General features: G+C 43.5%; 1 protein-coding gene and 1 pseudogene across 1 annotated transcript; both read left to right on the top strand.

Moving 5' to 3' along the window:
- The first annotated feature begins 13,012 nt into the window (after positions 1-13,012).
- LOC106583923 (uncharacterized) lies at positions 13,013-31,274 on the top strand. The gene is made up of 10 exons (XM_014168594.3): positions 13,013-13,298; positions 18,921-19,074; positions 19,192-19,254; positions 19,452-19,506; positions 19,590-19,654; positions 19,933-19,995; positions 20,137-20,218; positions 28,157-28,258; positions 28,486-28,588; positions 28,878-31,274. Exons 2-10 carry the CDS (start codon positions 18,928-18,930, stop codon positions 29,692-29,694), a joined length of 1,497 nt encoding a protein of 498 aa, XP_014024069.1. The 5' UTR covers positions 13,013-13,298; positions 18,921-18,927; the 3' UTR covers positions 29,695-31,274.
- LOC123729967 (uncharacterized) lies at positions 18,775-18,853 on the top strand (annotated as a pseudogene).
- Positions 31,275-60,281: the final 29,007 nt, after the last annotated feature.

Genomic DNA, 60,281 nt, shown 5'->3' with positions numbered 1-60,281 from the left:
AATAGAAAAAAAATCCATACAATTATCTTTTGTTAGTGGAGATGGAGGAGACTGAAATTAAAATGTGCTTAAACTACTTTGCTTCCTCTTTCAAAATATTGTTTGGTGAATCATGGGTGACTCCATTTGTCACAAGTTTCAGTAAATTATTTTTGGTAGCATTTCTAAATAATTTGGTGCATTTTTCCCCATATTCCATACAGTTTGCTCAATTTTTTTATAATATATTTCACTTGATCTTTCTTGAATAAGTTCCTCAACTTCTTTTTGTTTTTCCTCTAACTTATTATGTGCAGCTATGGTACAGTTTTTATTGCTATCTATCTGTACTATTAATCCTTCCATTTCCTTTGTTTATATGGACTCTTTTGATCTAAATTGCTTATGTTTTGGAGATGAGTACTGAATTGCATGGCCTCTAAAGGCACATTCATACAATAAGAGGATCTACTGTACCTATGTTATGTCCTTTAAAAATTCTTATGCAGCTTTATTAAATAGTACCCGCAAAACACCAGTCTCAATGTCAGCAGTGAAGAGGCGACTCCGGGAAGCTGGCCTTCTAGGCAGAGTTGCAAAGAAAAAGCCATATCTCAGACTGGCCAATAAAAAGAAAAGATTAAGTTGGGCAAAAGAACACAGACACTGGACAGAGGAACTCTGCCTAAAAGGCCAGCATCCCGGAGTCTCCTCTTCACTGTTGACGTTGAGTCTGGTGTTTTGCGGGTACTATTTAATGAAGCTGCCGGTCACAACGTCCATAGAAGGTGGCACCTCTCCCCGGTCGGGCGGTGCTCGGCAGTCGTCGTCGCTGGCCTACTAGCTGCCACCGATCCATGTTTATATGTCTTTTGGTTATGTCTGTTTAGTTCTGCACCTGTTCCTTGTTAGTCATTAGTGGGGGGTATTTAGTTTGTCTGTTTCCTTTGGGGATTCGTGCGGGATTGTTGCTTGTCATGTTTTATGTGGCAGTCAGGATTCTCTTGGGTTCTACTATGCCGCGTATTTTGTTAGTGTAACCCTCTCACCAGGCTCGAATATGACTCTCACAATATTAACTTATGTAGAGTGCCTCAACAGCATGGGATGTTAGGTGAGAAGGACATCTCCAATAAGAATTCCTATTGTAAACTATCTAGGGTTATGACAATAGGGTATTAACTTCAGATTAAATGATTATAGGTTTCTGTTATTGAATCAGGATAAACCATCCCATGCATTAAATTAAATTGAAACAATCAATGACTCCACCAAGGCAACATACATAACGTTCCATATGTGTATTAAAACATTTTCAAACACAAATACATTTTCAGACACAACATCAAAATAAATAAAAAATAATAAACCCCAATGAGTCGTGCACAACCCGTGTCCAAATTATTTCAAGTTTGCTTAAATAAACCGTTGGCGCGCGTTGGAGCTCAAAAACAAAATGACGACACCCAAAAATATCCAGAAGCACCTCACGTTGTGGTTACTCACTACTTGGTCGATATTCCCTCAGCGAAGTATGGCAGTTCCATGCAGGTTTCCTCACAAAGTCCAAGGCAAGCACAGCTACCCATGCAGACAGTACTCCTTAGCCGTAACCGATATCCCATGGGAACACGAACTCGTTAAGCTTCCCAAGCAATTATCTCCCGGTGTCACACGATGCTAGGCTAACCTCAAGGCTGGCGAATACCTCCACGACGAGACGGTAGCTTCAGTCTTCACTAAGTTTTAACAAAATTATAACAACTCTTTTATAAAATAAAACATGTATTTCCCTTCATGTCTTAGTAGGTATGGGTTTTGTTCTAGTTCTGTCGTCTTCTTTTATCATTTTTCTTCACCAACCGTCCTAAGGTAAAACGTCCATCCTTTCATCAACGTCTTTTTCCCTCTCTTTTTTCCCAGGCCTCCAGTTAACCAGGTCAACTCCCATTGGCCACAACTTAACAAGCGACCTTATTGGTCAAAACTTAAACTTCAAAGTAAAACAAACTATTCACTTATACATTAAATAAATATTTCTTCAAAAAGCATAATGCATTAACAACATTACAGTTTAGGAGCAATTCAATCATCTTTTAAATATAATACCAATTAATTATAACAAATAAACTCAATACCTGGTTCAAACAAGGGTATTACATTAGGCATTAGGGTTGCCGGGCTGCGCCCCGTCGGTTTGGATTTTGGAGCTGTCCTCTTGTCTATTTTTTGACTGTGCACCCTGCCTTGTTGCGGCATATTTCTCTGTGATTATTAAACGTCTGTTCAACGGACCTAAGTCTCCTGCGCTTGACTACCCCTTTCCTGCTATCTAAGGATATCGTGACAGAATCCCGCACCGTTACCAGATGGAGTCATCAGGAGCAGAAGCGCCGTCCATGGCTGAACAGGTGTCTCAACATGCCAGCCTCCTCCACCGCCTGGGCACGGCCATGGATCAGGTGCTAGCCCGTTTGGAGAGCTGGGAGAGAGGTGCTCCCCCACCCACATCAGCGCCGGTTCACCACCCTGCACCCCTACCGGCACCCACAAAACCCAGCTCGAGTGGGATCAGGATCACGCCTCCCAGGGAGTTTGATGGGGCGGCCGCTGGGTGCAAAGGGTTTCTACTCCAGTTAGATCTGTATCTGGCGACCGTCCGCCCCTCTCCCTCTGATGAGGCGAGGGTGAGCGTCCTCGTCTCGTGTCTCACGGGTAGAGCCCTAGAATGGGCCAACGCCGTCTGGGAGGGCCCAGACTCGGCTAGGGGCGACTACCCGGAGTTCACCGGTATTCGATCATCCCCCGGAGGGCAAGGCGGCGGGTGAGCGATTATTACACCTAAGACAGGAGAAGAGGAGCGCTCAGGACTTTGCCCTGGAATTCCGGACTCTCGCTGCAGGATCGGGGTGGAATGAGCGGGCCCTGATTGACCACTACAGATGTAGTCTTCGAGAGGACGTCCGCCGGGAGCTGGCTTGTCGGGACAATACCACCACCCTGGACCAGCTCATAGATTTGTCCATCAGGCAACCTGCTGGCTTCCCGGAGGCGTTCCAGTCGGGGCCTGTTTGTTCCACCTCCCAGCCCTCCTGCTCCAACGCCCATGGAGATAGGAGGGGCTGCAGCTAGGAGGACCGGAGGGGGGGGGCCTCTCCAGCACCCACTGTGGTTGTAGAGGGCACACTGCGGACCGGTGCTGGAGAGGTCCACCCGGGAGTTCAGATGGCAGGCAGAGCACCACGTCGACCCCCCAGGTGAGTCAGCACCAGCCACACCCAGAGCCCCCTGTCGACCACATGTACACCTCAGTTTGTTTTCCTGAGTTTTCCCCTGACTTCCAGCATAAGGCACTAGTCGATTCAGGCGCAGCTGGGAGTTATGGACCGTGGGGTTGCCAAGAAGCTAGGGATTCCCCTGGTTCAGCTGGATCACCCCTTCCCCGTGCACGCCCTAGATAGTCGACCACTAGGGTCCGGCCAAGTGAGGGAGGTCACAGTACCACTGGTCATGGTGACGCGGGGGGGCATGAGGAACGTATCAGCCTGTTCCTCATTGATTCCCCGGCGTTTCCGGTGGTACTGGGAATTCCCTGGCTAGCCACTCACAACCCTAAGATTTCGTGGAGGCAGAGGGCTCTTAAGGGGTGGTCGAGGGAGTGCTCAGGCAGGTGTATAGGAGTTTCCATCGGTGCGACCACGGTGGAAAGTCCAGACCCAGTCTCCACCGTGCACATTCCCTCAGAATATGCTGATTTGGCTAGCACCTTCAGTAAAACGAAGGCGACTCAATTACCCCCTCATCGACGAGGGGATTGTGCGATAAACCTCCAGGCTGATGCGGCCCTTCCTAGGAGTCACGTGTATCCTCTGTCTCAGGAGGAGACAGCGGCTATGGAGACATACGTCGTTGAGTCCTTGAGACAGGGATACATTTGGCCATCCAAGTCACCCGTCTCCTCTAGCTTCTTTTTTTGTGAAGAAGAAGGAGGGAAGTCTGCGCCTGTGCATTGACTATAGGGGTCTAAATTCCATCACAGTGGGTTTCAGTTACCCGCTACCTCTCATCGCTATGGCAGTGGAGTCATTTCACGGGGCGCACTTCTTCACAAAACTAGATCTCAGGAGCGCGTATAACCTGGTATAACCTGGGGGGGGGGGGGGGGGGGGGGTACTGTCACAACGTCCACAGAAGGTGGCGCCTCTCCCCGGTCGGGCGGTGCTCGGCGGTCGTCGTCGCCGGCCTACTAGCTGCCACCGATCCATGTTTCTGTGTCTTTTGGTTATGTCTGTTTAGTTCTGCACCTGTTTCTTGTTAGTCATTAGTGGGGGTTATTTAGTTTGTCTGTTTCGTTTGTGGATTCGTGCGGGATTGTTGCTTGTCATGCTTTATGTGGTAGTCAGGATTCTCTTGTGTTCTGCTACGTCGCGTATTTTGTTAGGCATTAGGGTTGCCGGGCTGCTCCCTGTCTGTTTGGATTTTGGAGCTGTCCTCCTGTCTATTTTTTGACTGTGCACCCTGCCTTGTTGCGGCATATTTCTCTGTGATTATTAAACGTCTGTTCAACGGACCTAAGTCTCCTGCGCTTGACTCTACCCCTTTCCTGCTATCTAAGGATATCGTGACACTGCCAGTTAGTTGACTTTTGAACGGTAGTGTATATATAAAAAAATCTTGCGTATCTTAATTTCCACAATTCACAAATAATATGCGTAATAATGTATACAGTTCATGCAAATGTTTGTTACCTATAACCAGTATTGCCATTACAAAGATTATGTTTTTGGCAAGCAATTATTATTTTAGAAAACAATTATTGTGATTCATCCTATATTGTCCCTAACATCATAACCCCATAGCAACAGATGTGGGATACATATACACACACACACACTACTCGTACACACTCGACCCCTCTCCCCCACAAACAACCACAAGCTCAGATGTTCAACAGTTATTCCATCCCTGAGCCCAACTCAAGAAAGGCCTTGATGTGCGAATACAGTTGCAGCTGTTTGAGAAGGCATGCAAAATTGAGCAAAAAATTGGCTAAAAAATGTAAATTGTATTAATCAATGTCAAGTCCTAGCTGTTGGAGATCAGGTACACCCCGTTCCCCTGAAACACACACACGCTGGTCCCCCGTTGTGACCATTTTCCCAAGTATCTCTGTGCAGTCAGACCTTTGATTATTCCGTGCCACCAGGGCCACAGTAATTTATCCCCTCTCTGATTGTCTGATTGTGACCCCCTCCCCATGGGTTACTGCAGCTAGTGTTGCCAGCACTGCCACTACCTGGGTGGGGGCACCCCACCGAAATCTCCACCGGCTAGTTACAAGGTCGTCAAGGTTCTCATTAGCAGCTTTGAGAAATTCCTTGTATATTATGCTCACCCATCAGTAGGCGTTTGGCTTTGTAGGCCCAACACTGCCAGGCAGGCTCAGAATCTTGAGGGTGCGGTGCTGCTTTAGTTGGCCTCTGACCGCATTTATCTTTCTGTTTTGGCTGCGTATAGGGTACTTATGGTAGACCCATAAAACAGATAAGGACCTCCTTAGTGTATGGGTCACTCAGGTTGTAAGGGGTGCGTGACTGGCTGCAGGGAAGTCAGGCGCAGCAGAGCAGAGCTGGGTAATAACCGGAGCAGTTTAATATGAAAAAAAAAAAACAACGGCACCCAGAACAACAAAATATGGGTACAAAATAACCTGTCGCGAACCAGTCAGAGTGCACAAACACTTTACAACAAACTATTTCACACACAGACATGGGGGGAACAGAGGGTTATATACACGACAAGTAATGAGGGAATATAAACCAGGTATGTGGGAAAACAAGACAAAACAAATGGAAATTAAAAATGGATCGGCGATGGCTAGAAGACCAGTGACGTCGACCGCCAAACACCGCCCAAATAAGGAGAGGAACCGACTTCGGCGGAAGTCGTGACACAGGTGGGTGTCTAGTTTTATAGGGTTGGGGACCGTTCCATCATGATAGGACAATAAATAACTAAACTATAATTATAATTTATTTTAAAATGTATATCCCACATCTGCACAAAAGTGAAAGCTCTCTCTCACAACCCCAGCTCAGATACACATGGGCTCTGGTATTCGTATTCATTTTATTTTTAAACCTTAACTCCACACTTTTCCAAACACAAAAAACACACCCCACCTTCCATCACAATACACATGTACATACCCACATATTGTGCTTTCTATGTCCTCTGTTTGCTGTGTTTTTATCCCTACCATGTTGATTCTGAGTACCTTTGTTGTTCCAGTTCCTTATATTTGAAGATGTATTATTTCGACAATGATCCTTTCTTGTAATACTATCTTATCTATTTATACAATTTTATAAATTGAAAGTTGAATACTAAACATTTTACAACATTCCCTGTCTTGATTGTTATATATACATATATATGTATATATTTGTTTTTTTATTTTATTTCTTTAAATCCTCACCATGGATATTATTGAGTGTTCCATTATTCGACTCCTCTATGGCAACTTTGTAATATTTAGAGTAGCCATGGTCTAGTGTTGGTGTCTCGGAAACATTTGGGTATCAATATACAGTTTATCGACTATGAGAGCTATACATTTTCCCTTTAGTCTATTCTGGTTGAAGAGTGGGTACAGAACTTTTCGCCGTTCTGCAATTTCTTTCGGGAACTGATCATTCATATGAGTCTTTTACCCAGGCTCTTAACCATTATTTTATCTTTAAAGAATGCAAATTTGGCAACGATTAGGCGCTCATATCTCTGTCCTCTCTGTCCTAAACGGTGTACATGTTCGAGTTGGATTTTCTCGACAACATCACCTAGGATCTGTAGTGAAGTAAGAAATAATTATTTCACCACGATTTCAGGATTTTCGCTTTTTTTCCCCTTCAATACCAGTAAGTACCAGATTTTATCTCATAGATCTAGTCTGTATGTCAAGTAAGGCTTCTCTCGAAAATATGTTTTCCTTTTCAAGTTCATTAACGTCCGTTTCCATCTTATTGACTATACCTTTGAGCTTGTTTGTTTCCTTCTCCATTGTCACAGCTTTTTCGTCACTAATCTCGAGGCTCACCATGAACTCCTTTATCTTTACTGACTAATTCAAGTATAGCCAGTTTATCATTTATCAACTTTAACAGGTTGGTTTCCACCCTTACCATGCTGGGTGGGGAAAAGCATAAATTGTCCATGTCTGCTGAGGAGTTACGTTTTCTTTTGAGGATTGGTTCTCCATGTTCACTCTCCACCATATTTGGTTCTTGTTTGTTTTTGTAATATTGGTCGATAAATTTCTCTAGCCTTATCATTTGTTTTGTGTTGTTATCCAGATTGAAGGTTATTACCCACGCGTATGTTGAGTGAAGTGCTAATATATAGTCCAACTTAAAGATATTGAATATTACGTTTTTATCTTGAGGCGATCTGCATGGCTGTGTTCAGTCGGCCATCTTGCCCTGTTAATCAATGCTAAATAGTCAATAGTATGAATGTTAACATGTAACACAAGAAGGAAAGCTGTAATGTTACGAACAAACAAGATGAGTCACAGTAAAAACATATCTGTAGTAGAGAAGGATTTTTCCCCCCATCCGACAACAATGAAAATGAATGGATTGGTGTTGATGATAAAGTGGATGCCCACTAACCAATCCCAGTAGACCTTTTCCTTTCTGCGTGGTAACATGGGTGGGGGTTTTGCTCAAGGACCAATGGAATCGCCCTCCATGATTCAAAATCCAGGCCAACGAATGAATGCATTATCTAAGTGTGCCACTAGTGTATATTTGGTATTTCAAAACGTTCGGTGGTGGTAAATACAAACAATTAAACTGTCTTTAGTTCCAAAAGCCTACCATCGCCATTTTTCTATAGCTACTACCACGTTCGAGGGAGGACGGTTACTAACTTCCTGTTGATGACATTGGTCTTTCCGTCTTCTTCTGTGAGGGTTTAAGAGGTGCCACCACCTACTGTAAGTAGCACGTATTTCTCTTTTGGCAAAGTTGTAGGAGAGTATACATCATAGACTGTAGCAACCTATGTATATTAAATGCAAATAACATTACTTGGCAAACGAGGGGAAAAAGGGGGTGATTCGAGTTTACCCTCCACTATCTGTGGTCACAGTTCAAAAGGCTGACATCCCCCCCAATTAAATGGCTATGGGTTCCTAAAGTTTAGCAATGTAGGCTATTTATTGAAATCTACACTGCAAGTTGCAACATTGACTGTGGCTTCGATTTGAAAATAGTTTGAAGCAATAAACACGCCATGGAATTACATTTTATTAAATTAAAATGTAGGCTATGTATTAGTGGCATCAATACAATAGACTAGAATGGGTTTCATGACAACAGATAATTTCACCCTTAATGACAGTGATCAACACTGTTTGAAGCGGTTTAGGGAGTGGCATCTCTTTAAGAAAGTGCTAGGAACAGTTGTTATTGCTTCAAAAATATAGCCTAATATATAAAACTAATGAAAATATGTAGGCTATTAATGGCTATAAACTATAAATTATTAGGTGTATCACTTTTGTGTCATACTCAATTATTGTTAATGCATTGTTTCCTTGTGTGGTTATTTTGTTTTTAAATTGGCCAAAAAATGTAATCAAATTTAAATCTAAAAAAATGTAGGCTAAGGTTTATAGACAACAAAAACAGCTTGTAGCCTCTGGCTGGCTGTGGTTAGCTAGAAGGTGGCTGGTTGAATTTGAGATAAGGCAATTGCGAGGAATTCTCTTTCGAATTAACTCAGGGCTGGATGGCTTGCCTAGGATGTATAGTGGTCCTCTAAGTGAAGGCTAAACACCAGAGATGCAAAAGTGGCCTACCGAGGGCTTATAGCGTCCCTCTGAATGGGGGATACCCGCCAGAGACGCAAATCACGTCTTGATGACTAAAATGGCTTATTAGGAATTTTCAAGTCTGACTTCTTTATGTGGCCATACGACTGTTTTGCTGCCACAGACTGGAATATGATCCGGGATTCATCTGATGGCATTGAGGAGTATACCACCTCACTCACCGGCTTCATCAATAAGTGCATCAATGACGTTGTCCCTACAGTGACTGTACGTACATATCCCAACCAGAAGCCATGGATTACATTCAACATCCGCACTGAGCTAAAGGCTAGAGCTGCCACTTTCAAGGAGCGGGAGACTAATCCGGACGCTTATAAGAAATCCCGCTATGCCCTCAGACGAACCACCAAACAGGCATACCGTCAATACAGGACTAATATTGACTCCTACTATACCGGCTCTGACGCTCGTCGGATGTGGCAGGGCTTGCAAACTATTGCAAACTACAAAGGGAAACCCAGCCGCGAGCTTCCCAGTGACGCGAGCCTACCAGACGAGCTACATGCCTCAAGCATGCACGAGAGCACCTTCTGTTACGTATGGCTGTGTTATTGCGCTCTCCGTAGCTGATGTGAGTAAGACCTTTAAAAAGGTCAACATTCACAAAGCCAGATGGATTACCAGGACGTGTACTCAGAGCATGCATGGACCAACTGGCAAGTGTCTTCACTGACATTTTCAACCTCTCCCTGACCGAGTCTGTAATTTTTTTAATTGTTTTAATTTAACTAGGCAAGTCAGTTAAGAACAAATTCTTATTTACAATGACGGACAACCGGGGAAAGGTGCCTTGTTCAGGGGCAGAATGACAGATTTGTACCTTGGGGATTCGATCAAACAACCTTTCGGTTACTGGCCCAACGCTCTAACCACTAGGCTACCTGCCGCCCCGTAATACCTACATGTTTCAAACAGACCACCATAGTCCCTGTGCCGAAGAACGCCAAGGTAACCTGCCTAAATGACTACCGCTCCGTAGCACTTACGTCTGTAGCCATTAAGTGCTTTGAAAGGCTGATCATGGCTCACATCAACACCATCCTCCCGGAAACCCTAGACCCACTATAATTCGCATACCGCCCCAACAGATCCACAGATGACACAATCTCAATTGCACTCCACACTGCCCTTTCCCACCTGGACAAAAGGAACACCTATGTGAGAATGCTGTTAATTGACTACAGCTCAGTGTTCAACAACATATTGCCCACAAAGCTCATCACTAAGCTAAGGACCCTGGGACTAAACACCTTCCTCTGCAACTGGATCCTGGACTTCCTGACGGGCCGCCCGCAGATGGTAAGGGTAGGCAACAACACATCTGCCACGCTGATCCTCAACACGGGGGCCCCTCAGGGGTGTGTGCTTAGTCCCCTCCTGTACTCCCTGTTCACCCACGACTGCATTGCCAAGCACGATTCCAACACCATCATTAAGTTTGCTGATGACACAACAGTGGTAGGCCTGATCACCGACAACAATGCGACAGCCTATAGGGAGGAGGTCAGAGACCTGGCATTGTGGTGCCAGTACAACAACCTCTCCCTCGATGAGAGCAAAACAAATTAGCTGATCGTGGACTACAGGAAAAGGAGGGCTGGACAATTCCTCATTCACATCGACGGGGCTGATTTGGAGCGGGTCGAGAGCTTCAAGTTCCTTTGTGTCCACTTCACCAACAGACTATTATGGTCCAAACATGACAAGACAGTCATGAAGAGGGCACGACAATGCCTATTCCCCCTCAGGAGATTGAAAAGATTTGACATGGGTCACCAGATCCCCAAAAAGTTATTACCTCAACAGCTGCACCATTAAGAGCGTCCTTACCGGTTGCATCACCGGGGGTAGCCATTTGATTATCTGTTTATGGCTTGAGGGTAGAAGCTGTTAAGAAGCCTTTTGGACCTAGACTTGGCGCTCCGGTACCGCTTGCCATGCGCTAGCAGAGAAAACAGTCTATGATTAGGGTGGCTGGAGTCTTTGAACATTTTTCGGGCCTTCCTCTGACACCGCCAGGTATAGAGATCCTGGTTGGCAGGAAGCTTTGCCCCAGTGATGTACTGGGCCGTACGCACTACCCTCTGTAGTGCCTTACAGTCGGAGGCCGAGCAGCTGCCATACCAGGCAGTGATGCAACTAGTCAGGATGCTCTCGATGGTGCAGCTGTAGAATGTTTTGAGGATCTGAGGACACATGCCAAATCTTTTCAGTCTCCTGATACATCTCATTATTGTTATCTTTTTTGAATATTCACTGAGGGTTTTTGATATCAACGACCTGTATTTAATGTAGAGAGATGCTATGCTACTAGCCTCATACCATGAATATGCGTATCCATCTCGAGACCATTCCGATATAAAGTGTTTTTTCACAAAGTTGCGGGATGTTACGTGTCCTATTTATATCAGTACGTTCGTAACAACTTAAGCAGTATGAAACATCTATTCAATCAAATAAACCTCACGTAGCAAATAAGCCATATTTCGACACTTTCATTGACCTCCATACCAGGGGCGGAAATCCCGGGGGGGGCGGGGGGGACACGACCCCCCCATCCTGGGAAAAATATGATTTGTCCCCCCCCAATATATCACTGAAACATAACTATGTAATTTAAATAATATTAATAATACGCAATGAAAGCAATTGTGCTGATTATAGACACTTAATAGCGCGTTTTTAAGTTTCAAAAGATTGCGACCCCCCCCACCCTTTGCCTCACAATGGTTTGATCCACTGCCAGTTCCTTAGTTGGCAAGGTAACAGAGGGGTCGTATCCACTGTCTGAAAGGCACTCAATGAACGTAACTGGCGTGAGGTTAATCCAGTCAATCGCGCACACACACTAGCTGAATATGCAGAGCTAGCGCGCAAATATGAACTATTAAGCTAGCTAGTACCTATTCCATTTATGTGGCCTCGTCAAAGATGGAATCTTTGCTATCGTCAATTTATTCCAAGATCAGCATGCAGATGATGTAAGTTAGTGCTTCAAAGTCCCTGTGATAAGGTTAGCGATAAACTGAAGTCCAAACTGAACAGAACTACACTCTCTTCTACCATTGTCTTAAATATATTTAATGTTCTCGTTGCAAAAGCTAAATTGTCGCAAGGGAACTTTTATTTATTTATTTTATTTCACCTTTATTTAACCCGGGTAACACCACTGAAATGGAATTGGTGCTCGCTAGCTTTGCAAATTCAGCTATTGTTGGAAGCCAGCCAATATGAAACAAACTATTCAAATTACAAAAGGTTGCAGCATATGTTGTGTAAATGGTGAACTCATACAGCTGTCAACTCTTGCCGTTTCAAATATTCTAGCTACCTATTAGATCGAAGCCCAAATAGAATGATAAAAGATAAGATGATAGAAGCCCATCTCCTACTGTAAATAACCTACACACTGTGTGTGTGTGTAGCCAGCCAGCCAGGTAGAAAAATGGCAGAAAAATAAAAGACGGACATCAGAGTATTTTTCAGTACACCAAAACGCAAAGTAAGAACCCTAGTAGCCTAATATCTCAAAGACTAGTTGATAAAATGTTCATAAGAAAGAAATGAAATTCTAATGGAAATGTTTCACAATGATGTCATTAGGCAGAGCAGGCAACAGATGGCACACAGACAGCAGAGTTGGGGACAGATATGCAGGGACAGACTGGCAGAGACAGGGAGTCTCAGGTAAGTTTGTTGAGTCTTTGTTTGGCAACATTATGAAAGGTTCTCAATTTGTTTTACTTGTAAAATAGGAACACAATTGGAAAATGCCATGGATACCCCCACTCTCAACTTAAACTGGTGACTGAACTAAGATTTGTTAAAGGCAATGGTATTACTGTTGTGATTAGTTGTGTAGTTTTGGGTACCGGTAGTTAGGAGTACGGCAAACACCTTATTTCTTTTGTTCCTCAATATACATTTACCATATTACAATGTAGGCTATGTGTTACAGCACTACTTTTGGTGTCCCCCTCAGGAATTGCTCTTGAGAAAATGTCATGTAATTGCCCCCTCCAAAGTTGATATCAGATTTTCGCCCCTGCTCCATACAGAAACTCCTTTCTAGATTGGCGAAACAACCAAAAATCGCACCTGCTGGAGGGAGACAGATTTTCCGCGGAGTTGGGCCTCACTCTTCCCCTTCCTCTATGTGGAAACCAGGTCTCACGTAAATTAGCCCGAAGCTTCGTGAAACATTAGAGGATCTGTCGCGACAGTATCGTCGCTTTACGTAGTCCCGCCATTTTAAGTTGAGGACAAATATTTTTTTTCCTGGCAAGAAGCTAACCAAGCTGAAGCTCAAGTATATTCATCTGTGGGGATACATCTTGCCTTGAACAATTAGAGTGCACGCTCTTATTCCACGTTGCCCAATTCTGGCTCTCTGAGTTTTAAAGGGATTGAATGAAGAGTTAAGGTGAGTGGGCCAGAAATGTGTTGTGTCCCTGAGTGGAGGCACGAGGCCTACGCTGGACAGTGGTTCGCGTTTTGGTAGATAACGTTACATATTCCAGTTTCGTTAACTAAACTTGTTAAAATGTACCACATTTGCACCATATTTCATTTTAGGTATCTGGTCTTTCTGCAATTAACTAGCTTAAAACTTTGGTGGATTGGCGAAGGTCCGTTGTTTGACTGCGTTGTTGGCTAACGTTAGCCTCACTGAGGTGTCTAGTCGGAAGCCAGACTAATCTAATCAAATTGTATTGGTCACATACACATGGTTAGGAAATGTTATTGCGAGGGTAACAAAATGCGTGTTCTAAAGGCGTCCTTATCCGGAACAGTTGGTGCATATATTATGGAATTGTGTCACACAATTGTGTGGAATTGTTCGTTTTAGTCTTGAGAAAGGTGCAATTCGAAGGACTCTCCCCGCCGCCTGCGCTATGTACACGCAGGAATTAATAGGATTCTTGAGGGGGGGCATCCCGTTAAAAAAATGTTTAGGCTGTTCGTGCGAACATTTGTTTTCCACAATACAAGCGGAAGTTCGGTGCCAAAGTCAACGCCCCCTCGTTGCTCATTGGGCAACAGTAGGGATTCTAAAATTAGCTGTTTGTTTAATTGCGGGTTATCATTGTGTGGTTTCCCAGCAGAGTAGACTCTTGTGTATTGCTGCCTTTTGCAGGTCAGTGTGGATTGCACATTTTGGTCACCGAGAAAATAGAATAAAAAGCGAATGGGAAACTTCAATTGCACCACTGTTTAACCGTACACCTATAAACTCTCCCCAAAAACCGACCAACCCATCCCACTACTTTGACCCTAAACGATCCTACACCAGGCCTTCTCTCAACGTCCTGTAGATCTTATGCGTTAAAATCTTACACCCAAATATTTATCTGCTGCTGCAATTACCACGTATCTTCTGTGACTTCTGCTCCATCAGTATTAGAGGTCGACCGATTTAATCGCAATGGCTGGTTTTAATTAGGGCCGATTCAAGGTTTTATAACAATCGGTAATCTGCATTTTTCAATCATGGCCGATTACATTGCACTTCACGAGGAGACTGCGTGGCAGGCTGACTACCTGTTATGCGAGTGCAGCAAGGAGCCAAGGTAAGGTGCTAGCTAGCATTAAACGCATCTTATAAATAACAATCAATAATCATTAGTTAACTACACATGGTTGATATTACAAGTTTATCTAGTTTGTCCTGCGTTGCATATACTTTGCCAAACGGGTGATTTAACAAGCGCATTTGTGAAAAAAGCACTGTCCTTGCACCAATGTGTACCTAACCATAAACATCAACGTCTTTCTTAGAATCATCACAAGTATATATTTTTAAACCTGCATATTTAGTTAATATGGCCTTGCTAACATGAATTTCTTGTAACTAGGGAAATTGTGTCACTTCTCTTGCGTTCTGTGCGTCAGGGTATATGCAACAGTTTGGGCCGCCTGGCTCGTTGCGAACTGTGTGAAGACCATTTCTTCCTAATAAAGATAGCCAACTTCGCCAAACGGGGGATGATATAACAAAAGCGCATTTGCGAAAAAAGTGCAATCGTTGCACAACTGTACCTAACCATAAACATCAATGCCTTTCTTAAAATTAATACACAAGTGTATTTTTTTTAAACCTGCATACATTAAAAGAAAGTCATGTTAGCAGGCAATATTAAACAAGGGAAATTGTCACTTCTCTTGCGTTCATTGCATGCAGAGTCAGGGTATATGCAACAGTTTGGACTGCCTGGCTCGTTGCGAACTAATTTGCCAGAATGTTACATAATTATGACATAACATTGAAGGTTGTGCAATGTAACAGCAATATTTAGACATATGGATGCCACCCGTTAGATAAAATACGGAACGGTTCCGTATTTCACTTAAAGAATAAACGTTTTATATTCGAAATGATAGTTTCCGGATTTGCCCATTATTAACTTCTCTAGGGTATGTGGGACGAAATCGTCCCACCTACTCAACAGCCAGTGGAATCCCGTGGCGCGATATTCAAATACCTTAGAAATGCTATTACTTCAATTTCTCAAACATATGACTATTTTACACCATTTTAAAGACAAGACTCTTGTTAATCTAACCACACTGTCCGATTTCAAAAAGGCTTTACAACGAAAGCAAAACATTAGATTATGTCAGCAGAGTACCCAGCCAGAAATAATCAGACACCCATTTTTCAAGCTAGCATATAATGCCACATAAACCCAAACCACAGCTAAATGCAGCACTAACCTTTGATGATCTTCATCAGATGACACTCCTAGGACATTATGTTATACAATACATGCATGTTTTGTTCAATCAAGTTCATATTTATATCAAAAACCAGCTTTTTACATTAGCATGTGACGTTCAGAACTAGCATACCCACCGCAAACTTCCGGTGAATTTACTAAATTACTCACGATAAACGTTCACAAAACAATTATTTTAAGAATTATAGATACAGAACTCCTTTATGCAATCGCTATGTCCGATTTTAAAATAGCTTTTCGGCAAAAGCACATTTTGCAATATTCTGAGTAGATAGCTCGCCATCACGGGCTAGCTATTTTGACACCCACCAAGTTTGGCACTCACCAAACTCAGATTTACTATAAGAAAAATTGGATTACCTTTGCTGTTCTTCGTCAGAGTGCACTCCCAGGACTTCTACTTCAATAACAAATGTTGGTTTGGTTCAAAATAATCCATAGTTATGTTCAAATATCCTCTGTTTTGTTCTTGCGTTCAAGACACTATCCGAAGGGTGACGCGCGGACGCGTATCATGACAAAAAAATTCTAAATATTCCATTACTGTACTTCGAAGCATGTCAAATGCTGTTTAAAATACATTTTTATGCGATTTTTCTCGTAAAAAAGCAATAATATTCCGACCGGGAAACCCTGTTTTCGTTCAGACTCTAAAAATGGACTCTTCACGTGCACCCGTCTCATGGTTCTCAGATCGACCACTTACCAAATGCGCTACTGTTTTTCAGCCTGGGACACCAGAGTCATCATTCAACGTTCTGGCGCCTTCTGAGAGCCTATGGGAGCCTCAGGAAGTGTCACGTTACAGCAGAGATCCTCAGTTTTCAATAGAGTGTAGAAGGCCAAGAAATGGTCAGAGGGCACTTCCTGTACAGAATCTTCTCAGGTTTTTGCCTGCCATATGAGTTCTGTTATACTCACAAACACCATTCAAACAGTTTTAGAAACTTTAGGGTGTTTTCTATCCAAAGCCAATAATTATATGCATATTCTCGTTTCTGGGCAGTAGTAATAACCAGATTAAATCGGGTACGTTTTTTATCCGGATGTGAAATTACTGCCCCCTACCCTAGAGAGGTTAATGATTTAAGGCTCGTATTTGTGTTATATTCTAATTAAGTCTATGATTTGATAGAGCAGTCTGACTGAGCGGTGGTAGGCAGCAGCAGGCTCATAAGCATTCATTCAAACAGCACTTTACTGCGTTTGCCAGCAGCTCTTCTCAATGCTTCAAGCATTGCGCTGTTTATGACTTCAAGCCTATCAACTCCCGAGATTAGGCTGGCAATACTAAAGTGCCTTTCAAGAACATCCAATAGTCAAAGGTATATGAAATACAAATGGTATAGAAAGAAATAGTCCTATAATAACTACAACCTAAAATGTCTTAGCTGGGAATATTGAAGACTCATGTTAAAAGGAACCACCAGCTTTCATATGTTCTCATGTTCTGAGCAAGGAACTTAAACGTTAGCTTTTTTACATGGCACATATTGCACTTTTACTTTCTTCTCCAACACTTTGTTTTTGCATTATTTAAACCAAATTGAACATGTTTCACTTTTTATTTGAGACTAAATAGATTTTATTGATGTATTATATTTAGTTAAAATAAGTGTTCATTGTTCATTCATTATTGTTGTAATTGTCATTATTACAAATATATATTTAAAAAATCGTCTGATTAATTGGTATCGGCTTTTTCGGTCCTCCAATAATCGGTATTGTTGTTGAAAAATCATAATCGGTCAACCTCTAATCAGCATAGTTGATCACCATGGCTATAAATGCAAGAAATCCAAACTTATTCAACTCGACATCTCTCGCGCTCTCTTCAGGCCTACTCACTTGGGGGCTCCCAGCCGACTCTCTCACCCTCGGGCTATCCTCTACTCTATTCGCTGCCTCAACATAGGATGCTTTTTGCTCCACTCGAACTCTAGCAATCTCAACCTGTCTCTCGGGGCACTTTCGATCCCCAGGTGCATGGGGACCCCCACAGTTGACACAGTGCTTTCTCTATCCTAACTGTACACTCCCTCTGACTATGCCCTCCTGTACATTTCTCATATTGTGCGATCTCCATTTTCCACACTGCTGCAACATGTCTAAATTGTAACTGACTTCAGTGGGCAAATGCACCACTTCGATGGCCACTGGCATGCTGGAGAAGTGTGCCCTTCATGGATCAATCCCGGTTTCAACTGTACCGGGCGGATTGCAGACAGCGTATATGGTGTCCTGTGGGTGAGTGGTTCATCAACGTTGTGAACAGAGGGCCCCATGATAGCGGTAGGTTTATGGTACGGGCAGGCATTTGCTACGGACAACTAACACACTTGCATTTTATTGATGGCAAATTGAATGCACAGAGATACTGTGATGAGATCCTGAGGCCCATTGCCGAAACATGAAGTGATGGATGAATGGCACGACATGATAATGCACGGCCCCATGTCGCAAGGATCTGTACACAATTCCAGGAAGCTGAAAATGTCCCAGTTCTTCCATGGCCTGCATACTCACCCGACATGTCACCCGTTGATCATGTTTGGGATGCTCTGGATCGACGTGTATACAGCGTGTTCCAGTTCCTGCCAATATCCAGAAACTTTGCACAGCCTTTTGAGGAGTGGGACAATATTCCACAGGCCCCAATCAACAGCCTGATTAACTCAGTGATGGAAATGTTGCACTGCATGAGGCAAATGGTCAGGCCAGATACTGACTGGTTTTCTGATCCACGCCCTTTTTTGGGTGGTATCTCTAACAGCTACATCTGTATTTCCAGTTGTGAAATCCATAGATTACGTCCTAATGCTTTTATTTCAATTGACTGATTTCCTTAATATGAGAACTGTAACTAACTCAGTAAAATCTTAAGTTGTTGCATTTTTATATTTGTGGTGTATCAGCCTAAAGCATTCACTATTCCTGCTAGCTAGCTAGCTAGCTCATGTTGACGAGTTAAAGTTAAACTGACTTTCCGGCCTTAATTTTCCTTGAAGCGTCTAGGTAAGGGAAGATTTGAGAATTGTTTGGCAACATTGATCAGTTCTCGACACTAGCTTCGAAGCTAGTTCCACACATCAAAATAAGATGTTGCCTTACCTTGCTAGCTACATGGAAATTATTTAGCTAGCTTTGCAGAAGAAATTGAGCTGCACATGGTTCTCACAATGGTCTTCCAAGCCTTTGTGGCTCTGTCCACACTGCCTAATGACAACACTGATGCAACCAACTCCATGTCCGCATATTATTAGTTCCTATGTAGTTTGTAAACGAAACATGTATTTTTCTCGCTGCAGGTGAAAGATGACCCAGTTTTTACCCCCCAATCTGCTGGCCCTATTTGCGCCGCGGGACCCCATACCATTTCTGACCCAGTTGGAGAAGCTTCCCCATGAGAAACACCACAACCAGCCATACTGTGGCATCGCTCCCTTCATCAGGCACTTTGAGGTAAGGCAAACCTACCTAGCTGTTGTGCAATTACACTCATTAATGAGATGGATAGTTGGCTATTTGATTGAATGCCTAGCATTTCTTAGCCTAACTTTTTTTGGACTGTTTTGATAGGATCCCAGAGATGCCCCTCCCCCTACTAGGGCAGAAACTCGTGATGAGAGGTTGGAGAGAAAGGTGAGACAATTGGAAGAGGTGTCACTTCCCTTTGGCCATTTCCTTTCACTTTTAGTCTCTGAAACCTCAATGCGTATCTGAATAAGATTGGATAAGTTGAAGTCTTCAGTAGGGTGTACTAGTACATGGCTTTAATGTACAGTAACCATTTGGGGTTTGAGTCTGAGGGGCCTAGCTAACCTGTTTCTGTTTTACAGAGGAGGGAGAAGATTGAGAGGAGGCAGACGGTTGTGGAGACAGAACTGAAGCTCTGTAAGTTGACATGAGCTTTTGTGACATTCATAGGATTTACTGAAAGTTGAAGTCAGGTTGTAATATTGGCTTCTGCCTTCTAGGGGATCCACACAATGACCCCAATGCTCAGGGGGATGCCTTCAAGACCCTGTTTGTGGCTCGTGTTGTAAGTGTGCATTATACAGGCCATCTTCCATGTTCCATGGCATCTTTACCTTCCATCCTGATTTGGCCACTGATACTTAAACCGGGTAGTGATTAATAACAAATGAAGCACACATACACCACAATAAAATGAAAACCAAGCATCCACTTTTTCTGTCGAATGGTATGAATGCCAGAAGTGTGTTCTGAGGACAATTCTAAGACCAAGCTGCCAGTGAAGTTTACACCTTTTGTATTTGGCACATGTGATCGACGTTAACTGTGTTATCATTGCTGCAGAATTATGACACAACGGAATCCAAGCTTCGCCGTGAGTTTGAGGTCTACGGACCCATCAAACGGGTACGTTTTGTCTGTCTCCCAAACCACCCATTGGTTTTACAATACAGCTTATTGGCCATTTGTTAGTGGCAGTTGGTCCTCTTGCCCCCCCCCCCCCCCAGCTTGTTCAGCTAGCTTTTTTATAGTCGCTCTTTCTTCCAGATCTACATCGTCTACAACAAGCGGTCAGGGAAGCCCAGAGGCTACGCCTTCATAGAGTACGAGCACGAGAGAGACATGCACTGTGAGTACCACGAGAGACCAACCCCCTCATAACCCACCTCATCTCAAATGGGAGTCTGAATGCTGGGAGGGTACGTAGGTGGGATAGTATTTGTTGAAGGACTTGTGTAAGTGAGAAATGACGAAGGACGCACCAGATTAATTTTGGGAGCTTACAAATGGTTTTAATTTCACTATAGGTTTAGAAGTTGTAGCAGTTGGTGTTGCTGACTATTAGTTAACATCAGCACCTTATACTCTTGCCCAGGGTACGAGGAAGCCTCTTGACTGCATATACTCCCTTTTTTATGGCGCAAACTGACTAGGCTCCGTTTTTAAAATGTGTTTATATTTTTTTTCTGTACTGCACTAGCAGCTTTTGCTGTCCTTGGTGCGATTTTCCCATTGAAGGGCCATGATGGGTGTTGGTTTTACATTTATCCATAGTCCTAGGCCCACTCTTAATATCTGCCAAAAATAAAATGTTCACACTGCTGAGCCACACTGAGCTGGTCTGATTATGCTGCGAGGACATGTTGAATGGAAAGTATCCAGAGTATGGTTTGGATTAGAACAATGGTATGAAAAGAGTCGGAGACAAGAACTAGCTGGCAAGTAGGCTTGGGCGGTATCCAGATTGTCATACTTTCATACCGACCTTGTCATATACTGGGATATTCGGTAATACTGGCACTGAACACAAGCGGTGCTATTTTCAAAACCCACTGATACTCTAATCTGAAGGTTAGCATTGCTAACAAGTACATGTAAAATTCCATAGAGAATGCTAACAACCGCATTGTGAACATTTTGTACAGTTTCTGACCTAAACTATACAAGTAACTCATGCTACACAGTTTGCTGTATGCACAAAACCAATATATACCAACAAGGCTCTTGATCCAGGAGGGGATTCTCTGCTGTTACCAAGTGAATGCTTGATTTTGGAAGAAGCTAACCACTTAGCTAGATGGCTAACTAGCTACTATATTAGCAAACCAAACACAGAGGAGTTAGCACATTTTAGACTTAACTTTTAGACTTACTGTAATTAGATCACCTGGCGCATGATGCGCAACAGTGAATGACTCCCAAGGCTCCGGTCTCTTGTAGTTGTGTGCTTGTAAACAGACACCACATGACAGGGGACTACAGTAAGCTTCATAATGTGACGGGTGAAATTGAGAACTCAGTGTTTATCTCCTAACGTATTGTACAAGTTGACTGCAGGTTTTTCCATACTGTTGAAGCAATTTCTTTTAAGTTTGATAAATTTGAACATTAAGTAGCTACAAATGTTCAAATTTATCAAACTTCAAAGAAATTGTTTCAACAGTACGGAAAAACCATCCTTGTCTTTTTCCGAATACCCCGGTATACGGTATACCGCCCAAGCCTACTGGCAAGGGGGTTAAAAATATGGATCCACAGTCCATACAAGTTGAAGGTACAACTCTGAACACAAGGGTCACCAAAATCCATCCATCCTTTTTATTTTCAGAACTTTGAGTTTAGAATGGCTATGTTATTAATTAGGGGAAACAAGGTGCTGAGGGAGGTTTGTGTGATGTCTGTCTTGTGTTTGTGGCGCATGATGACCTCTTGACTAACTCAAGAAAGGGTTTCTGTACTGCACTTGTCTGAGTGAGTGCAGTTAGTCCAGCCATGGTACTTCTATGTGGCGGTGCCATTCGTGGGGAGATTTGGCCTATGTCTTGTATGTATAAACAACTTCTAAGCCTTGTTCTTCTGGTCACCTTGAATGCCTTTGCTTGCTTTAGGTTAGGCCTGTAATGGTTAGTGTTAAGTCATCTGTGGAACAGGTGGGTTCCCTGGTTGGACCACCAACGGTAAGCTACAGGTCACCAACAGGCTACTACCCCCCCCCCCCCCCCCAACTTGTCTGGTTAATTTGGGTACCCTCTCTGTGCTTTTGTGACACTAGGCCATTTCTATCAGCTCATATCAGTGGTCCTCCACCCTGGTCCTGGCGATCTACCATGCCCGCTGGTATTATTCTCATTTATCGAATTTAAACAAATTATCAGGCAGACTGGTGTTCCCGGTCTAAATCTGTCCTCTAAGATTGCTACTTACTGGCTACCTTCCAGGCCGACTACATTGCAGTCACTTGCCAGATTTCACATCACCTGAGTAGGTGTTTTACATATCAGCTAACCAAATCATATAAAATAAGAATCTGATGTCTGACTGCTAGTCGGTGGTGAGGCAAGTATCCGCACAGCGCGACTACAATGTAGCTGGCCTGAAACGCAGCCACTGATTAATTGCTGGAACACTTAGGGTCATGCACCCATGGTGCAATGAACAGGCAGGGAGTAGTGTTCCCTGGGACCAGGGTCGCCCACCCTTGGTATGATGTGACTCAGGTGAGGGTTGACTTGTGAGGGGATGTCTATGCTGGCTCTGCAGTGTATTAATTGTTTGTTGTTCTCATTGCCACTGCAGCCGCCTATCTGTGATGGCTATTGGCCAGAGCTGGCTTGCAGATGATGATGATGATGATTATGATACATCTACACCCTACTACCACAGCTCAGTATATGGTTGGTATGATGGGTTTGTATGATGGGTAAGCTTTCTTTCCACCCTCCATCCTCCTATTTAGGGAAGAAGAGCTATGTTCAATGGGCAAAGCACATTTTTTTTGAAGCTGCTTAAATGTTGCTTCAACAATATTGACATTGATAAGACTGATCTGGTGCTTTGACCATTGAACGCACCCCCAGGCCATTAGTCAGTTAATGGGTGCCCTATGAGTTTTCCTTTTGTGTTAAAGCCACCTCAGATGTATCCATTTTAGCACTTGTACAATAGACCAAAGTGCTTTTACTATTTGAGTATTTTAGTTGTCTGAAACAGCATTTTATCAAGTTGTCTCTTGCATAATCATTAAAAGGACAATATTTTGCATAACATTGCATCAAAAAGACCACACGCCCAAAACAAAATCCCCTAGCATTGTAAGTTAAGGTCCTTTCTTGTGTGCGTTGAGCTGGCTTTAATGGAATAGGGTTACGAAGGGACTCTACACACTTTTACAGCAAGGCACATACTTATGCGCACATGTAGCTTTGTCCCTACTATATAACTAGGCAAGAGCAGATGCCAACAAGAGCATAGCGGTAGCTCATTCAGACATGGCAGTCATCTCACCCCCAGATCTCTTTACCACAGCTGATAGCAAGGATCCGGTGTATTCAGCTAATAGAACCAGTCTAGTGAGGAAACATGTCACCACTGTTACTAGTCTCCATTTATTCTAGCCTACACCAAACACATCCAATTTTCTCTAGATACATACCTTTCTGTTTCTTAAAAAAATACATTTATATGCACCGTATGTGTGCTTGTATAGTAAGATCGTATTTAGGCCATGTTTTTGGGGTCGAGGTAAGGCCCTTTGATTAAAGTCCTCTCTGATTGGTTGAGAAGGTTATGGTTTGTGGTAAGACAAACCTGGATTGGTTAGGTTAGTGAGGGGTTGTGGTAAGGCCCCCTGGTAGTATAAACCTGTGAGGTGTCATTAAAGTACAGGGATGATTTGCTATGATCTAGATGGGGTTCTGGTAAGGCCCTCAGATTGGCTATAAAAGTGAGTGGTTCTGGTAAGGCCCTCTGATTGGATATAAAGAGGAAAGAGTCCTCTGTGCTGTTTCCCATTGGATCGTCTACCACAGCAGAGCAGACCAGTGTAGAGGCCAGGATGGGTCATCATGGATCTCGCCGAATTCTTCGGTCATAATAGACTGATCCCAAGACTGTCTGGGCCAAGGGAGTATATATTTGTGTCTATTCTGAGTTTGATTCAGAAGCTGCAGTCTGTGGTGGTAAATCTGGCAGGAGCCTGCCATGTTGACTTGCAACTGGAAGCCCTATGCTCTGGGAGGTTCTGAGTCCGACACTGCGCTCGTGGTAAGGTAGTTGGTGAAAAAGAAACACAGCAGCCCATAAAGCCCCCCACTAAGGTATGTGAACATGGTCACATTTGCTCGTATCGAGATGACCCCTCCCCTATATCTCCCCCTCTAGACCAGTATTACAAGGTCAGAGGTTGTATGTAAGGCAACCTAATTTACTCTAGCCTCAATATAGTCTGAAGCACAACATGTATTGGGTAAGAAGATTGCAGCATTGCCATTCAAGGTCATATACTCTGGCAATCAGTAAATATTCAGGAACTCAAACCAATGTGTCACTGGTATTTTATTTCTCACTGAACTGTGGGGGGGCGGCTAAGGACGTGCCTAAGATGTCAGCATTTGCAGTGCAGTATCCACCTGTGGTTTGTCACTAACCACGTTTCCATCCAGGTTTTATGTGAGTAAAGTCATACTGGATTAAAAGATCACGACAGCTGTGATGGAAACAGGAATTTTTGGTGCAATTTTATAAATGCTGACAGAATTTGTTAGTTTGGCATGGTGGGATCTTTCTGTGTCTGTAGAATTTAATTATGTGTGGAATAGCGGTGTAAATGCCTTTTATGCAAAATATTGATTGTAATTATAATCTTATCAAAGTAAACTTGGAGTCAAGTGACTATGGTGTGTGTGTGTGTGGTCCTCCCATTACGACTTGGGGAAACCATGTAGTTTAATAGGCTACCGATTTTAAAATATGTGTGGTGAAAAGTGCACGGTGATAAGCTTGATTTTCCTTTCCAATAAATATCGAGGGTCTTGTGCTGGTGACATGATGATCGATTGTTTGACTGCCGTTAGACAAAATATTCTCATCCATTATTATCTCGTGTAGACTAGCCTATCCGTACTGTATATGCAAGCTTTTGGGTAGAGCACACGCGCCAAGACCAGCGTAGGCACATTTGCTATTAAATGCAAGTTTGTGACAACTCATTTTTTATACATCAGAATTTAAGCGAAAAAGTTGTGTGCACTACGTCATCGCGCACTGATTTTTTTAAATGTTTAATTTTTTATCTGCAACAAGTCAGTTTGGTGGGAAAATTCGCATTTGATGTGAATTTGAGAATATTTGCTTTCAAATCTGTCGCCAATTGGATGGAAACCTAGCTACTGGTTGAAAATCCCCAATTCCACCTAAGTGGTTAGACGTGCTTTGGTAAGTGAGGTGGGTGTCTGATTTGACCCATGGTGACTCCTATTCACTGTTCCTTCTGGGTAAGAGGTTGATGTGAAAATGCGCAAATACATTTCTCATCAATTTGTTGGGTAATATAATAGTATGGTGCGACCATGAATTACTGTCATCTGATTTTAATTTCGAGTGCGCAAGCATTTTTCACACAACAGACTCTCAAACGCAGTCCGCATCAAAGTACTGTCAACTGCTTGGACCACTTGTTTACATTTTATTCATTTAGCAGACACACTTATCCAGGGTCCCTGCTCATCTGCGTGAACGTGCCTTAGGCATGCTGCAAGGAGGCATGAGGACTGCAGATGTGGCCAGGGCAATACATTGCAATGTCTGTACTGTGAGACGCCTAAGACGGCGCTACAGGGAGACAGGACGGACAGCTGATCGTCCTCGCAGTGGCAGACCACGTGTAACACCTGCACAGAATCAGTACATCCGGATGGCAACAACTGCCCGAGTTACACCAGGAACGCACAATCCCTCCATCAGTGCTCATACTGTCCGAAATGGGCTGAGAGAGGCTGGACTGAGGGCTTGTAGGCCTGTTGTAAGGCAGGTCCTCACCAGACATCACCGGCAACAACGTCGCCTATGGGCACAAACCCACCGTCGCTGGACAAACCCACCGACAGGACTGGCAAAAAAGTGCTCTTCACTGACGAGTCGTGGTTTTGTCTCACCAAGGGTGATGGTCGGATTCGCTTTTATCGTCAAAGGAATGAGCGTTACACTGAGGCCTGTACTCTGGAGCGAGATATATGTGGAGGGTCCGTCATGGTCTTGGGCGGTGTGTCACAGCATCATTGCCTGCAATGACAACAAGCGCAGTCCAATCAACGCTGTGCTTAACAGGGAAGACATCCTCCTCCCTCATGTGGTACCCTTCCTGCAGGCTCATCCTGACATGACCCTCCAGCATGACAATGCCACAAGCCATACTGCTTGTTCTGTGTGATTTCCTGCAAGACAGGAATGTCGGTGTTCTGCCATGGACAGCGAAGAGCCCGGATTTCAATCCCATTGAGCACGTCTGGGACTTGTTGGATTGGAGGGTGAGGGCTTGGACCATTCCCCCTAGAAATGTCCGGGAACTTGCAGGTGCCTTGGTGGAAGAGTGGGGTAACATCTCACAGCAAGAACTGGCAAATCTGGTGCAGTCCATGAGGAGGAGATGCACTGCAGTACTTAATGCACCTGGTGGCCACACCAGATACCGACTGTTACTTTTGATTTTGACCCCGCCCCTTTGTTCAGGGACACGTTATACCATTTTTGTTAGTCACGTGTATGTGGAACTTTGCTGTGAGGATTTTTCTTTTTGCTGAGTTTATAATTGATTTTGAGTATTTTTGCTTGCTTCCTTAGATGTAATATTTTAGCTTAGTCGTGGGCCAACTCAAGGCTGTTGATTGGTCTAAAATCCTCAAACTCAACTCTGGACCTTGGAAGCCTGTTCCCCCCTAATCAGAGACTGATTTTAGACCTGGGACACCAGGTGTGCATTTACAAGGTAGACCAGAAAAGCAGCAGGCTCGGGACTGCGTAGGGTAACACGCTGACCAAACCGGACGCACGCATGTTGATTTGTTGTTGTTGTTGTACCCCCACACCAGACGTGATCAGGACACGGAGATTGAAATATCAAAACAAACTCTGAACCAATTATATTAATTTGGGGACAGGTTGAAAAGCATTAAACATTTATGGCAATTTAGCTAGCTAGCTTGCTGCTGTTAGCTAATTTGTCCTGGGATATAAACATTGGGTTATTTTACCTGAAATGCATAAGGTCCTCTACCCCGACAAATAATCCACAGATAAAACGGTAAACCGAATTCCTTTCTCATCTCTCCTTCCTCAGGCTTCTTTTTTACTTCTTTGGACTTTATATGGAGGTTGGCAACCAACTTTACGGTGCGTTACTACAACCGACTGGAGTGTGGACGTCAGTTCATCTTTCAGTCATCCACGTGGGTACATGCTCCTAAAAACCAATGAGATGGGAGAGGCCGGACTTGCAGCGCGTCGAGCGTCAAATAGAATTTATATTTAAGCGCCTGGCCACGTAGACGCTCGAGCAGTGTGGGTGAAATGATTGAATAACGTGTGTACATTTATTTTGCAGTGCACGTGACGCGAGCGGTGTGGTCAGCATGTAAGAATTGCGTACCCTTGGTCTAAACTATAGCCGTTTTAGCTTCATGGTAAAATGAGCCATGCAACAGTAAGCGGTTGACCCTCTTCAACAGTAGTGTGGTCACTACTGGACCTTAGTAAGACTTAAATTATTTTAAAGCAGTGTTTCACTTTTTCGGTGTCTGGTGCTCCACAGAAACCACACATGAACAGAGCAATCATTATATGCCTATCTTTAATGTTTTGTTTGAATATATTATGACACACTTGATATAATAAAATCTAATGTTTGAAATTTTAATAATAAATGCTTTAAATGGCAGTTTTGTCAACCTTATCTGCTATACCGGCTCACTTGTGATTTGAGGCTAGAATGAATTTCTTTATTCTATCCCTCTAGCATTTCAAAATAAAGATTTACTGAAGTAAAGTGCTTGCACAACAAAATACATAAACTGTGGTACATCTTCAAAAAAGAGAGATGTGCAGGTAAATGCAGCATTTAGTGGTGGAAAAAGGTCTACTACTACATGGTCTGTCTGCCCAGAGAGCAGCCCCACACTACCTCACCTGCTCCTGGTCAGTATATTCATGCACTCTTTGTTAAACTTACCCTTAAAACTGCAGAGCTACAACTTACCCTTCTCTACCCTTTTCTCATCACCCCCCCTCCCCCCAGCTGCCTACAAGCATGCAGACGGGAAGAAGATCGACGGAAGGAGAGTGCTGGTGGATGTGGAGAGAGGCCGCACTGTGAAGGGATGGCATCCCCGCAGGCTAGGTGAGGAACTGCACATGATCTCTGTGACGGTGCATAATTATCCATACTACAGTCATGCCATCTTAAAATCTTAACACTGAATTCACTGAGCGTTTTGGAAAGGATGATTCTCACATTGGCATTGGTCATTTATGAATCCCTTTTAATATTTTGTCAGTTTTAAATGCTTTCATTTCCTGTCTATGATTTCTGTATCACAATGAGCCCTGTTTTCTGTCCCCAACCAGGCGGTGGTCTTGGTGGGACAAGGAGAGGCGGGGCTGACGTCAACATCAAGCACTCTGGAAGAGACGACACCTCACGTTATGATGACCACCCCCCAATTGGAGGGTGAGTACCTACACTGGGCCCTTGGGGTGGTCTGCTAAGGGAGGGTTGTCACCCTATTTTAAATAGGCCCTACCCATTAGACCTGAAAGAATTGGATAATCTGAAGGCAAGATGGATTTATTACCATATTCCTTAGTTACATCTATCCAATTATTTTAGATCTGTGCAGGTGTTGAGGGTATGGGCTAGCGGTAGATTTGGGATTGGACATTTTGTTGTTTGACTGACTTGATATTTTCTGTATAGAGGTTTGACAGTTGACTTATTTTTGCCCTTCTCTTCACCTCAGGGAACGTGAGCGTGAACGTGGACCTGAGCCCAGAGGGGAACGCAGAGAGCGCAGCCGTGAGCGTGAACGGGGGGGGGAGAAAGAGCGCGGTGGCGAGAGAAGGCGGTCCCGGTCCCGGGAAAGACGCAGGCGCAGCTCCCGCTCCAGGGAGAGGGGCGACAGGGGTCTGGGCCAGGCAGGGCCCGGAGAGGAGAGCGTAGTGGGTGGCAGGAGGAGAGACCGAGAGAGGGAGCGGGGGGGAGGAGGGCCAGGGGGAGACAGTCATAGCAGGGAGAGGAGCAGAGACAAAGGTGAAAGGAAGAGGAGGAGCCGCAGCCGAGAGCGCAAGCGAGACCGGGAGAGGGGCAAGGGTGGTGAGGGGGATGAGGGCTTGGGGCTAGGAGATGGTATGATGGGGGAGGGAGGAGAGAGGATGCCTGAAGAGCCTAGTGTGGGTGAGGAAGTGGGAGAGGAGCGTGGCGGGAGGGAGCGGGACAGAGACAGGGAGCGGGACCGTGACCGGAGGCGCAGCCACAGGGACAAGGACCGGGAAAGGGACCGGGAGAGGCACAGGGGGGACAGGGAGAAAGACAGGGAGCATAAGAGAGATAGGGAGCGGGGTAGCGGGGAGCGCAGGGAGGACCGGCATGGCTCTCTCCTGCTCCCCTCGGCCGAGCAGGACGACGTGGGTAATGGGGAGGAGGGCGACGCGCCGCCCCAGCCAGAGGAGAATAGCCAGGATGGGTTGACGATGGACCAAGAGTCGGTGCAATCGGGGGAGGGTTACGTTTCCAATGAGAACGGCTACAAGATGGAGACCCAGGCAGACGAATATTAAGAGGGGCTTTGCCATCTTTACTAATTTCCTTTTTTATTTTTTTTTATTTTTTTTATACAACACAAACCCACATACCCCTTCCCTGTTAGTGTGAAGGATATTGTAATGAGCTGCTGCCCTGTTAGAAACCACAACGGCGCAGTGTAGGCATAAGAAACAAACTGTCTGTTTTCTGGGTTAAGTAGGGTTTTGTTTCTTCTGTATTTGAACCCCCAGAACTAGGTCCACACCACAATTATTTCAAACCCGCCCCTCGGTAACAAACTGAGAACGGTGCTCACTATCCCTTAACATTCACACTCTCCCCCAACTGGAATTTTAATCTGACATTCTGCTCTGTCAGGTACTTGTCTGATTACAATCCCTTTACGAGCGAGGCAGAGATGGCGTAGTTAGGGTGAAATATATGTTTCTCTTTTTCTTAATCTCTGTTGGTGTATTTTTCTTTATTCAACCTGGGTTGTTTTTTGGGGGGTAGTTAGTGGGGTTAAGTTTTGGTTTTATTTAACATTTCCCCCCATGTGAGTTGTATGAATCCATGATCTCACAAATGCAGTACCCTAATCTAATGTTAGATATTTCTTTTTTTTTTCCATAATTTGAGCCTTCATGTTCCTTTTTTACTTTAAAGTACAACCCTGAGAACGTCTTACTCAACTGTCTGGACACATACGTCTACCCTCAAGAAAATGTACAGCAACAGCTAGGTTTCCATTCAATTGGCGACAGATTTTCATGCACATATTCTTGAATCTGCATAAAAACATTATGCGCATGTTTCCATCCTATTGACTTGTTGCAAATAAAAGCATTTTGTGGTTAAATTCCCATGTATCAAAAATGAAAAGCTAGTTAAATGGGTTTCATCACATTATCAACTCCAATGATTGCATTATAGCGAGTATGCTCACTTTGGTATTGGCATGTGTGCTCTAACCAATAGCACGATCTGCGTGCTGTTGGCTAGAGCGCACATAGCCTACATGATGACATCATATGGACAAAATAGTACTTATTTTCTTTACAGCCAAGCATAGGTTATCATATCACCAGACGAAGACCCTAGATATTTATTGGAAAGTAGCATGAAGCTAAATTACCTTGCATTTTCACCACCCTGTGAAGTTCATAATTTATTTCATCTGTAGTTTAATGAACAGCATGCTTTCCCGACTAGTTGTAGTGGGAGGACCACATGACTCCAAGTTTACTTCAATATGATGGTTATTGTATCAATATTTGCTCATAAAAGCGTTTCTACTGACGTTCCTCTAATTCATTTTATTGACAAGATTCCACTTTGTCTAGTGTATTTTTGTTTTGACATTTGGATAATTTACCCAAAAAATGTCTAAGGTCTGTCATTACTTTTGTATCTGTATGTTACTCACATAAAGCTTGGCCTGAAACCAGGTTATTGAAAATGGGGGGAGGGGGGGGGAGTAAGGAAATGTGTTGCAAAGTGCATGTACAAGAGTTGGCAAATATTGCTCATTTTTATTCTGTAAAGCAAGACTGAGGAACCCACTGAATGAAATTGTTCTGATTCTCCTGAAATAAAGTTTTTGTTTTTGTTGAAACATTTAGTCAGTCAGTGTCATCCTGTTCAGTAATCTAAATGACCAGGTTCATCATTGGTTGGCATCCAACGTTATGGTGCATTACCGCCACCTACTGTACTGGAGTGCGGGCCAGCAACTGGGAGAAACTAAATCAATCGTACCTTGTGACCAATTTCACACCATTGAATTGAAATCCATCGTAAACATGAAAAAGTTGCTAATGTAAACATGATTTTTTTGAGGAAGAGTGAAATAATTGATGTTGAAATCAAAAACCAAACGATTTGAAGCAAAATGTATAGAATTCTAAACTATATCAAAAGCAAAACCCCAAAACTTGCAAAGACAATATTAAAGCCAGAGCAAAAACCTGAAATTATTGAAAAATGTATTTGAAAACCAATGCAAAAATAGTTTTCAGTTCAAGTTCCCCAACAACCAATCATATTGAATCCATTTCCACTATGCTCTTGGCTGCAATTACTACCCTTTGGTTATGCTACTCGTCTTGCTCTCGATTTCTTTGCTTTCACTGACTTTTTTTTAAATTGTGAGTTTTGGCTTTTTGTTGTTGTTGTGAAGGGCAGGGTTTAAAGGGAGGTGTAGACAATGAGTCTCCATTGGTCCACTAATTTGAGGGATGGTTTACCTTAACCTAATCAATGAACATGAGTTTATTTATTTTTTGGGCTACTTAACTAGATGGTCTGACATCACCACTACACGCCAAATCTTTCCCTCTGTGGCCGCATGTTCTGAACATGGCGAACCACTTACTAACAGCTGCGCCGATCTTTGGGCAACAGGTAATTCATATGTTTACCTAAGGAGGTACATGGTTTGTTATTAAATGTATTAGACACGCTTCTCATATCTATACATTATTGACTCGTGACTGACAAGTCAAAAAAATTAAGAACCTTTCATAATGTTGCCAAACAAAGACTCAACAAACTTACCTGAGACTCCCTGTCTCTGCCAGTCTGTCCCTGCATATCTGTCCCCAACTCTGCTGTCTGTCTGCCATCTGTTGCCTGCTCTGCCTAATGACATCATTGTGAAACATTTCCATTAGAATTTCATTTCTTTCTTATGAACATTTTATCAACTAGTCTTTGAGATATTAGGCTACTAGGGTTCTTACTATGCATTTTGGTGTATTGAAAAATACTCTGATGTCCGTCTTTTATTTTTCTACCTGGCTGGCTGGCTACACACACACACAAAGTGTGTAGGTTATTTACAGTAGGAGATGGGCTTCTATCATCTTCTATCATTCTATTTGGGCTTCGATCTAATAGGTAGCTAGCAAATGTGAAACGGATTAAAATGACAAGAGTTGACAGCTGTATGAGTTCACCATTTACACAACATATGCTGCAACCTTTTGTAATTGTAATAGTTTGTTTCATATTGGCTGGCTTTCAACAATAGCTGAATTTGCAAAGCTAGCGAGCACCAATTCAGTTTCAGTGGTGTTTGCTATAATCTTTGCTACCCGGGTTAAATAAAGGTGAAATAAAATAAATAAATAAAAGTTCCCTTGCGACAATTTAGCTTTTGCAACGAGACCATTAAATATATTTAAGACAATGGTAGAAGAGAGTGTAGTTCTGTTCAGTTTGGACTTCAGTTTATCGCTAACCTTATCACAGGGACTTTGAAGCACTAACTTACATCATCTGCATGCTGATCTTGGAATAAATTGACGATAGCAAAGATTCCATCTTTGACGAGGCCACATAAATGGAATAGGTACTAGCTAGCTTAATAGTTAATATTTGCGCGCTAGCTCTGCATATTCAGCTAGTGTGTGTGCGGGATTGACTGGATTAACTTTAAGTCAGTTACGTTCATTGAGTGCCTTTCAGACAGTAGACACGACCCCTCTGTTACCTTGCCAACTAAGGAACTGGCAGTGGATCAAACCATTGTGAGGCAAAGGGTGGGGGGGTTGCAATCTTTTGAAACTTAAAAACACGCTATTAAGTGTCTATAATCAGCACAATTGCTTTCATTGCGTATTATTAATATTATTTAAATTACATAGTTATGTTTCAGTGATATATTGGGGGGGACAAATCATATTTTTCCCAGGATGGGGGGGTCGTGTCCCCCCCGTCCCCCCCCGGGATTTCCGCCCCTGCTTAGGTGTGTTGGCCGAGTACTTCAATCTGACCCACCCAGTCCCTGTACAGTTGTCTGCTTTCCCAGGAAGTTGTTTAATGTTTACCTTAAATCCTACATCTTGATCTTCTTTGACTCCTAATTCTGTAAGTCACTCATCAGTGTATTATATAGTTTATCTTCTACTTCTTCTCAATGACAACGGTATCGTATGATTAGTACCAGAAGGTGGTGGATCTGAATGTATCAGAAAGATTAGAATATGATGCAGCTCAGAGTCTCTACTCTTCCCAAAAACCGCCAACCCTCTCCTGCCCTTAGTCTCTCTGCTTGGTACCACCCCATACTCACACCTCTAGGAGCACACACAGTGATGAACGGTCGGGATAGGAAATCTTCGTTAAGGAGGTAGCCCCCAGACCCTGTTGGTACTCAGTTCTTCTCCTAACTCTGTGTGTGATCAGCAGTGCTCATATGTCTACATACCCTCTTGCAGTGGATAACGTGGACCCAAGTAACTCTCTCAGCTTTTCTAATGGCAAAGGCAATGGTTTAACAGAACCTGGTATGGGCCTTCCCAACGGGGCTTCTTCCCGTCTTTTCTCCTCAGGGACTGGATCCACACCCAGTCTCCTGGTTGTACTGAGTGAATCCCCTTCTCCTGTGATTCACCTGTTGGACACAAAATCTTGGACATACGGGTTTGGTTAACAAACAGTCTTCTCATGTGTTCTGTTAGTATTTCTTCAACTTCTATGTCTACCTGTTCTGGTATCTCTATTCTCCCTATCTCTGGCATTCTATAGGCTCTACCTGATTAGCTAAAATGTCATCCATCATTTAAAGAGAGAGATCCCAGTAAACCAACTCTAGTGATAATATCTTGACCTCATATTTTAGTTACCATAATCATGTCCACCAAGTAAGTTGGGAACGCTTCTACCCATTTGCTATACTTATCTGTTATTGTTAAACACCCCTTCTTCCCTTTAATTCGGAATAGTTCAATAAGTCTATTTCCAAATGTTGGAATGGAAATTCTACAAAAAATGTTTTTGTTTAAGTAATATCCTATTCTGTTCTATCGTCTGCTCTACCATACTCCCCCTATTTATACATGGCTCAAGCCATGTATCAATTTTGCTGCATATCTAAACACTGTCTTTGATAAGATCAGTAAATTATCCTTATGTCAGCCCTTCTCTTGTAGGATTGCCCCCTTTCATTTTCCACATGTCCAACTCTCCCTGGGGCATTCATCCTTAGTTACCCTGTAACAATTCTCTGTCAAGTGTCTTAAGATTTATCTGTGCTGCTTTGAAATGGAATAAATCGCAAGACTGCATGCCTGAAACATTACAGCTAGTGTCAAGTTGCGTCAATTCGAATCTGGTATTAGGAGATAAACAAACCATGCAACTTAGTTTTGCAATGATTATTTAATTCATCTTTAAGTAAATAGAATGATAGTACAAATGGAAAATATGATGTTCGTATATACGGTCTCTCTGTAACACCACGCAGGGCAGACAGAGAACGTCGCATCCTATTGTTCTCCCTTATATACTCTGACAGAGATAGTTCCCACTCAATGCTGGCCTGTCAGGGCGAGGATGAGCGTGGTTTAAACTTGCTCATCCTAACGTCGGCGTGCAGGCTGGTCCCAGCCTCGTGACGCATTTCCTGTCGCCGGGTGTAGTTCTTGTCTTCAGCAGTTGACTTATCTGTAGTTTATATACTTAATATTGTAGCATAGCTTCCCCAGTATATTATATAGGTTATGCAAACAAATAGCCAGTTCAACCCTAACACTAGCCACTGCCAACCATAGTGAAAAGTTTGCCCAGAGCGAGCGAGCGCGAGTGAGATTAAAAAGCGACAACCCTTAAATAGCTATTTCCATAACAGTACCTGAAGCCTAGACACAATCTTGCCTGATACCATCCATTGAATTGTATAACGAGACGCTTAATATACTGAAGAAAAATATAAACGCAACATGTAACAATTTCATTGATTTGACTGATTTCACACAATGCCATACACATGTTCTGCGGTTGTGAGGCCAGTTGGACGTACTGCCAAATTCCCTAAAACGACGGAGAGGGCTTATGGTAGAGAAATGAACATTAAATTCTCTGGCAACAGATCTGGTGGCCATTCCGGCAGTCAGCATGCCAATTGCATGCTCCCTCAACTTGAGACATCTGTGGCATTGTGTGAGAAAACTGCACATTTTAGTGGCCTTTTATTGTCCCCAGTACAAGGTGTACCTGTGTAATGATCATGATGTTTAAACAGCTTCTTGATATGCCATACCTGTCAGGTGGATGGATTATCTTGGCATAGGAGAAATGCTCACTAACAGGTATGTAAACACATTTCTGTGTTTTATATTTTTTGTTAAGTGTATTTTGACCTGTGACTATTGAAGTACGTTACTTAACTACATTGTTTAGTCAGCAGCCTTAAGTTGTCTGACTAGCTAGCGAAATGGAATGAATCGCAAGACACTACATGGTCGCAGCCACTGCCAGCCGTAGGGTTGTCAGTATGTTTTTATTAAACCAAGTCACGCCGAAATAGGCCATTAGGACTAAAATCACATCACGAATGTCTCCAGTTAGCTAGCTGTAGGCAACGTTACATGTATCCACAATGACACAACACTCTTACAGCTACTTGGTTTATGGAAAGCATACGTTCAAACTAGTCATACATATCTGTATCTGCATTACCCTTAGCAAAATGTTCTGGACTACCTGGCTATTGAAACTAGAGACATTCAAAGTTGTTCAAGTCAGTTGATGCTTTTCCCTTGTCTCTATATCCAACTAATGTTCACTTTGTGTTAAGCAGAGAGAGTAGTCAGAGGTGGTTTCGGCTGCACACAGCCTCATCTCTGTGCTGACCCATACTATTAATCAGGGTCAGAGTCCAGTGCCATCGCATCAGCAAGCTTGGGTGCATCAATTGCATTTTCAGGGGCATCGTCATCAGCAGTGTCGTGACGTGACTATCATTAATGTGATGACTGCTATTCATCGAATAATTACCTACTACCTTTCATTATTACTCGATTAAATTAATCATGTAACAATTAACTGCAAAGCTGCATACCACCACAAGAATGGCCAGGGGATGTCCTGGTTGGTGATCGCTGTTGCGATCCCTCTCTGGTGGTTTACCCTGGTAGGGTTTCTGCCAACGGAGCAGTCCACCACAAGAATGGGAATCGGATGTCCGGGTTGGGGATTGCCGTTCCGAACCCGTCGTCTGGTCGTCCAGGCGGGTAGATCTGGGCAGTAACTTAGGCAGATGTTAACATCGCACACACACTCAAGAAATACATAATTACATTTTTACCCAAATGAGGGGCGTTATGGCACTAACTGATTGTTGTATGGGAAACTTGTTTATGGCTCTATCACTTCCTAAGTGTTAAAGAAAAAAAACAAGAATGAATAAAAGCATAAACAAACGATACACAAAATATAGTTACCACACCTTAATCATCTAATTGGACTGTATTCTATATACGTCCAAGGTCATGGCACTTTGTCTAATGTCATATCTAGGACGTTCCTAATAAGTGGTGTGTTACTTAGGGCACTATCCTAAGTTGATAAATACATGATAAGTCTACAGCTTTAAGGCACCAACTTCGGACAGTCTACAGGGATGACCTATGGACCTCTGGGGAGAAACTGGTGAGTACGGTAGCTGTAGAGCCAAAGGCCTCAGGGTAAATTTTCAACTTTACCAAGGCTGATATTTTGCTCGTACCCTTAAGTGATCCTAGCATAAATCCTCATTAAATGTTCTGTTGTACATGTGCGTTTATGCTTAGACAAGCGCACATGCCAAGGGAAAGAAAACCAAGTATCCTGGTCGGCTGCAACTGGTTCAGAATGAGTGAACAGTCCGTAAGAATTGATGTCGACCTCAAGACATATATTAAGGGGACCTGTAGTAGTTTTACTACATGTCAATGTCTTACACCATTGTAGTGGCGATAGGTATGAAGGAGTCTATTTCATAGCTATGTTATCCACAGAGGAGCTAACCTCACGATGGAAGTACTCTATAAGCACTGAACCAGTCGTACGTGGTGTGATCATGGTTCATGACTTCTAACTTTCCTCCTGATTGGAGGGTTCTGTTTATTAGTGGCAATGTGTGTTAACCATCAGAAGAGTGTTTTGGAGATTCCCTTCCACGTGTTGACTACTAACTCCTCTGTCGCTGTTATCAATAGCAATTTGACTTGTGAGGTCTCTAACCTTACTGATTGTGGCTGGACTGACTGTGCTTTTATTGGTACAGGTACTCAAGGGGACCAGTTATCCTACCGATTTATTCTGAAATGTTATCCTAGCGGAACACATGATTAGAGCATTTTACTAGTTGCATTGTAGTTTAAATGACACATGGCAAGGAATGATTATTGTTGCCAATTGTTTTTGCGGTGGTATTTTGCGACCAGTGTGGTACACCTCAGTGATATTTTAGATGTGTTCTAAGGTTATCCCCGTCGAGGGGCCTGTCCGCTCCTCTCTGTTCTTATGGGGAAGGTTACAATTAGATTTGTTTCCTGCTCTGGCGGCCTCGTACAGTGTTGCCCGTAGTCTCAACCCCCAACCGGCCTGGAAAAGGTTCATAATGGGTCTGGGCTAGTATCCCCCCCCCCCCCCAGTTGGTGTTGGTATCCGAGGCAGAAACGAAAAGATCGAACCCTTTGAACGAGTTGTCAGCAGCCACGTTGTTATTAGATTGGTTAGATTGGCTTCCAATACCTGCGAACTGAGACGAGGATATCTGTCCGCGATATCGCACTGTGTTTTACAAGGGGGAGTCATCGGGTCAGTTCTAATCAAAGTTTATTTTGTCACGTGCGCCGAATACAACAGGTGTGGACCTTACAGTGAAATGCTTACTTACAGGCTCTAACCAATAGTGCAAAAAAGGTATTAGGTGAACAATAGGTAACTATAGAAAGAAAACAACAGTAAAAATACAGGCTATAAACAGTAGCGAGGCTATAAAAGTAGCGAGGCTACATACAGACACCGGTTAGTCAGGCTGATTGAGGTAGTATGTACATGTAGATATGGTTAAAGTGACTATGCATATATGATGAACAGTAGCGTAAAGAGTAACAGTAGCGTAAAAGAGGGGTTGGCGGGTGGTGCGTGGCGGGACACAATGCAGATAGCCTGGTTAGCCAATGTGCGGGAGCACTGGTTGGTCGGCCCAATTGAGGTAGTATGTACATGAATGTATAGTTAAAGTGACTATGCATATTTCATAAACAGAGAGTAGCAGCAGCGTAAAAAGAGAGGCTGGGGGGGGGGGGGGGGGGGGGGTTGGGGGTGCACACAATGCAAATAGTCCGGGTAGCCATTTGTTACCTGTTCAGGAGTCTTATGACTTGGGGGTAAAAACAGTTGAGAAGCCTTTTTGTCCTAGACTTGGCACTCTGGTACCGCTTGCCATGCGGTAGTAGAGAGAACAGTCTATGACTGCGGTGGCTGGGGTCTTTGACAATTTTTAGGGCCTTCCTCTGACACCGCCTGGTGTAGAGGTCCTGGATGGCAGGCAGCTTAGCCACAGTGATGTGCTGGGCCGTACGCACTACCCTCAGTAGTGCCTTGCGGTCAGAGGCCGAGCAATTGCCGTACCAGGCAGTGATGCAACCAGTCAGGATGCTCTTGATGTCGCAGCTGTTGAACCTTTTGAGGATCTCAGGACCCAATCTTTTTAGTTTCCTGAGGGGGAATAGGCTTTGTTGTGCCCTCTTTACGACTGTCTTGGTGTGTTTGGACCATTCTAGTTTGTTGGTGATGTGGACACCAAGGAACTTGAAGCTCTCAACCTGCTCCACTACAGCCCCGTCGATGAGAATGGGGGTGTACTCGGTCCTCCTTTTCCTGTAGTCCACAATCATCTCCTTAGTCTTGGTTACGTTGAGGGATAGGTTGTTATTCTGGCACCACCTCGGCCAGGTCTCTGACCTCCTCCCTATAGGCTGTCTCATTGTCGGTGATCAGGCCTACCACTGTTGTGTCATCTGCAATCTTAATGATGGTGTTGGAGTCCTGCCTGGCCATGCAGTCGTGGGTGAACAGGGAGTACAGGAGGGGACTGAGCACGCCCCCCTGGGGTGCTCCAGTGTTGAGGATCAGCGTGGCAGATGTGTTGCTACCTACCCTCACCACCTGGGGACGGCCCGTCAGGAAGTCCAGGATCCAGTTGCAGAGGGCGGTGTTTAGTCCCAGGATCCTTAGCTTAGTGATGATCTTTGAGGGTACTATGGTGTTGAACGCTGAGCTGTAGTCAATGAATAGCATTCTCACGTAAGTGTTCATTTTGTCCAGGTGGGAAAGGGCAGTGTGGAGTGCAATAGAGATTACATCTGTGGATTTGTTCGGGCGGTATGCAAATTGGAGTGGGTCTAGGGTTTCTGGGATAATGGTGTTGATGTGAGCCATTATCAGCCTTTCAAACCACTTCATGGTTACGGACGTGAGTGCTACGAGTCTGTAGTCATTTAGGCAGGTTGCCTTTGTGTTCTTGCGGACAGGGACTATGGTGGTCTGCTTGAAACATTTTGGTATTTCAGACTCACTCCGAGACATGTTGAAAATGTCAGTGAAGACACCTGGCAGTTGGTCAGCACATACCCGGAACACACGTCCTGGTAATCCGTCTGGCCCCGCAGCCTTGTGTATGTTGACCTGTTTAAAGGTCTTACTCACGGAGAGCGTGATCACACAGTCATCCGGAACAGATGATGATCTCATGCATGCCTCAGTGTTGCTTGCCTCGAAGCGAGCATAGAAGTGATTTAGCTTGTGTGGTAGGCTCGTGTCACTGGGCAGCTCGCGGCTGTGCTTCCCTTTGTAGTCTGTAATTGTTTGCAAGCCCTGCCAAATAAGACGAGCGTCGGAGCCGGTGTAGTATGATTCAATCTTAGCCCTGTATTGACGCTTTGCCTGTTTGATGGTTCGTCATAGGGCATAGCAGGACTTCTTGTAAGCTTCCGGGTCCCGCACTTTAAAGTGACAGCTCTACCCTTTAGCTCAGTGCGAATGTTGCCTGTAATCCATGGCTTCTGGTTGGGGTATGTACGTACAGTCACTGTGGGGACGACGTCCTCGATGCACTTATTGATAAAGCCAGTGACTGATGTGGTGTACTCCTCAATGCCATCGGAAGAATCCTGGAACATGTTCTAGTCTGTGATAGCAAAACAGTCCTGTAGTTTAGCATCTGCTTTATCTGACCACTTTTTTTATAGACCGCTTCCTGCTTTAATTTTAGATTGTAAGCAGGAATCAGGAGGATAGAGTTGTGGTCGGATTTACCAAATGGAGGGCGAGGGAGAGCTTTGTATGCGTATCTGTGTGTAGAGTACAGGTGATCTAGAATTGTTTTCCCTCTGGTTGCACATTTAACATGTTGATAGAAATTTGGTAGAACTGATTTCAGTTTCCCTGCATTACAGTCTCCATCCACTAGGAGCGCCGCCTCTGGGTGAGTGGTTTCCTGTTTGCTTATTTCCTTATGCAGCTGACTCAGTGCGGTCTTAGTGCCAGCATCTGTCTGTGGTGGTAAATAAACAGCCACGAAAAGCATAGCTGAAAACTCTGTAGGCAAGTAGTGTGGCCTGCAATTTATCACAATATACTCTACTTCAGGCGAGCAAAATCTAGAGACTTCCTTAGATTTCGTGCACCAGCTGTTGTTTACAAATATGCACAGACCGCCCCCCCCCCTTGTCTTACCGGAGTGTGCTGTTCTATCTTGCCGGTGCAGCGTATATCCCGCTAGCAGAATATCCATGTCGTCATTCAGCCACGATTCCGTGAAACATAGGATATTACAGTTTTTGATGTCCCGTTGGTAGGATATTCGAGAATGTACCTCGTCTAATTTATTGTCCAATGATTACACGTTGGCGAGTAATATTGACGGTAACGGCAGCTTTCCCACTCGCCTTCTGTGGGTCCTCACGAGGCATCCCACTCTGTGTCCTCTGTGCCTGCGTTTCTTCCTGTGACGATCGTCAAAATGAGTAGACCATTTTGCAGCATGGAAAGTGCTCATATTTATATTTATTGTAACTCAGAAGACTCAAACAAAATAACAAACCAAGGAAAAACCGAACGTCACGTTCTGCATGCTTACTGAGCTGACAAAAACAAGATCCCACACAGAAGGAGGGAAAAATGGCTGCCTAAGTATGATTCCTAATCAGAGACAACGATAGACAGCTGCCTCTGATTAGGAACCATACTCGGCTAAACACAAAGAAATAGAAAACCCTAGAATGGCATAGAATGCCCACCCCACATCACACCCTGACCTAACCCAAAAAAGAGAAATTAAACGGCAATCTAAGGTCAGGGCGTGACACTTCCTCTTGCAAATAATGGGGATGTTGGCCTGTCGGGTGTTTGGAGAATGTCCTGTGCGTCTTGCTTGTTAAAGAAAAAATCTTAGTCTAATCCGAGGTGAGTGATCGCTGTCCTGATATCCAGAAGCTCTTTTTTTGCCGTAAGATACGGTTGCAGAAACATTATGTACAAAATAAGTTACAAATAACGCGAAAAAAAACACATAATAGCACAATTGGTTGGGCGCCAATAAAACTGCTGCCATTCTTCCAGCACCATTTTAATTAATCTAAAGCCAACTCATGGCGGCTGACGACTGCTTTCAGATTTTGGACATCTAATAAGATTTGGCTAAATCCTCGGATCATTAAATTCATATGGGCCTGTAAAGAGTAGGTTCAATTGTTTACCCACTTTCCCAGGACAGCCACACCCCAGGAGGGTATGACTGACATACCAAAAATCTGACATACCAAAAATCTCACCCAGGTGTAGGACATGACCATAGTCTTCCTGATTGTCTGGTATGAGTTGTTTGGTACACTTCAGTTCCCCAGAGTTGGTTTTACCTGTCTCATTGAAAAGATCAGTGACCGGAGTTCTTAACATGTACATTTCTGTTCTCCCTAAATAACAACATCCCTTTCCATCCCATGGGGAGGGAAATGTAGCCCTTACCCCCACAGATCCAGAGATGATCCGGAGGTGTCCCCACGCCTTTGCCTATGTTTGACATATTTACCCTAGTTATCAATTGTTGCCCATCCAGTACATCAAAACTACTGGTATCCATTTTTAGGCCTGTGTATGACAGGCAATTAGTGGTGTTTCCTACATCCACATTCCCTGAGTTGCAGATACAAACAGGGGGAGTTATTGTGGGTTTTAATCCTGTCAACACAACATCTCCTTTATCATTTAGGGGCTTTACACTACCAGTCAGATACTCTCCCATTGTACTTTTGGAGGTCCTATGCATTTGATCAGCTGGGTAATGTTACCTGGTTGTACGCTAGGAACCTTCTTCCACCTTGGCCATTTAGTCTCTGTGGGTCCACCCTCCTTAAATTCTTTAGCTGCATCTGAACTATTACCCATTGTCTTATTGGATAATCCACCTTCCCATGCTGCTTCCTTCCCCCTAGTGACCAACAGAATAGTATAATTGCTGTTTCTTTGACGAACCCTGGTATTGTTCCTTTGCATAAAATGGAATAATCTACATCCAAAATAATTCTTTCCAATTGGTACTGCCTGGGTTCCCCACAGAAAGGCTGTGGAGGTGGGTTTCTGTAAAATCATTACCCATGTGCCAGATGTGTTCCCCTTCCCCTGTAATCCTATGTATGTCACTGCTTTCACCCATTTATTATTCTCTACATCCCCGTCCACAAAGGGAACGAGTAGGATTTGGAGAGCAATAAATACCCTGCATGTGTTTCCATGGTTGCGATTTTCTTGTTTCACAACCATAGTGTGTGTGTATGATGGTTTCCTCGACATCTGATGACTCTTCAGGTTCTGTGGCTGAACCCTCTGTTGGATCTTCTGGCCTTTGGTCTCGGCCCTTTGGCTATGGTCTTCCCCGTTTCTCCTCTGGCCCCACCTCATCGGTGGATCTCAGCCTCTTTCCTCCTCTGTGTCCTCCAAGCAGGACAGTTGCCAACCTGGGAGAAGCCTGGAAGGGTCCCATCCATCTTGGCTGGTTCCATTTTCTTTTATGGACTTGTAGTTTCACCCAGTCTGCTACGTAGGTGGTCAGAGCATCTGGATCCTCACCTGGGATTGGTTCTGCTGCTTTCCTAGTGTGAGAGTGCAGAAAACTTACAACATAAGTTAGTTCCTTCATGTACTCAAGATGGTCACACTGTGTCTCAGTTATGTCTATCTGTCGTTCAGTCATAGGTCTCACCCCTGGGGTGTTCATTGGTCGTCTTGTTAACATCTCGTAAGGTGTACACCCAATACCTTTGTTAAGGCTGCTGCGCATTTTCATGAGGACAAGGGGCAATCCCTCTACCAATGTCATTCCTGTGGAATGGCATAGTTTGGCAAGGGAGCCTTTCAGGGTCTGATTAGCCCTCTCAGTAACTCACGTTACTCCACGGATGATAGATAGACACAAACTTCTGGTCATCACCCATCATTTTGGCCACTTGGGCAACCACATCTCCTATGAGATGGGTCCCATTGTCTGCAGACAAAACCTCAGGCATTCCGAACCTGGGTATGATTTCCCTGACTAGCAATTTTGCAACTGTTCACACAACACAGTTGGTGGTGGGAAATACTTCCACCCACCTGGGGAACCTGTCAATTATCACCAGGCAGTATCTCTTTCTTTCTGTTCGCTCTACCATGTCTATGAAATTCATAGCAAGGTGGACAAAAGGTCCTTTTGGAGTGGGGAACTTCACTGGTTGCAATGGAGTTCCCTTGTCTATGTTATATAACAAACATGTCACGCAATGATAAATGAACAGTTTTTTTATGTGCTGATTCAAATTTTGGCAAAACCATTGAGCCAAACTCTTCTCCTCCTAAATCTTCTCCTCCTAAATCTTCTCCTCCTCCATATCCCACCTTGACGAATGGCTCATGGAGTGAGCCAATCGGCAAATATTAAAGATCATGGTTGATGGTAAACAGGGCATGCCAGACAAAAGATGTAGCCTTAAGCCAGACCTAGGACAGAGAGCACACCCTCTCTCCCTCCACACATGGTAATTGAGAATATCAGCCTGATGCTGTTTCTCAAGATCAGTAGCTTCAGATTACACAAACGACAAAAAATAGAATGCATGTGTGTGACAACAGGAAGAAGACAATTTGGCCGCCTCATTAGCTATGCTGTTACCAATACTAGCATAATCACTCCTACCTGTGTATGCCTCAACCTTAACAATAGTCAATTTGTTAGGTTTTCACATAGTTTCAATCAACTGTTCAACATAAGGTCTGATTTTAATAGGTGTGCCCGTGGTATAAGTAAACCCTCCTGCTCTCCAAACCTCACACCAGGACAGACAAACCCCAATAGCATATGCTGAATCTGAGTAGACAGTAAGGACCTTCCCTTCCCCCAATTCACAAGCTGTGTTCAGAGCTAATAAATCTGCCTGATGCACTAATAAATGTTCTGGTAGGGGCTGTATAACCTCAATATCACCTTCCACATCTACTACAGCAAATCCTACATGTTTCTTCCCTGTGCTTTGATCTATGTAAGCAGAACCATCAACGAACAGCACCATGTCAGAGTCAAACAGAGGTTCATCAAACAAGTCTTTGTCCAGTACACATTCCTGGGCTGTCCAGATGTCCCTGTTATTGTTACTGATGATTTGCTCAGAGAAGCCCGAATAACTTGTCCAGGTTTGCCTAAACAGGAACAGTGAGCTCTAGTGTCTATTAGAAATGGTAGGTCATGTCCATTAACATTAAGAGTAACCATTGGCTCTCCTCTTCCATCATTGAATTCGTACTGGGGACACTGGAGCAGGGGAGTTAGGCACCTTCATTTTTGATGCTGAGGGAAATAAGAACTGTTGGTGTTCTGATTTCCCATTGGCCATGGCTGTCCTCTATCATTAACTTGTCCTCCTTGTTCAAAGGGCATAGGTGGCCCCTGGGGAGCATTTTCAGCTCCGGGCGAGTGGTACTGTGGCTGAGGAGCATACTGTTGCCATGGTGGGTAGTTCACTTCAGAATGTGCATTAGCAAAATTTCCTCTTCCTCTGCCAGGCCCAAGGTTTCCTCTGCCCCTGCTGTAACCCCTTCCACTTCCATGTCCCCCACACTGCAAATTCATATGCCCCAACTGCCCACAGGTCCAGCATTGAGTGTTGTTCCAGTCACGAGGAGCTCTGGTGGGCCCATATTCCTCTTCCAAACCATGTTTTTGGATCACCATAAGGCTGAATGGGGAAAGGCACATACCCTGCAGGCACCAGGTTCACGGGTGCCAGATGTGACTGTTTCATCTTCAACCTTTTTTCTGATGGGTTCAGGGCAATTCTTGGTGTCACATCCTGACCAGTAAAAAGGGTTATTTGTCATTGTAGTTTGGTCAGGGCGTGGTAAGGGGTGTTTGTTTTGTGTGTTTTTGGTTTATGTTCTATGTTATGTATTTCTATGTTTATATCTAGTTTTCTATTTCTATGTTGGGTTTTTGGCAATGACCTCCAATTAGAGGCAGCTGGTTGTCGTTGTCTCTAATTGGAGGCCATATTTAGTTGTGTTTGTTTCACTTGTGTTTTGTGGGTGGTTGTTTTCCTGTATAGCCTGTGTTGCCTTACGGAACTGGTTCGTCGTTTTGTTTATTTTGTTTAAGTGTTATCTTTAAATAAATTAAGAAGATGAGCACTATACCCGCTGCGCTTTGGTCCTATCCTTACGACGCCTATGACACTTGGCAGTATAATCATAGAACATGCATTCTCCACTGTCATTCTGGTCATATCTTTCTCCGAGTTCCTCATTCCATATTGCTTTAAACTTTTCAAGCCATTCTGCGAAATCTGTGTTTTCGTCGAGGGCCACATGGCTTAGTCTGGTCATATCTCTTACAGTGGGATATTCATATCTTAAAGTCCTCCACAGGGGTACTGTTTCAGGTGGGGCATCATTGATGCGGGCTCTCAACAACAGTGTCTCCAATTGCCCTGGTGTCATTATCCTCGCCAGCAGCGCCTTGATGTCCCCCAGGCACAGGTTTTCGTTGTGCCCGTGTAAATGCTCAAAAGTCTGTATCCACCCATCCGCTCCTTTTGAGATCCTGGGCATGCCTTTTACTGCTGTTTTCAGGTCTCCAAAACTCCAAGCCTTGTATTCCTGAGTCACCTGTCCCCCTGGACCCGTACGATACACCAAGGGCATCATGGAATATGCCTCTCCCTTTCTATCTCTCCCTAAATCTCTCAGTTCCTCTTCACACTCTTCTACCTCCCTCTGGTATTGTCTTACCATATCCGTGGCTTTTCTTACCTCCTCTTTTAGCTTTTTACTTTTGTCCACATCTGTGTCCATTGTCTCTTTAATCTTATCAGCAATTAGCACCTGCAGATCTTCTATCAACTTCCTCTTCTCTTGTCATAATGTATACATAATTTTCCAGTCTTTCTTCTCTCTTTCTTTTTTCCCTTTCTCTCTGGTCTCTGAATAGGTCACCCATGGATGGTAACACTTTGTACTTTTCTCTTACTTCTTTAGTAGTTAGTTTGTTTTCTACAGGCGGCCATATGTCTAGGGTCTTCCAGTCTGTTCCTTTTTGTGGAGTGAGTTGGGGTGGTGAGGGAAACTCCCTCCAGGAACTGTGCCTCCTTTTTTCATCAAATTCTATTGTTCTCATGTCACTTGTTGCTGCTGTTGTGTCATCCACCTCCTTCATCAGAGTCCCCTTGAGGATAATCGTGGTTGCTTCTCCATTTTGTTCTGTCAGTGGTATGAGAGGGTAGATATATATATAGTCACCCGGGGGTCCTTTGGGTTGATTCTCCTACGGCAACGGGGCGGTGGGGAGTTCTCATGTTCTGCCTCTGTCCTGACTCATTTCTTTCCTCCCACTCTCTATTGTTCTCTCCAGCTTTAGTTTGGTCACGGTAGCCTTGTTTATGAAGCATCATTATTCCTATCACAGTTTCTGATACAAGGGTACTTTTCTTTATCCCCTTCTTTGTGTCCATTTTTCTTGTCTGAATTATCTCCTTGACTAAATCCAACCTAGTCTTGTTGAATGAACCATCCATTGGATATCTATTTTCTCCTGCCATCTGTCCAGATATGCCATTTCTTAACCTGTTTAGGATAGGGGGCAGTATTTTCACGGCCGGATAAAAAACGTACCCGATTTAATCTGGTTATTACTGCTGCCCAGAAACTAGAATATGCATATAATTGTTTGATTTGGATAGAAAACACCCTAAAGTTTCTAAAACTGTTTGAATGGTGTCTGAGTATAACAGAACTCATATGGCAGGCCAAAACCTGAGAAGATTAAATACAGGAAGTGCCCTCTCTGACCATTTTTTGTCCTTCTATAGCCTCTTTATGGAAAATAGAGGATCTCTGCTGTAACGTGACATTTTATAAGGCTCCCATAGGCTCTCAGAAGGCGCCAGAATGGGGAATGATGACTGCAGTCCCTGGGCGAAAAACAGTAGGGGATTTGGAAAGTGGTCGATCTGAGAACAATGACACGGGCGCGCGCGTGCATGTGAAGACACCATTTTCTTCTTTCAGTGTTTGAACGGATACAACGTCTCCCGGTCGGAATATTATCGCTATTTTACGAGAAAAATCGCATAAAAATGGATTTTAAACAGCGTTTGACATGCTTCGAAGTACGGTAATGGAATATTTCGAAATTTTGTCACTATACGCGCCGGCGCGTCACCCTTCGGATAGTGTCTTGAACGCAAGAACAAAACGCCGCTATTTGGATATAACTATGGATTATTTGGAACCAAAACAACATTGGGTGTTGAAGTAGAAGTCCTGGGAGTGCATTCTGCGAAGAACAGCAAAGGTAATCCAATTTTTCTTATAGTAAATCTGAGTTTGGTGAGTGCCAAACTTGGTGGGTGTCAAAATAGCTAGCCATGATGGCCGGGCTATCTACTCAGAATATTGCAAAATGTGCTTTCACCGAAAAGCTATTTTAAAATCGGACACCGCGATTGCATAAAGGAGTTCTGTATCTATAATTCTTAAAATAATTGTTATGTTTTTTGTGAACGTTTATCGTGAGTAATTTAGTAAATTCACCTAATGTAAAAAGCTGGTTTTTATATAAATATGAACTTGATTGAACAAAACATGCATGTATTGTATAACATAATGTCCTAGGAGTGTCATCTGATGAAGATCATCAAAGGTTAGTGCTGCATTTAGCTGTGGTTTTGGTTTTTGTGACATTATATGCTAGCTTGAAAAATGGGTGTCTGATTATTTCTGGCTGGGTACTCTCCTGACATAATCTAATGTTTTGCTTTCGTTGTAAAGCCTTTTTGAAATCGGACAATGTGGTTAGATAAAGGAGAGTCTTGTCTTTAAAATGGTGTAAAATAGTCATATGTTTGAAAAATTGAAGTTTTGGGATTTTTGAGGAGTTTGTAATTCATTGGATATTGGCGAGGCGTTCCGCTAGCGGAACATCTAGATGTAAGAGTTAAAAGTGAATGTAAATTCCACAGCGGGAAACTTATTTTGCATATATTCAACAGCTGTGACAGGCTTCATTGCTCCTATCTCCTTATTCTGGTTATTCTGGTTTGACTGCTATGGTGCTTTGGCTTTTTATTTAGACAGTCTGCTTGTAATGGGTTGTCCGATTTCTATAAGGTTATCCTAAAGTGGGTGTAATATGTAGGAATATGTCTATATAAATTATTCTCTATCTCCTTTCAGTGTGTGTTAAACAACAGTGGGTGATACTGTAATCCTAATTCTACTCTCACTTAATCCAGGCTATATTGAATGGTTCTACTAAACTCAAATATATTTCACACACGGGCCTCATAGAGACAACCGCATGACAGACTTAAATTCCTAATATTATACCTTAAGGGTGTAGAGTAACAGTATTATGTTATACACCATTGCCCCCTGGTGATAGCATCACAAAATAATTTTCTATGAAAATCTCTACAGTACTTCCTTGTAATTATTTTACTGGTATACTAAGGGTTGTACATTTCCTATACTGTCCTATGGTAGGAAAGTGCCACTAACAAATATGTTCAACCTTTTATTCAAATAACTTCTGTCCTACTCCTAAGTTTTTATTCCACCATTGGGCCATTACCCAATAAACCCCGCCATAATCCACAGACAAACAAACAATGAAACATACAACGCACTATTCATAAACAACTCAACTCATTCACTGGGTAAATTTCACACAGAATTACCACTATTCATAAACAACTCAACTCATTCACTGGGTACCTCTACAAAATAAAATAAACCACCCCCCCATAGGTCAAGGTGGCCTGGGTAATTGTCACTGAATTACCTCTACAAAATAAGAAATAGATGATTATTATCGCTGAACCACCTCTCCAAAATAAAATAACTAGTATTCAGTAATGGTCGAAATAAAATATAAGCATTACAACCCGAAATAAAATAGAAGAGATGATTATTATAGAACCACCTGTCAGGAATCCCGCTTCCTGAGTCTGTTTTTTGCCTGAGCTGACTGTTTTTTGTTTTGGAGTCTTTTGTCTGAGGTTCCTGAACGCACCCTGTCTGGTTGCCAGGCAACGAAGCTAGGCGGGAGAACTTTTGATTACCCGCACCTGCATCTCATCAACCATCTGCACACCTGGTCCTGATCATCACCTCTTCATAAGCCCTGACCTGACATCCATTCCCTGCCGGATCGTTAGCAACGAACAGTATGTTGTGCCAGCGTATCAGCCTCATGTTTCCTGAGATAGTTCTGTTATTCTGTACTTGTTGCCGGTTACTCACTCCCGTTTACTCTGTCTACAGTCATTCTCCCAGAACATTCGACTCCCTTGCCTGGCCGTCGGTGGATTCAGTGACTTCATTGGATCAACCCATTCACTCTCATCAACTCACCTCCGCTGCCGTTCCGTCTCCTGGATTATTCAATTTACACATCAAGACTACCAATAAATACTCACCTTCATTTTACTCACCTTGTCCTGGTCTGCTTCTGGGTTCTGTCTTAGAGAATCGTGACACCACCTCTCCAAAACCAAAATAACTAGTATTAAGTAATGGTCGCCCGCATTACAACCCAAAATAAAATAGATGATTATTACTGAATCACCTCTCATTTCCACCTGAAATAAAATTTATCAATCATTCATTTCATTCATCATAAATTGACATCATGCATTTCTCCAATAGCCCATTATGTAATTTCTAGAATTCGACTATGTCATATTCAAAGTGTATGTATAATTTTAGAATGAGTGAGGTGCCACTTACTTGTTAGAGGGAAACCACACTAGTGAATGCCAATTAATTACAGACTTAGAATAAACAGGTGTCTGCTTACCTTGTTTAATTTGGAGCTCTGGCACCATGGTGTAGAATCTCCTCCAACCGGGGTGGAAACGCACTCCTGGCGAGCTCGCCAAGTGTTGGGGTAGGTTTCTTGTTCCTTGTCAATCATTTGCTTATTGGTGAAATCAGTATTCAGACAATATATTTAAGTAAATCAATCAAAAACCTTTATTAATGCAATTGCAGACAGAAGTTGATAACGGGAACATAGCACGCATGTTTCCGAGTATGTTCTGCAAAATAGGAAAGGGTCCGAGTTGTTTTATTATGCTTGCAGTCAACCCCTAGTGATGTACTATTACTTTTTTGCAATTACTATTACTTTTTTGCGGTTTTTGGCGCTCCCTTGTGTACTAAATTGGTAATACCCTAAATCCCGGGATGAGAGAAGGACTGTATATCGATATCTGGATATCTGGATACGCTCAATCCTAATTGGTTCAGATTAGGTCCCATCCGGACTGGCCTTGATTTCACCTTTCACAGATGTCAGGACCAGATCAAATCTGAACAAGTCATAGATGTCTATGTTTCGGCGAAATCGAGGCCGGACCAGAATCAAACATAGTGTAACACTTTACTTGACACCCAGCGTCATAACACGTTATGACACAATCATAACCATGTTATAATATGTTGTAACAGCTGACATAACTTGTCATAACCTCTTAAAATATGGTCATAACACAGTCATGACATATATTTAGACCTTTTGTGACATATATTGTGTTATTTTATGGTTGGTTATGACAACTACATAAGAGTTTAAAAACCCACAAAATCTACCATGGTAGTTATTTTATGGCTGGTTATGACACCTACATAAGAGTGTAAAACCCCACAGAATCTACCATTCCAATACACCATAGCCTACACATCAACAATATATTTGTTACATATATACAGATTTTAAATTGACCATGTTAAATTATCACTGTAATTGCGCACACATTGATGTCAGACATGCACCGACCCCAATGCTCTGTTGCTGATGAATAGAATGAATGCAGGAGCAGATTTCAGGAGCTGGTCAAGACACCCTCTTTGTGACTGATGACTGATATAAGGGCATGTACTTGATAGGCCTATCTGGCTTATATGTGTTACGCGGAGTGGAACTGGGAAACCCAAGAGCAGACTCAGATGAGGAGACTGGGATGAAGTAACCAAGGTATTTATTGAAACACAGGGGGAAGATGGAGTGCAGGCCAGGGGAAGCTCGGGCGGGTTGCAGGAAACCAGGTGCGGAGGCTGAGGCTGAGGCTGGAGCGAGAGGGGTTGGGACAGGGTAAGCAGGTCCGGAGGGGAATCCAAGGGAGCAGTAGAGTGGGGAATCCAGGAGGAGCAGTAGAGGACGTGGGAGTAGCAGATGTAACAATATGATTATGATGGTCATAATGCATCTTGAAAGTGTCATAAATTGTATTTTCTTAGTCCAAGTGAGTGTCAAAGTGTATTTAAAGTTATTTATAATATGATGAAAAAACAACAACAACAACGACAAAAGATTTAAGAAACAAACTCTCCAACGAAAGGAAACTTCTTGGGAAAAAAATTATTTGAATAGAATAATGTAATATATGTCACAAAAGGTCATGACAGAGTTATGACCATATTATGACAGGTTATGACAAGTTATGTCAGCTGTTATGACATATTATGACATGGTTATGACTCTAGGTGTCAAGTAAAGTGTTACCACATATTGTCTATTATTACTTCAGATTTCGTCCGGTCCGGACATCTGTTGAAATTGAAATCAAAGCCAGGACCAAATTGCAACATCTTTTCAACATCCATGGATGTTGTCGGACGGTGCTCTCTGGGTATCTTTGCATTACCCACATCTGGCACCAGGATAAAATGACTAAGGGGGCAGTTGAAATCAGTGAGGGCGCACAATTTTTTGGGGTTCTTGCATTGGAATCATAATAAATATAAAGTTCAAAGGCACTGCATCTCGGCCCCTGAACCCACTGTTCCCCAGTAGGCTGTCATTGTAAATAAGAATTTGTAGTTACAGCCTTGTCTCATCGCTGAAACTCCTGTACGAACTCGGGAGAGGTGAAGGTCAAGAGCTGTGCGTCCTCCGAAACGCAACCCAACCAAGCCGCACTGCTTCTTGACAAAATGCCCACTTAACCCGGAAGCCAACCGCACCAATGTGTCAGAGGAAACACTGTACACCTGGTGACCGTGTCAGCATGCATTGCGCCCGGCCCACCACAGGAGTCACTAGTGTGCAATGAGACAAGGATATCCCTGCTGGCCAAATCCTCCCCTAACCCGGATGATGCTGGGCCAATTGTGCGCCGCCCCATGGGTCTCCTGGTCGCAGCCAGCTGCGACAGAGCCTGGACTCGAACCCAGAATCTCTAGTGGCACAGCTAGCACTGCGATGCAGTGCCTTAGACCACTGCGCCACTCAGGAGGCAAATGTATCTATTTGTATGATGAAACACACCGATATGTAGCTATACCCAGAGGCATCATTTGGGTTCTTGCATTGGAATTATATAGATAATTATACATAAAAGTTCAAATGCTGAGACCATTGAGTGCTTTTGACCAAGAAGTGACAGGTTGGCGTGTAATCTCCAGCGTACTCTATCAACAACATGGAGACCGCCCTACACATTGAAGCAAAGCCATTGGAAACCTAGGCTGGTGGCTAAGGAAGTCATTTTGCCATTCCATACCCTAGGTTTTTCCTGAAATGACACCACTGGCTATACCACTAAGATTTTGATAAAAACCAAACAGCTAGATTGTTTCTTAACTTATCAGAAGAGCTGCAGCCTCCTTGATGCCAGTGGCATGTATTCATGGATACCAAGGGAAGCCAGGCTTCCCCCAAAAATGTACCAAGAAAAAAAGATACCAAATAATGTATCTTTCAACTCTGTGTTTCATACATTTCCATCACTTCGCAAGAGACTGAATGTATCTCACCGGAGAAAGCATCCAAGCGAGCAAAACAGAGCCCCTCTGTCTCAGTATTTGTAGCGTATCTATCTGATGCTCTCTGGTCAAAAAGAGTATGAAAGTGTTGCCAGCCCTAGCATTTAATGTAAGCATTTGGCATCCCTTGATATTTTTTTAAATAAAATAATAGCCAATCAGCGTTGAACTAAACTGAGTGAAGTTAGCTGTGAATGGTCCTGGTGCACCTCAAAAAAGTGTCAAGGAAAGCCAGTTTAGATTTGGCTTGACAGAAAAAACTTAAGTTGTTGCATCTTGTTGTGTCCTTGTCCTCTGTTGGCTAGCTAGCTACCTAAAAATGTGGACTTGTGGTTTTACTTAATTCTCCGTACTGGCCAATGATTACAACGGTGATTCTGATCCAACTCTAATTCATACATTGTGCTCCTGGCCTCAGAGGATGGAAGTTCAAAATGTAGCTATTTGTAGTATGCTAACGTTAACTAGCTGGCCTGGCTGGCCGTTGCCCATGTAAGGAAGTTAGGCTAGAAGCAAGCATTTTAGTCAGGTGGCCTAGGACAACAAAAACTAAAAGCGTGTACTGTATGATGGAGTCATAGGCTGTTTTGGCAACATGAAAGAGGAGGATTGTAGAAATCAGTACAATGGACAGCCACATCATATTTAGCTTACGTTGATTGTACTAAATAGTTTTGGGTGTCTTTTAGTTGTCACTGTATTAGACTAAGCATAGGTGTTTTGATTGTGTTGAAATGTTGAAGTTGAAATGGTGCTGGAAGAGTGGAGGCAGATCCTGTTTTCTTTGTGACTTGCGGTAACTGCATGGTTCTATAGTGAACAAAAATATAAATGCAACATGCAACAATTTCAACTATTTTACTCAGTTACAGTTCATATAAGGAAATCAGTCAATTGAAATAAATTCATAGACCCTAATCTATGGATTTCACATGACTAGGCAGGCGCGCAGCCATGGGTGGGCCTGGGAGGGCATAGGCTCATCCACTTAGGAGCCAGGCCCAGCCAATAAGAATACGTTTTCCCCACAAATGGGCTTTATTACAGACAGAAATACTCCTCAGTTTCATCAGCTGTTTAGGTGGCTGGTCTCAGACGATCCTGCAGGTGAAGAAGCCGGATGTGGGGGTCCTGGGCTGGCATGGTTACATGTGGTCTGTGGTTGTGAGGCCGGTTGGATGTACTTCCAAATTCACTAAAATGACGTTGGAGGCGGCTTCCCTGGCAACAGCTCTGGTGGACATTCCTGCAGTCAGCATGCCAGTTTAACACCCCCTGAAAACTTGATACATTTGAGCATTGTGTTGTGTGACAAAACTGCACATTTTAGAGTGGCCTTTTATTGTTCCCAGTACAAGGTGCACCTGTGTAATGATCGTTCTGTTTAATCAGCTTTATGATATGCCACACTTGTCAGGTGGATGTATTATCTTGGCAAAGGAGAAATGCTCACTAATAGAGATGTAAACAAATATGTACACAACATTTTAGAGAAATAAACCTTTTGTGCATATGGAACATTTCTGGGATCTTTTATTTCAGCCCATGAAACATTCTTGTTAGATCCCACTCAAATGCCAGTTGGATTAGATGAGTAGTTGTGGACGCCCCAAAAGTCAATCCATGTGAAAGTGCAGTAAGCATGGTCAGCATACTGGAGAGAGGCCCAGAGAATTGTTGCAGGACATCAAGTGGGGTCCATTTGTCCTCATTTGATCTGGACCGGGCGATTTCAGTGTGCAAAAACTGTCAAACAACACTAAACTCAGTTTCCACCGAATCTGTTTTGCTTTGATCCAGCAGTGGTTTCACCTTTTTCACATCAAGAAAGTCATGGCTCTCTGGGTCAAGGGCACATAGGGCCTTCATCAGTTGGATGTTTGCATTAGCTGAATTGTTCTGACATTTCACCAATGACAGCATCCAAGAACAGTCTTTTACACTCAGTCTCTTCTGTCTTACTGGCCTACTGTACTGTCCACCACGTATTGCTGGAGATTTGTACTGACATAATGTCATTGTTTGTTTGGAGCTGGTGGTGCGTCAGTGCCTAAATGACTTCGAACTCGCTGTCACACCTCAGCTTCTCGATGCACTGTGGACCACTTTGACTCCAGCGTAAAGATCTGTTGCTTTTGCCTGGAGTAATTTGTTTAGAGAATCGAGAAGCCTGATGATTCTGTACACCATGGTGGCTGTAAACTTAAAGCTGGGGTCAGTCACTGCCTTCAGCTGCCCTGTAGCGTTGCATCTTACTTCTGTGTTGTACGATCGCGTGCATTCGATGTTCAGAGAGGAACATCACAATGCTGTCATAACATTTAACAACCACTGACACAGTAGCCAGTTGTTTACGTTTACTTTGGCTTTTTTTTAGATACTTTGTTGAGGCTAATTTCTGATATCCATTGTGGCAGTGGCAAATATTACAGATGGAGGCGTATGTTGTTGACTTAGCCGATGACAAATGAGAAGCATTTTTCTCGCTTTTTATGGCAACCCAAAGGAGTCATACCTACCCGGTCCAGTGGCTTTCCATAGCCCCCTAAACACACCACGGCTCACTCTGTCCATTGTGCTGACACAGCGCAGTGGATATACAGATTTTGCACCAACCTGTAACTCAATCATTGAAACTTTTTTGCTATTTTTATATAGGGACATAAAACATAAACTGAGGTCTCCCGTGTGGCACAGCGGTCTAAGTAAAGCCCCCCCGGCCAAACCTTCCCCTAACCCGGACTACACTGGGCCAATTGTGCGCCACCCTATGGGACTCCTGATCACGAACACGGGTCTCTAGCGACGCCTCTAGCACTCTGACACATTGGTGCGGCTGGCTTCTGGGTTAAGCAGGTGGGTGTTAAGAAGCGCAGTTTGGCGGGTCATGTTTCGGAGGATGCATGACTCGACCTTCGCCTCTTGAGCCCGTTGGGAAGTTGCAGCGATGAGACAAGATCGAAATTGGGGAGAAAAAGGGGGTACAAATTTTGTTTTTATAAAACTGAGGGGCCCCCTCGTGGACCTGGGCCCGGGATTAGCCACATATAAAGACAAAAGGAGGACACATGGAATTATTTGATTTGGATGGATGGTTGACATGACAGAATGGCCATCTAAAAGGTGGGTGAAAGTTCGCTACATTTCTTGTCATAGGCGGTTTGTTGAGTCGAGCCTGTTAAAAATGTCATATATTGCGCAATTTGTTCAATTTCTTTCACAAAATACACCAGCATTTAGAAGATAGTTGTGAGCACAATGTCTCTGATCGGATAGACAATAGCTCTTACAGTGGGGGAAAAATTATTTTATAACATTTTTGACATGCATTTTTCTGGATTTTTTTGTTGTTGTTATTCTGTCTCTCACTGTTCAAATAAACCTACTATTAAAATTATAGACTGATCATTTCTTTGTAAGTGGGCAAACGTACAAAATCAGCAGGGGATCAAATACTTTTTTCACCCACTGTAGCTATGCCCACTTTTTCCCCCAACTCCTGTGACACAGGAAACTAGCTACATATTTGTTTGTATAATGGCCCCGGGGGGGGGATGTTTTTTCGCATTGTTTGTAACTTTTTTGTACATAATGTTGCTGCTACCATCTCTTATGACCGAAACAGCGATTACTCACCTTGAACTGGACAAAGACCTTTTATTTAATGAGTCCGACTCAAAGGATATACTGCTTCTCCGAGACCAGGCCCAAATGCCCGTCATTTGCTTGAAGAAAAGATGGAACTACAGAGGGCAGAGATCAGAGTGCCTTGTGAGAATTAGTCGGTGAGTGTGTAACCCGCCTCTACCATCCGTTCTATTGGCCAATGTGCAATCACTGGATAATAAACTGGATGATCTCCGTTCCAGACTATCCTACCAACGGGACATTAAAAACTATAATATCTTATGTTTCACCGAATTGTGGCTGAATGACGACACGGATAATATACAGTTGATTGGGTTTTCTGTGCATCGGCAGGACAGAACAGCTACGGCTGGTAAGACGAGGGGTGGGTGTGTGTGTGTGTGTATTTGTCAATAACAGCAATGTCTAATAGTAAGGAAGTCTCGAGCTATTGCTCACCTGAGGTAGAGTACCTCATGATAATCTGTAGACCACACTATTTACCAAGAGAGTTTTCATATATATTATTCATAGCCATCTATTTACCACCACAAACCGATGTTGGCACTAAGACCACACTCAACGAGCTGTATAATGCCACAAGCAAACAAGAAAATGCTCATCCAGAAGCTGTGCTCCTAGTGGCCGAGGACTATAATGCAGTAAAACTTAAATACGTTTTACCTAATTTCTTCCAGAATGTCACATATGCAACAAGAGGGAAAATAAACTCTAGACCACCTTTACTCCACACACAGAGACTCATACAAAGTTCTCCCTCGCCCTCCACTTGCAAAATCTGACCATAATTATATCCTCCTGATTCCTGCTTACAAGCAAAAACTAAATCAGGAAGTAACAGTGACTCGCTCAATATGGAAGTGGTCAGATGACGTGGATGCTACGCTACAGAACTGTTTTGCTAGCACAGACTGGAATATGTTCTGGGATTCATCCAATGGCATTGAGGAGTATACCACCTCCGTCACAGGCTACATCAATAAGTGCATCGACGACATCATCCCCACAGTGACCATACGTACATATCCCAACCAGAAGTCAAGGATTACAGGCAACATCTGCACCGAGGTAAAGGTTAGAGCTGCCGCATTCAAGGAGCGGGACACTAACCCGGACGCTTATAAGAAATCCCTTCATGCCCTCAGACGAACAATCAAACAGGCAAAGTGTCAATACAGGACTAAGATTGAATCCTACTACATCGGCTCTGACGCTCATCGGATGTGGCAGGACTTGCAAACTATTACGGACTACAAAGGGAAACCCAGCCATGAGCTGCCCAGTGACGCGAGCCTATTAAGCATGCGCGGACCAACTGGCAAGTGACTTCACTGACATTTTCAACCTCTCCCTGACTGAGTCTGTAATACCTACTGTTTCAAGCAGATCACCATAGTCCCTGTGCCCAAGAAAGCGAAGGTAACCTGCCTAAATGTTTATCGCCCTGTAGCACTCACGTCTGTAGCCATGAAGTGCTTAGTTCCCTCCTGTACTCCCTGCTCACCCAGGACTGCGTGGCCAAGATCGACTCCAAAACCATCATTAAGTTTGCTGACGACACAATAGTGGTAGGCCTGATCACCGACAATGATGAGTCAGCCTATAGGGAGGAGGTCAGAGACCTGGCAGTGTGGTGCCAGGACAACAACTTCTCCGTCAACATGAGCAAGACAAAGGAGTTGATCGTGGACTACAGGAAAAGGAGGGCCGTTCTCATCGACAGGGGCTGCAGTGGAGAAGAAGAGTTTCAAGTTCCTTGGTGTCCACATCACCAACAAACTATCATGGTCCAAACACACCAAGATAGTCATGAAGAAGGCACGACAACACCTTTTTCCCCTCAGGAGACTGAAAATATTTGGCACAGATCCTCAAAAAGTTCTACAGCTGCACCATTGAGAGCATCCTGATTAGTTGCATCACTGCCTGGTATGGCAACTGCTCATCATCCGACCGTAAGGCTCTACAGAGAGTAATGCTTACGGCCCAGTACATCATGGGGCTAAGCTTCCTGCCATCCAGGACCTATTTACTAGGCGTGTCAGAAGAAGGCCCATAAAATTGTCAAAGACTCCAGTCACCCAAGTCATAGACTTTTCTCTCTGCTACCGCAGGGCAAGCGGTACCGGAGGGCCAAGTCTAGGTCCAAAAGGCTCCTTAACAGGTTGTTCCCCCAAGTCATAAGACTGCTGAACAATTAATCAAATGTTATTTTATTTGTTGCAAAGTTGTTCTACACTTGGTGCATATTATCAAAATGTGATGTTAGGTATTAATATGTAATTACTATTTAGCTAAAGTTGTTGAACACATCAGGAACATGTTAGCTGCCAGACAGCTAAAATCAGTTAGTTAGCTAGCTAGCGAATTAGTATTACACAGCAAACAATTACATTGTAGACGATTCTGTGCTTCCAACTTTGTGGCAACAGTTTAGAGAAGGCCCTTTCCTGTTTCAGCATGACAATGCCCCCATGCACAAAGCGAGATCCGTACATAAATGGTTTGTCGAGATCAGTGTGGAAGAACTTGACTGGCCTGCACGAAGCCCTGAACTCAACTCCATAGAACACCTTTCGGATGAATTTGAATGCCGACTGCGAGCCTGGCCTAAGCACCCAACATCAGTGCCCGACCTCGCTAATGCTCTTGTGGCTGAATGGAAGCAAGATCGTATGTGTATATGACTCACACAAAATGTATGGTCACATTTGTGTTTATGTATTGTTTCTTTGTATTGGGGAAGAATGCTTTTACTGAAATGTCAGTCCTCCAAGGCCTAGCATGGAGGAGATGCTGAGCTCCCTCAGGGACGAATGCTGTATTCCGTACCTGGACAATGTCCTTTGAC

The sequence above is a fragment of the Salmo salar genome, chromosome 23 (assembly GCF_965601325.2).
Source record: "Salmo salar chromosome 23, fSalSal1, whole genome shotgun sequence".
Classification (NCBI taxonomy): domain Eukaryota; kingdom Metazoa; phylum Chordata; class Actinopteri; order Salmoniformes; family Salmonidae; genus Salmo; species Salmo salar.
Note: the sequence above shows the minus strand (reverse complement) of the source record. Positions and strands in the feature narration are given on the sequence as shown.

What these genes read in the sequence shown, in the direction of transcription:
- LOC106583923 (XM_014168594.3), top strand. Translation starts at nt 18,928, where the DNA reads ATGACCCAGTTTTTACCCCCCAATCTGCTGGCCCTATTTGCGCCGCGG. An exon ending in ATGAGAGGTTGGAGAGAAAG is followed by an intron (nt 19,255 to 19,451) that starts GTGAGACAATTG and finishes TCTGTTTTACAG; the next exon opens with AGGAGGGAGAAGATTGAGAG. An exon ending in ATGGCATCCCCGCAGGCTAG is followed by an intron (nt 28,259 to 28,485) that starts GTGAGGAACTGC and finishes GTCCCCAACCAG; the next exon opens with GCGGTGGTCTTGGTGGGACA.